General features: G+C 30.0%; 8 protein-coding genes and 1 non-coding gene across 10 annotated transcripts; 7 read left to right on the forward strand and 2 right to left on the reverse strand.

Moving 5' to 3' along the window:
• Positions 1–3,228: 3,228 nt before the first annotated feature.
• On the forward strand, positions 3,229–6,734 carry LOC100793348 (probable jasmonic acid carboxyl methyltransferase 2). Of its 2 annotated transcripts, none has more exons than XM_003551627.5 (5): positions 3,229–3,415; positions 4,030–4,127; positions 4,237–4,644; positions 5,585–5,842; positions 6,109–6,734. In XM_003551627.5, exons 2-5 carry the CDS (start codon positions 4,050–4,052, stop codon positions 6,472–6,474), a joined length of 1,110 nt encoding a protein of 369 aa, XP_003551675.1. In that variant the 5' UTR covers positions 3,229–3,415; positions 4,030–4,049; the 3' UTR covers positions 6,475–6,734. The 2 variants fall into 2 exon arrangements, with proteins under 2 accessions (XP_003551675.1, XP_014625889.1); XM_014770403.2 differs by having other exon boundaries at positions 4,030–4,123.
• Positions 6,735–7,596: 862 nt separating this feature from the next.
• Positions 7,597–7,669, forward strand: TRNAA-AGC (transfer RNA alanine (anticodon AGC)). The gene has a single exon. It is a non-coding gene; the product is annotated as a tRNA-Ala (tRNA).
• Positions 7,670–20,805: 13,136 nt separating this feature from the next.
• On the forward strand, positions 20,806–22,510 carry LOC100777559 (probable jasmonic acid carboxyl methyltransferase 2). Its single transcript, XM_006602763.3, has 4 exons — positions 20,806–20,900; positions 20,977–21,381; positions 21,635–21,892; positions 21,995–22,510. Exons 1-4 carry the CDS (start codon positions 20,850–20,852, stop codon positions 22,358–22,360), a joined length of 1,080 nt encoding a protein of 359 aa, XP_006602826.2. The 5' UTR covers positions 20,806–20,849; the 3' UTR covers positions 22,361–22,510.
• A 4,616-nt stretch (positions 22,511–27,126) lies between these two features.
• On the forward strand, positions 27,127–28,967 carry LOC100793878 (probable caffeine synthase MTL2). Its single transcript, XM_003551628.5, has 4 exons — positions 27,127–27,306; positions 27,400–27,804; positions 28,094–28,357; positions 28,469–28,967. The coding sequence occupies exons 1-4, from the start codon at positions 27,211–27,213 to the stop codon at positions 28,832–28,834; spliced, it is 1,131 nt and encodes a 376-aa protein (XP_003551676.1). The 5' UTR covers positions 27,127–27,210; the 3' UTR covers positions 28,835–28,967.
• Positions 28,968–30,965: 1,998 nt separating this feature from the next.
• On the forward strand, positions 30,966–35,515 carry LOC100794392 (probable caffeine synthase MTL2). Its single transcript, XM_041012141.1, has 5 exons — positions 30,966–31,035; positions 33,698–33,824; positions 33,899–34,303; positions 34,579–34,842; positions 34,951–35,515. The coding sequence occupies exons 2-5, from the start codon at positions 33,729–33,731 to the stop codon at positions 35,326–35,328; spliced, it is 1,143 nt and encodes a 380-aa protein (XP_040868075.1). The 5' UTR covers positions 30,966–31,035; positions 33,698–33,728; the 3' UTR covers positions 35,329–35,515.
• Positions 35,516–37,136: 1,621 nt separating this feature from the next.
• On the forward strand, positions 37,137–46,711 carry LOC100794919 (golgin candidate 3). The gene is made up of 15 exons (XM_006602767.4): positions 37,137–37,502; positions 38,736–38,834; positions 40,286–40,381; positions 40,893–41,048; positions 41,357–41,495; positions 41,590–41,654; positions 42,468–42,635; positions 42,777–42,884; positions 43,000–43,152; positions 43,395–43,691; positions 43,844–43,909; positions 44,583–44,785; positions 45,050–45,104; positions 45,396–45,584; positions 46,165–46,711. The coding sequence occupies exons 1-15, from the start codon at positions 37,290–37,292 to the stop codon at positions 46,471–46,473; spliced, it is 2,316 nt and encodes a 771-aa protein (XP_006602830.1). The 5' UTR covers positions 37,137–37,289; the 3' UTR covers positions 46,474–46,711.
• A 1,951-nt stretch (positions 46,712–48,662) lies between these two features.
• On the reverse strand, positions 48,663–50,943 carry LOC100778096 (reticulon-like protein B5-like). The gene is made up of 5 exons (NM_001253302.2): positions 50,603–50,943; positions 49,923–50,103; positions 49,676–49,817; positions 49,357–49,426; positions 48,663–49,262 (listed from the first exon to the last, which is right to left on the reverse strand). The coding sequence occupies exons 1-5, from the start codon at positions 50,820–50,822 to the stop codon at positions 49,096–49,098; spliced, it is 780 nt and encodes a 259-aa protein (NP_001240231.1). The 5' UTR covers positions 50,823–50,943; the 3' UTR covers positions 48,663–49,095.
• Positions 50,944–55,527: 4,584 nt separating this feature from the next.
• LOC100778633 (RING-H2 finger protein ATL67) lies at positions 55,528–56,655 on the reverse strand. The gene has a single exon (XM_003552378.5). It carries the CDS (start codon positions 56,380–56,382, stop codon positions 55,843–55,845), a length of 540 nt encoding a protein of 179 aa, XP_003552426.1. The 5' UTR covers positions 56,383–56,655; the 3' UTR covers positions 55,528–55,842.
• Positions 56,656–67,574: 10,919 nt separating this feature from the next.
• Positions 67,575–69,966, forward strand: LOC100779169 (subtilisin-like protease SBT3). Its single transcript, XM_003552379.5, has one exon. It carries the CDS (start codon positions 67,604–67,606, stop codon positions 69,896–69,898), a length of 2,295 nt encoding a protein of 764 aa, XP_003552427.1. The 5' UTR covers positions 67,575–67,603; the 3' UTR covers positions 69,899–69,966.
• The last annotated feature ends 1,651 nt before the right edge of the window (positions 69,967–71,617 follow it).

The raw sequence follows: 71,617 nt of genomic DNA on the forward strand, positions 1-71,617 counted from the left end.
TAGCATGGTAGTTTCTTTGGTAGAGAAAATTCAGATAATGGATTAGGTAATTGGGGATGTAGCCCAGATGGTAGAGCATCTCCATATTTTGGTTTGTTTAGTTTTTCCATTTTGAAAATTGTTGAAATTGAAAGCAAGTAAAGTGGGATAAACATACTGATTTTTTTTGGGAACAAGTTAAGTAGCCCGTAAGATAAATTAGTCTGAATACTGATAGGAGTGGGGGCAGTTTAAGCTGAACTGTGTTGTTTTAAGGAGCAGGTTGCCATTCAGCTGCTTTCTAATGGCTTTGAAGATTCTCTCATTCCAGTTATGTTTTTGGTTCAGAATATTACTTCTTTCTCAAGTGGGCAGGAAGAAGATTTATCTATTACGTACTTATTTTATAAACATTACCCATTTCAGTGAAAATAAAGTATATTTATCTCTTACTTTAATTAAAGTTTTAACACAAATATATATATATATATATATATATATATATATATATATATATATATATATATATATATATATATATATATGAGTCATCAAATTATATCAGTATAATTTTAATAACTATTTGATAATTATAGTATTATTTTATAATTTTTAATTTAATAATATTTTTTAAAATTTATCATTAGATTAAAAATTTAAAAATTTATTTCATATAAATTAAAATAAATTAATATAAATATTTTAAAATATATTAAAATATGAATCATTTGATTACTTTTTTATTATTGTTTATTTTTTTATAAAATTTGACATAAATTATTTTGGTAATATGTAGATATAATTCAACTGTTGAATTCATAAAAATCATATTTTGTATCAAATTATAAAAATAATATAATAATTATCAAAGTTACATTGATATAATTTGATCCTCATATATATATATATATATATATAAAAGTTATTTCTTATTTTCATTATTCACTTTCTTGAAATCTAATGATTGTAATAAGTAATTAATCTTAAATATTAAATTTAAAGAAAATAAATTATTAAGATGATAAATAATTCTAAAAGAGTTATTCTTTGAGTAACTTGGTCTTTCCTCTTTCTATATATAAAAGAATAAATTTTGGATGAAAATCATTCTCAAACCATAAAGTGAATACTATAAGACTATTTTATAATTGCCTCAATATTCAAAAGAAAAGTTATATGTTGATCTTTTATGTTTTAGTGTTTTTTTGTTTTAATATGTTAAGTTTTAAAAGTATTATTTTGATTCATTATATTTTATAAGGGTTTTATTTTAATCCTTTTTGATTGGAACGTTAAATATGGTAACGAAAAAGTGTGATGTGTTTGTTAACATTGATTAAGATGATGAAGTAAAATGTTAATTGAAACATCATTGTTTTAAATGATTCTAGTTTGATCTTTTATATTTTTAAATGAATTTATTATGATACTTTAAGTTTTTTTTAAAGACTTCATTTTGGTTATCAAGTTTGCAAAATGATACATTTTATTACCAATGCTTATATATAATTTTGGAGTCTAATGAATATAATTGATGATATTCAATCATAATTATTACAAATTTTATCTTAGAAATTATACAATAATTTTAAGAAGCACTTCCCAAACCAAATATTGTGTAGGTTTTGATTACAAAGACTTTTGTGCAGTCAAAGTCTAATGGTAATTGAATATATTCTTCCAAAATTGTCACAAAAGTTATCTTACATTACATCAGTACAATACCTTCAAAAAGCACTTTCCTAAGCAAATGTTATAGAGGAATGTCAAAGAAACATATCATATTTAAAAAGGTAATGCCTTACCTAATAAAAAAAATGAGATTGAATCGGTTACAAATTACAACACAACACTGATGTTATAATATATTTTTAATTTTTTTTAGCATCACTAATTTATTTAGTTAAGTAATATGTCTAACTTTAAAATAATTTTTGCATGCACAAGTCAAATTAGTAATGCTAAAAATAAATAAAAACAGTAAACACATCTAATTGAAAACAATTTTGGTAGCCGTCCCACCAAATGTTGGTGCTTGGATTGAACTACGCGGGAGGCTACAGGAGTAGAGGCCCCACCAAATTTAAAGAATAAAAGTCTATGGACATTTATTTTACAATTGTGAATGGAAAATAAGCATGTTTTACGATTATATTCAAAAGGGTATGATGGCACTAAGAAATTAAGATGAATTCATCATATTCAAATGGGAGGTCAAAGGTAAATCATTTAAAAAAATCCGTTTCAAATGCTTACATAATTAAATAATGAGACAACTTGCACACGTTAAACTATTTTATGAGAAAAATAATAAAATTAAGATCATAATTAACACTAGCATTGCATTACACATATGATAAGAGGATTGAAATATTCCTTAATTTGCAAAAACCAATTAATTAGTTGCTGGACTAGATAACAGAAAAAAGGTATTCCTAATTAATATATTTATAATTCAATTAATAAGATTTAATTTTTCATTTTAAAAATTAAAATTGTGATCACATATTAGTAATTCTCAAAAAGTGTAAAACTTTGAATAATCTTCTAATATGATTTGTTTGGTCACGTAAATCATCTAATTTTATCTCAATGATTTATTTGGAAACGATTTCAATACTATCTTTAAGTCACTTCCTGATTTCTATGAAAGATAGCTAGAAGATAAGGATCACAACTTTAGTCCATGTTTTATTAAGGCAACCCCTGGATCCTTCTATGGGAGGCTCTTCCCCAGTAATTTCATAAATCTTTTTCATTCCTCCTACAGTCTACACTGCCTTTCTCAGGTCAAATAAAACTAACTCTTTTGTTTTCCTCTAAGCTGATTGATATGTTATTACCCAATCTGAAAATTCTTTCAAAAAGTAGCATTTTCCTTAGATTATTGCATTAAAATTTCATCAAGTTTAACACCGAACTTATACAACTTATTAATATGTTTAAACGTAAAAGGATTAAATAATAGTCACTTTAATTTCTCTTTCATTTTATTTCAACTTCATTAATTATTTTCTTTAGTAAATTTTGGGTCAAATATTTATTTAGTTCCTCAAAATATTAGTTTTAGTTTTATGAAAATTTAATCGTGTATTTTTAGATCATGATAAAAGCCTAAAATTTCAGATCAATTTTAATTCCTATATTTTACTTAGAAACATATGTATTTTTAGATCATGATAAAAGTCTACTATACCACTTTTAATAAACTTGGAGAATAAAAACGTTTTAAATTTTTTAAAGGACTAAAGACAACATTTTTCATAACATGTGCCTTTAAACCAATTGTAGTAGCAAGTCTCAACCCTTGTTTAAAGCAAGGAAATTCTCAAAAGCTGGTTGCATCTATCACCACTGAAGATTGCTTGAAGGGAACAACACTCTTTCACTTTCTTTTCCAACCACTTTTTTTTCTCGTAAGGGGGAGGAGCTAGAGGTTTGATTCTTATTTGTTGACTTGATCTCAAAGTAAAAAGTGGGTTAATAGTAGAGTGAAACCCCTTGATCTCTCTTTAGTTTGTTGTGGGTGTATGCAGCTGCTGTAAATTTATTAGTTTACACTTGGAAACATTATTTGAGTTTCCTTTTTCCCTGTTACTTTGTGAACAAAGGGAGAGAAAGCCATTTTCACACACGGTTTTTGTGGCACAATAATTTTGTTTTTTTTTGTAATACTTTCCCCTGTTTAACGTGAGGAAGGAGATGCACATAATACATTGGTGTGAGGATGCGACAGTATTATGTTGGGCTGGATAAAGCTTTTGAATGTGTTTGAGTTGGTTAAATTAAAATTTCGGGCATATTAAAAACCATCACAAGTCTTTTTTTTGTCTGGGATCAAGCATAGTTTTTTTTATTATAGACCCAAATCAAAATTGGTTAATTTATCAAAGACCTAAAATGTGTTTTAATCAAAATAAAATGAGTCCATGCATGTATATATTATGTCATTCTAGGAAATCATTAGTTCTTATTTCATGAACAAATTCCTCATCATATATGTGTGTGTTGTCGAGCTAAGAAAATTACATGACTTGTCTCTGAAAACAGATTCAATTCGTGCTTCATCAATGGAAAGATATCAACTATCCCTTCACATGAATGATGGCAATAAAGAACAGAGTTATGCAAACAACTCGTCGATGCAAGTACTGTCTTTATCTTCATATAACTATAGTTAACCAGATTTAACCGTATCACTTCATCATTGTTTGTAATTTTGTTTCCTTTATTGATTTATATTTGATTTTATTGCAGAGAAGAGTAATAAGTAAAACCAAAACCATACTTGAAGAAACTATAATGAGGCTGTTGTATTGTGATTCTTCTCCTAGCTGCATGAAGGTGGCAGATCTAGGTTGCTCTGCGGGACCAAATACACTTCTTGTGATATCAAATATTATTGACATGGTTTATAAAGCAAGCACCCACTTGAATCATGAACCACCCACACTCCAATTTTATCTCAATGATTTATTTGGAAACGATTTCAATTCCATCTTCAAGTCACTCCCTGATTTCTGTAAAAGATTGATAGAAGATAAGGGTCATAATTTTGGTCCATGCTTTATTAACGCTACTCCTGGATCCTTCTATGGGAGGCTCTTTCCCAATAATTCCATAAACCTTTTTCATTCCTCCTACGGTCTACACTGGCTCTCTCAGGTCAAGTAAAGTAACTCTTTTTTGTTTTCCTCTAATTTGATTGAGATGTTATGGTCGACTGAATTTAGCTAGCATATTGTGTTAATTGGTTTGTTTTTTTCTTCTATTTCTAACTTCTATTTAAGTTAATGTCCAATTTTTTCCACTTAATTTATTCTTCTTTTGGGCTTAAAAAATGGTGTTGAAACAAATTAAAGTACAACGATATTTTTATTATTGCTATTAAAAATATGACAAATGAATATCGTTTCCATATAAGGGCTCATTTCCCATTCTAGCTCATATATATTTTTGGAACGGTTTTCTATTATAAATTATAATGACTTAAATATTTTTTTTTATCTCTATAAGTTTTACTTATTTATTTTTAGTTTATATAAGTTTTTATTTTTTTAATTTTAATCTTATTTTTACCCTTTGTAATTGTAAGTGTGTTTTTTTAATTTTAATTTCTATAAACACAAATTTATAAGGACTAAAATAAAAAATTTAAATTTTAAAGAAACAAAATTTGAAAAAGCACAAATTTCAAGATGAAAAATGAACAAAAGATCTTACAGAGATTAAAACTAAAAAAATATAAATTTACAAGAATTAAAAATAAATAAAAAATTACAAAATTAAAAACATATTTAAATGAATTGTAATTTATTGGAAATAAATTTATTGTGGGATGTATTACTTATTCTTGAGGCTTCTAACTTGGCATAAATGGTCAAGGAATCCCAATAATGTATGTTTGATGGGATTGTAGGGCCGGTGAAAAACATTGCATAGTTGGACTTACTATGTACTTTAATTTGTATAAGGGTTGAGATATCCTTGTACCTCCTTATATAGTATACCTTTTTGGTGTAAAAAAACATATTGATCAAATCATCTAATCAAGCACCCTCACCCTCTAAAATGTTTGAATTTGTTTATTGTATTTTGGTTGTAGGATCCATTATTGGGGTCTAGCGAGGCATCGTTACTTAACAAGGGCCATTGTTACATAGTTAACACAAGCCCTCCAGAGGTATACAAAGCTTACCTTAAGCAGTTTCAACAAGATTTTAAATTGTTTCTGAAATCACGTTCGAAGGAACTTGTGCCTGGAGGAGCAATGCTCTTGGTGTTACTTGGCAGAAATGAAATTCCTCCTACAGTAAACGGTTGGGAACCAATTAGTCTAATACTCAATGACATGTTCTTGGAGGTAAACAACAATTCTGTATTAGTAACGCATCTTGCAATCAAGTTTCCAATTAAGTTTTTATGAATCAAATCAGTGAATGAGTGAATCAAGTTAGTGATTGAAATTGAGTGAGTTGTAGTGAAACTCTCTTCCTCTGTCTCGAGTGTGTGTGTGTGTAGTGCCAAGGAATTTTCTTCCTCTCTTTCATTTCCAATGCGTGTACATGTGTGTTTTTGGGTTTTTATTTATCCTATTGGTATCAATAACTAAGAATATATACATTTCAGGGTTTGATTGAAGAAGCAAAATTAGACTCCTTCAACATACCAGTGTATCAACCTACAGTTGAAGAAATTAGGCATGTGATTCAGGAAGAAGGGTCATTCTATGTTCAACGATTAGAGATTTTCATCCAGCCTTTGGGTGAAAGCATAAATGACGGTGGTGATGATTCTTTTCTTGATGGAAATTTAAAAGCTGAATCAGTAGCCAAGCACATGAGAGCAATAATGGAGCCTCTTTTGTCCACAAAGTTTGGTGCAGAAGTTATAAATGAACTATTCACCAGGTTTCAAAAGAAAATTATGCAACTGATGGAGGTGGAGAAATCGGAGTGGGCTACTTTGATGATATCCATGATAAAAACTGCTTGAAGATGTTGCTCAATAAAAGATCTTAAAAACTTGTTTTTCTTCCTTTATGATTTTTTTTTTATTTGTTCAAATAAAGTTATGGAGCAGTAAGGACAAGGCATATCATAATAAAAGATGAACAACTGTGTGTTAATTAGTAGACAACATTTTTTCCCTTTCTATCCATTAGGATATGGTCATACACCAATAATATAAGGGTTGCTTATATTAATTTGCTTGTAATATTAGTTGTTAATATAAGATTTTTAATACTCTCTTCATTTTGAGGATTGGAGATCTCAAATGTGAATTTTATTAAAGTTAATATTTTTAATTGGTGCGATGATGATCCAATAGCATGTGGTTTCATATATTCAATAATATTTGTTTGGATAGACTTTGATATGATATTGGATGTTGGGTTTGAACCTAACTCATATTGACTAATGATCTTACATTAAAAATCAGATCAAAATTATTAATTTTAAAAAATTGGAAGGTTAAATGTCTTTATTTTAAAATAAAAAAACTACAATTACGGATTTAAAAATATAGGAGAATCAATATTATAATTTATTCTAATTATCATAAATAATTATTGTAACTGAAAATGAAATATCAAATAATTTTTTTTAACTCAAATATAGTAATATTTTACATCATTAAATATTCCTTAATTTATATAGACTTCATTATCAATTTGATCTTTTTATTTTTAAAAGTTTTTAATTAGACCCTTTATTTTTTAAAATACTATGATATTTTTGTCCAATTGAGACTAATTGCCTTAAGTTGAAAATTGTGGCATAAAGAACCATTGAGGTATTTTGAAAAATAAAAGACCTAATTAAAATTTTGAAAATAAAAATATCTAATTAAACATTTTAAATAAATAAAGGAACCAAAATAATAATTAAGTTATTTTTATACATTAACCTTAATCATAAAAATTTGTGGGAAAGAGGTAGAATAATTAATTTTTATTGACTAATTTTCATTCCCCACATAAGTCATAGCCTACGATACATTTATTAATATATTACAACTTAAATATATAATTTTGTTTGGGTGGTGGTCGCATGTTATCCCAATATAGCATATAACATTGGTGATATATATCTTTGAGATAATGTAAAACGAAATGGGGATGTAGCTCAGATGGTAGAGCGCTCGCTTAGCATGCGAGAGGTACGGGGATCGATACCCCGCATCTCCATCCTTTTTCTTCATTCAGAATTCGTATGCAGTTTTTCTATTTTAAAGTTGTGCAATCAATTGAGTAATATACCTTCCTTTCTTCTGTATTTGTCTTCTTTCTTTTCTATTCCACTCTATACCCTCTCACTTTTCTTATTTACACATTTTCCTCATCACTCTCACACATTCCTTGTCTTATCTCTGACCCCCAAATTAATTATCAGGGACCCTAAATACCAATAGATTGTGGATTTGCATCCATGCGATGAAAGGGTAGTTTGGGAAATTAATTGTGTGTCTCAGCCATGTGTTACGTGTTGTATCATGTGCAGAATCCTATCCTATGTATGACATATCGAACTTAGGGTCGCCAGGGAAGGACATACGTTGGGGGGGAGCCCCCCTAACTTTTCTCTTAAAATTTTCAATATTATATATATATATATATATATATATATATATATATATATATATATATATATATATATATATATATATAATATACTGTTTTAGATTTAGAATAATTCTTTTTTATTTTGGGATGAATATAATCAGAGACGGAGCCGGGTTTAAAGTTTAGGGGGACCAACTAAAAAAAATAGAAAATATATTTAAACAGAAAACAAGTTAAGCATTTTTTAAGACCCAAGATCATAAATATTAGTCATCAAACCTCAAACTACCAATCCCTTATATATACACGATTAAGTGATTGAAAATAGAAAAATATTTGTTAATGAGTCTCAAACCTCAAATTACCAACCCTTTATATAGAGTTCGTAATTAAACTTAATTATTCTATTGGCAATTGTGAATAAATGATTTTTAATTTTCAAATTATCAATATTAATGGATGGATAATAAAGACTTGTAAGTGTAATTATTTGTATCCTTTAAAATAGATGATAAAAGAAAAATATATTGAAAAAATAAATGATATATATTAAAATATTTTAGCTAAATAGAGAAAAAAAATACAATCATGTATCTCCACAATAAATACAACATGGAAAAAATATATTTATTTAAAAATAAAAATATATAATTATCTTCACAATAAATATTATAAAAGGAGAATAAATATTTATAAAAAAATAACACCTAAATATTATTATTTAACTCCAAAATTTAAATTAATTACTCAAATATTTATATATCTCATCATATGTATAAAAAAATTAAGGAGGCCAAAGGCCCCCACACTCTTACGTGACACCATTCCTTAATAAAAAGGTACGTGAAATTCACATTTTTTTTAAATTTCTTTTCTTCTTTGTTTCTACTTTACCAAACACACTCCTCCATTTGCTATTTTTTTCTTTATTTATACTGTCTTTTTTTATTTCACCTCCATTTTTTTTTTCTGCCAGAACCACCCTAATTAAGTTCTATCAAGATGTTGAGCATATAGCCGTTTTCCTCTAAATTTTTGCATCCTAATTAATTTCATCAAGTTAAAAAGGAATATATAACTTATTTAATAATATATATTTTATCAGTTTTTCTAACGTGTGAAACATTACACATCATAAGAGTAATTAATTATTTAATGTTACCTATTTAGATTAATACTTATTTTAATGATTAATTCTTCCAAATTAATTATTATTATTTCTTAGATTAATAGATTCATCACTTTCAATCAGAATAATAAATATTCTCTCACATTTATTAAATTGATTTATTTCTTGTAATATTTTTCCCTAAAAAAATAATTTTTCTCTTTCTGAAAATTAAAATAAAATAATTTATAATGCCATAATTATATTCATATGTCAGGGCAATAACTATTGAAGGACCATGTGAAATAAAAAGCATGTGAAACCAAAAGCATATGTTAGGTGTTTGCGGTGGTGTTATTTTTTTAGGGAAAATATTATAGGAAATGAAGAACTTATAAATATAATTATGACATTTAAATATATATTTTTTTCAGAAAGAGAGGAATTATTTTTTACAGAAAAATATTATAAAAATAAATCTATTTAATAAATGAGAGATAATATTTATTATTTTGATTCAAACTGAATTTATTAATCTAAATAAGTACGTGGTAATAATTAATTTTAAAGCATTATTAAAATAAGTATTAATTTAAATTAGGGAAAATTAAGTAGTTAATTATTCATATTGTGACCAATATTTTATTTATTTTGTTTGTCTTTTATTTTATTTTCTTCCTCAAGCCCTAATAGGACATGACGACAGAGTGGGTTTTTCCTTTGTTGTTCAGGTTTTCATACTTTGGTTGGCTGTACGTGTACTCAGCCCCAACTAAGAACTTTGATTTTGGGTAGCTTTTTCAACATCTTTAGATTTTGATTTTCTTTTTCAGCATTTTCTTCAAATTCAACAAATGTGTAAGAAACCCTAACATCCCACTGACTTCTAATGACAACTCCATCAGGTCTGATTCTACCAAAATTCTTGTTTTCCTCGTTCTCACATAAATAGATTTGATTTTCGATGTTTCGCTCCTCACAGTTGAGGAAGACAAGTGACCTTCAATTCTGATTAAATTAGAAAAGTAACTGGAATTAGGTAAGATAGGAACAACTTATCACATCAAAATTTCTATTAGAAAAAGTTAATCGCTCCAAAATATGGACCCCCTTGTTATCAGCAACAAGATAATCTAGTGGGCAAAGCTGATGTCTTCCCATTGATGCACCGAATGAATCCATGATCAAGTATATATCAGCCACCTACATATATCCTAATTCAACTTTAGCATGAGGATCGATCGTCATCCTTTTATAAACTATTTTTTTTTTTTTGTATGAAATAGAAAGAATAAAAAGTAAAATGCATGAAGCGGTCACTTACAAGTTGCAAGGTCGAAGGTGTACGTTAGACAAGGACACCTTGTATTTATTAAGACATCTTAACATGGAAAAACAAATTAACGTACATCCTATTTCTGGGGTATATGGATTTTTGGGGTGTATGAGTGGAAAGAAAGGAGAGATAGAGATAAAAGAAAAAAGAGAAAGAGAGAGAGAAAGTGATAGATAAGGCGGATGATGTGATGTAAAATGATGAGAGAAATAGAAAAAAAAAGTGGACGATGAGATAGAAGAGAAAGTAAATGTATGAACTCCTCTTAACGTTTTCATTATCGTTAACATGGATTAACATAAATAACTCCTCCAACTTTCTTACTCAAATATGGAGGAAATTGAATCTACGCAAGAGAATTGTTAAATTCTTCTTAAACTAGTTAATTGAACTTGTGATGTCCAACAAGTAGAAACAAATGAAAATGATGTACTAAGTGATTGGTCACAAGTAATTAATGAACTAAAATTAATGTTAATTGAATTGTTTGAGTAATATCTGAATTTGATCCTTGTAAAAAATAATTTTTAATCAAATTTTATTTACTTTTTAATCAAATTTCGAATTAGTTAGAATCTTTTTTTCTAATGAACTGAAGGATTAAGAAAAAAATTTGAAAACAATATGATTTGTCAACCTAGGCCGTAACTTCTGGCATACCACAAAGAAAATCCAAAGATAAATCTATGTTAGACACATGGGTTTTCCACAACATAAAATTAACATTTATATTACAAAAAATCATAGAAACAAGTTTTTTTTTAATATTACACTTATCGACTATTTAAAAATAATAATTATCAAACAGTTTTAATTCATAAGCTAACTCAAGAGTATTTTCAATGAAATGTTTTTAAGTGAGTTTCTTAAGTTACTTTTAATGGTCTCAAAGTATCATATCATTCATAAAAAATTCATACACAATTTTGTTCAAATAATAAGAAACTCTAAGAAACTTCAAGAAACTCATATTTTTATATTTTTTGAGTTATTAAATAATTAAACACAATGACATTGAAAAAAAAAAAACAATAAGATAAATATTATTTTTATCGGTAAGAAATAGTTTCTTGTAGAAAATACAAATATTATTTTTAAGAAACTCTCCCCATCACATAGATTTACTCCAATAGAAAAGAAACGACAAGAAACAGTTTTTTCACTTAAGAAACCCAAAAAAAATCTCTATTAAACATGCTCTCAACAACTGAATTTTAGTTTCTAACTATTTTTTTTTTTACTTTTAACTAGTTTTTCATCTTTAAATTAATTTATTATTACTCTCACCAAAAACCCCTTTATATATATATATATATATATATATATATATTAAAGTCTATTTGTGCTCTCATTGTTCTAGTCTCCCTCACATCCCTTTTTATTTGGATATTCTCCTTTTAAGAAGTGATGAACTTCATTCTCCTTAAATGCATATGGTATATCAACTTAACGGTTTAATAAGCAGTAGTCGAATATAAAAATCAATTCCATATATATGGGGATTCTAATTAACATACTTACACCTGTTTTTTTAGTTGGAGCAAGCTAACAACCTAAATACAAATTTTACAACAAAAAACCATTTAACTCTTCTTTATTACTTATTGTCTTTGTTTATAAGTTTTTTTTTAATTATTTCTTATATTAATTATTTTTTATCAAAATATTCTTAATTATTTTAATTCGTAAATAATAAATGTTATGAATTATCTCTTTTTCTATCTTATGAGTATTGGAAAAAGTGATAGTGTCTTTCGTTCTCTCATTCTCTTCTTGGTTTATACTTCACACATTAGGCATGTAATTTAATTAAAAAAAAAAAACTTCACATTTGAAATTAACATGCACTTTAGTGAAGCACGGAAGTTCTAAATTAAAGTGTCTGGAGCGGCTTTTCATCTCTTTCCTTGACCTATGATCAGGACTGGGCCTGCTTATGAAAATCTAGTGACCGAGATTATCTTGTCTCCCAATCCCAATTATATACGATTTGGAGACTTTTCAACTCTTTCGATATGTCATACATAGGATTCTGCATATGATACAACACGTACGTAGGTGACCCACAATTTCCTTTCCTAAACCCTTTCAGCCTAAATCCATAATCTATTGGTATAGAGCCGCTTAGGGCACCTGAAAATTAAGGGTTGGAGATAAGATATTTGAGAGTAATTAATGAGGAAAGGGTGTAAGTAGGAATATTGAGTTAAGGGATTTAGATTCTCTCCATTTCTTTTATTACTAAGCTTTTGAGAAAATAAATGTTACTTTAATTTCTATAAAGTGTTTATCATCTCCATTTGATTTATTTTTCCAAAAGCTTAAAAAAATGAAAGGATTGAAAGAAAGTGAGGAAAAAGAAAATGGAGTGGATCCATTTCCGGTATAGTGTGGAACTGCTTGTCGAATAAAAGAGAAAGAAAACAAACTAGAGAAGAAAGAAAAGAAAAAAAGGTGTTAATCAATTCATCATACAACAATGTATATGAAAGGTAATATATCATGTTCAGCATGCTAGACTTATTTTAAAAATTGTAAATATTATAATTAAGTCATGCTACCTTTGTTATTTTAAAACTTGTTTCTTATAATAAAAAACAAATATAATTTTTTACTTATGACTTGTCTCAACAAATAAGCAAACATAATTTTAAAAAAATATTTTTATATGCATGACTCTTTTTTAGAAGAGATAAAGTATGAGTTGTATACACTGATGGCTAAAAATTGTAGTTGTCTTTGTTTTAAATTAATTTTCTTTTAAATTTTAAAACATTAATAGTGTTTAAACGTTATTAACAAAAAACACAAGAAAAATTAAAATAAAATTTTTAAAAACATAAAGAATCAAGAATCAGGATTAGACTTTTAAAATTTAATATACCAAAACAAAAAAATACTAAAACATAATATTATTGAACCAAAAATGACATTTAACCTTAAAAAATCAATATGAAATGGTTTGAACTAACTATCCAATCGAACTAAACTAAAAAATAAATGATTTTGAATAAAAGTTGAACTGGTATTCACCCAAACCGAATTGTAATTTATGAGATTAAAGTCTGTAAATAATATGCTTCAAAATAAGATATCTACTAAGAATAGTTCAAACAATTTGGACAATTCAAAAGCTATTTGGAGTAGTATGCTTTGATTCAATTCGCCCAAATTGTTAAATAGTTGAATTCAGTTTGTCTAAATCACTTTTACAGTTTAGTTCAATTCTACAACAGTTCGATTCAGTTGATCTATTTTGTCCATTCCTAATAACATGAAATTATGTATATATAGGGAGACTAAGGATATATTTATCCCATTTTTTTTTGGCTTAAAAGTTATAACTATTAAGTTAAAGCTAAAAATAAGAACTTAAAACAAAAATTTGAAGTTGTTTGTTAATTTTTACTTTGCTTTTAGCTTATTATTTAAGACTAGTTATCCTGTCAAATGATAAAATATATTTATAAAATAAGAAAATTAAAATTAATTTAATAAAAATGAAAATACTAAAAAAACAAATATTTAACTGTTTTAATTTTTAAAAATGTTAAAAAAATTAATTAATACACCAACAACACAGTAGATGCTTGAGAAGTAATGATTAATCTTCAATACTATGAATATATACAAAATGAATATTTTCTTTCTAACATGACTTATTTCATATACAAGGACCAATAAAAAATCAATTTGAATTATTTAACTAAAAGATATAAACTAAAAAACACAAGTTATTATCAATTATGTGAACCAAACGGTTGTTGGTTAAAAAGTGAATAATTTGGTATGACCATTGATTTATCATAACTTACTTTTTTGGTACAGATTCATTTGAACTTAATAATTGCATTTATTATCTTCCTAGTTGTTTATCCAAAATCAAGCTTAAGTTAGTGATACATTAATCAGTCATAGATATTATTAATAACAATTGACACAAGTGATAATAGTTTGTATCTTTAATTATGTAATTAAATGTTTGAATCTTACTTGATCCTTAAGTATAAAATAAATCATATTAAAAAAATATTTATTTATGTGTTCTATTAGTCCCCAATCAAAATTAATCATTATTTTTTATTGAGATTATTTCATACTAATACATAATAAGAACAAAACGACACTGGGTGGGTAATACTTGATTATGTATGCAATCGGTGCATCAACGGGAAGCGACCTATTATTTCACATGAATAGTGCACTGCCTTTATATTTAATCTGAATTAACTATATAGTTTATCATTTTTTTTAAAATATCGATAAATATTAATTTTGTTGATAGAAAAGATTAAATTTATGATTTTTCTCTTCTTTCCTTTTTTTCTTATCCATTCAATCCACCTTTTGTAATTTTTTTAACTTCCTTTTCTTCTATATATTGATAGAATTTTAATTTTATCGCAGACGAAAGTAATACTTAATGTTAAACTCACACTTAAAGAGACTTTAACGAGGCTGCATTGCGATTATTCTCCAAAAGGCATGAAAGTGGTGGATTTAGGTTGTTCTGTAGGACCAAACACACTTCTTGTGACATCGAATATTAATGACAATTGTTGATACAGCATGCACCCGCTTGAATCATAAACCACCTATACATTCCAAATTTATCTCAATGATTTATTTGAAAACGATTTCCATACCATTTTTAATTAGTCAGTCCCTGATTTCTATACAAGATTGGTAGAAGATAAGGGTCATAACTTTGGTCCATGTTTTATTAATGCCATCCCTGAATCCTACCATGGTGTGGCTTTTTCCCAGTAATTCCATAAACTTTTTTCATTCCTCCACCAGTTTACATTGGCTTTCTCAGGTCAATTAAAGTTATTCTTTTTTAGTCACCAACCTAAATGAGATGTTATGGTGGAGAAAAAACTAAATATATGTTTGAGTTTATTTATCAATTTTGGTTATAGGATTCGGTAAAAACACCAAAAAGGGTCACTTTTACATTTTATTTACCAAATAGGGCTGTTTTGCAATTATTTATCTAGGGGGTCTGTTTTTTTATTACAAAGCGCCCCCCAGGAAGGCGCTTCCATGGAGCACGCGACACGTGGCACAGCGCGGCGCACGAGGCAGCAGCAGGGTAGCGCCCCTGACACGGGCGCGTCTGGTAGCGCCCTGCCGCTGGGCACGACTGGTAGTGCCCTGCCGCTGGGCGCGACTGGTAGTGCCCCTGACGCGGGCACGACCCAGGTGCCTATGTATTTTTTAAATATATTTTAATAAATTAAGCTGATTAACGATTAAATAATTTAAAAAAATATTTGACATGTATATAATAAATAAATAGTTATCACTTAAGGTTTATAGAATACTTATGTCAACATTTAAAATTGATCACAAAAATTAAAATTGTTGATTTTTTAAAAGTAAAAAATAAAATATCTCCATTAAAAAATAATGGGACTAAAAGTACAAATATAAGAGAATAGAGGAACAAAAATTGTATTTTAACAAAATTAAACATTTAAATTAAAAAAAAATACACGCCCCCCTTCCCAGTTCCGTTGAGTCTGGGAGAAAATGTATTTTTTTAGTGGGTCTAAATCTAATTTCTTTTTTTTTAATGTTAAGAGACGTTTAAACTAAACCAACGTACTGAATCAATATTTTACTATCAATTCAATGAGTCATCTGTTATATGCTATAAAGTTCCAAAAGATCATAACTTTTTTATTTTTTTTTAAGAAACAAAAGATCATAACCTGGAAATTTCATATTTTATAAAGTTATAAAATTCATATTATACCATAGAAAACTTAATTAAATGACAATTTAATTGAGTTTCGTCGTAAATTAGAAAACTTAATTAAATGACAAATATTTTTTTAAATTATTTAATCGTTAATCAGCTTAATTTATTAAAATATATTTAAAAAATACGCGCCTGGGTCGTGCCCGCGTCAGGGGCACTACCAGTCGCGCCCACGCGCTGGGCACTACCAGTCGCGCCCAGCAGCAGGGCGCTACCAGACGCGCCCGCGTCAGGGGCGCTACCCTGCTGCTGTCTCGTGCGCCGCGCTGTGCCACGTGTCGCGTGTTCCATGGAAGCGCCTTCCTGGGGGGCGCTTTGTAATAAAAAAACAGACCCCCCAGGTAAATAATTGCAAAGCAGCCCCTATTTGGTAAATAAAATGTAAAAGTGACCATTTTTGGTGTTTTTGCCTATAGGATTCATTATTGGGGTTGACTAGGGAGGTTGAATCACTCAACAAGGGCAACTATTACCTAGTTAGCACAAGCCCTCCAGAGTATACAAAGCTTATCTTAAGCGGTTTCAAGAAGGCTTTAAGTTGTTTCTGAAATCACGTTGGGGGGAACTTGTGCATGGGGTAACAATGATTTTGGTGTTTCCTGGCAGAAATGAAACTCCTATAGAAGTCTTTGGGAAGTAATTTGCCCAACACTCTATGACATGCTCTTGGAGGTAAACAACGATTTTATTTTGTTAATTACCAATTGGTTTCTCTTGAAATTAATTGACTTTAAAATATAACACATTATAATCGGTATACACTGCAGGGTTTGATTGAAGAAGCAAAATTGAACTCTTTTAATTAATATACCAGGGTATGAACCTACAGTGGAAGAAATTAGGCATGTGATTCAGGATGAAGGGTCATTCTTTGTTCAACGATTAGAGATTTTAATCTTTCCTTGGGTTGAAGGCATAAATGAAGGTGGTGATGAATCTTTTCTTGATGAAAAAATAAAAGCCGAATTAATAGCCAAAAATACACGAGCTGTAATGAGCTTCTCTTATTCACAAAGTTTGAGGCAAAAGTTATAAATGAGTTATTCATCAGGTTTCTGAAGAAACTTGTGCAACTAATGAAGGTGTAGAAATTGGAGTATGATATGCTCGTGACATCCATGACAAAAAAGAACACTTAAAGAGGTGTTGCTCAATGGATCTTATCAAAATCTAGTTTTTCTTTTGTGAATTTGTTGTGATTTGAATTAAAGTTGAGTAGAAGAAGGTACCCTTGTTGAAAAGATCTGTATCAGTACGTCCCAAAGCTTAAAAAAGACTTATGCATGTTCTGATTTTTTCCCCATATATACAACATTTTTTTTATTACCAAAATTCATGCATGAATTCCTTTTAAACTCTAAAAGGAAAAAGTCAAGTATTTTTAACTTTTGAGCCAAAGTGACCCATTCTGCAAAGTGAAAAGAAAATGACATTAGTAACATTTGGGACTCAAGTTAACCCAATCAAATTTATTGAATAATCAGAGTGATAATTCCAAATCAAAACAACCTTCTAATTGTGACTCAAATCAATTTGATTAATGTACTGTTTGACAACCTCGTTCAATTTTGCATCTCCGAACACTAATAATGTTCAAAACTCACTTATATGCATCACAATTATTTTATCTCACTGCATAAGTTTTTATTTCACTTACTATTTTCAAGTAGAACATAAGGATTTTTTTTTTCCATACATACAACAATAAAAAAATTTACCAAAACATACAAATTCTCCTATTATTTACACAAATATACATCTTTACTATTCACACTATAAATTCGGGTTGGAGGGACTCAAATTTTTTATTGTGATTTGCCAATTCTTTTTAAAACCCAATCGAGAATTCGGATCCTCCCAATCCGAATTCTCAACGTGCTTTTTCATTTTTCTAAAATTTTTAAAAAATATTTTTTAGAAATATAAATAAAGGAAATTAATAAGATTAGAGAAGATTTTGAAATTAAACAAAATTAGTTAAAAATAGTATAATGTAAATTAGTAGTTTTGAAGATTTGCATTAGTTTCTGTCCAATAGAAATTTTAGTTATTTTTAACAAGCTAATAACTCAAATGGAAGAAGACATGTTTCTTATACAAAATCTTTAAGACTATCATTAGTTTCATCATATTTGTGTTACAATTGTATTTTTAGTATGTTTCGTTATTCTCGTCTATCATCTCAGTCACCGCACCATTTAATTTTATGTGTATTCTATAAGAAACATGTATCAACTATATTTATTATTGTGTTTTTTAATTTATTTTAATATTACTAACTAATTTTCTTATTTTTTTAATTAACATACATAACAAAACAAACCCGTCAACGACATATAAATTTGACTAAAAAATACATATATCGTAACAAAAAAATTACATCATAATCTTCTCTAATTTTATTAATTTCCTTTATTTATAAATATTTCTAAAAATTATTTTTAAAAAATAAAAAAATCACATTGAAAATTCGGGTTGGAGAATCTAAATTCTCATTTGGGTTTTAAAAAAAAATAGCAAATCATAGTGTAAGTTCAAATTGGATTCAAGTCCCCCAACCTAAATTTATAATGTGAATAATAAATATGTATATTTGTGTAAATGATGGGAGAATTTGTATGTTTTGATAAAAAAAATTGTTATTATATGTATGGGAAAAAAAACCTTATGTTGTACTTGGAAATAGTAATTGAAATAAAAACTTATGTCCTGAGATAAAATAAAATAAAAATTGTGATGCATATAAGTGAGTTTTGAACATTATTAATGTTCGGAGATGCAAAATTGAACGAGGTTGTCAAACAGTACATTAATCAAATTGATTTGAGTCACAATTAGAAGGTTGTTTTGATTTGGAATTATCACTAATTATTCAATAAATCCGATTGGGTTAACTTGAGTCCCAAATGTTACTAATGTCATTTTCTTTTCACTTTGCAGAATGGTCACTTTGGCTCAAAAGTTAAAAATACTTGACTTTTTCCTTTTAGAGTTTAAAAGGAATTCATGCATGAATCTAGAAACTACCTTTAATGTAACTTTTATAGTACGTAGCTATTATTATAGAAGTTGACTTTTGAGAAACATTTTCTCTCAGGTTCTTTGTTTGATATCCAGGGACCAATTGGGAATTCGAGATGGCTGTTGAGTACTATTGTTATTCCATTCCCGGCCTGGAACGGTGATTAATTAAAAGTTGCAGCCTAGTTTGAAAATTTGTCACTGCCATTAAAAATAAGGCGTAAATAACGTCATCACGTTTTTTTTTATTAAAAAAATTGATCAATTCAATTCACTGAATCTAAGCCAAGTTGACCAGTGAAAATAAACAGTTATATTATCAATCCAAATTAAGGCGATGGTCTATAAATAATGAAAGCTTACCTCAAGAAAGTGAGAGATAGGAAAAAGGCAGAAGCTATAGAAGATCTTTTGGCTAGATAGGGCAAGGCAAGACTCAGTTTGTAGGAATTTTCTCATTCTTGCTTAAATGCACATTATGTTATTTCTAACTCTTTCTGACGCAGCAAGGACAAATCAATCACTAAACGTAGTTTCCGAACACAAATATTGATGTTTAAAAATAAATAAGTTTTCAATGCTTTGGATGTACGAGAATATATCGTGGTTAATCTTGTTGGAAAAAAAATCAATATGTATAAACTAAAGTAATTATTTTAAACAAATATCTTAAGCAAGAGTATTTTTTAACTGTCTTTCTCTCGTGACAGTATTTTGAGCTATTCTTCTCTAACAAAATCATTTTTAGGAATTTTTTAAAATCTCTATCTGTCAATTTATTATCTTTAGTTATAACTTAAATTTCAATAATTTTTTTGAAAAATATCAACAATTAAAAATAACAACATTATATTATATTATAATATAAATTATTTATCCTAAATCTAAAATATAATTTATATATTAAAAAATATTATTTATGACAAATTTTAATTATAATATAATTTACATATTTTTAAAAAATTATTTATTTAAATTTTATTTATATAGAATAAATATTTAATTTAAAAAAGAGTAAGATAGAGAGAGTAGAATAATATCAACTTAAGCTCTGGAGTAAGATAAGGGTATGGGACTACAGAAGATAAGCCTTCATCCCAAATCAGAAAGAGTGATATTCTCTTTTAGATATCATTTTTTATGTTCTTATTTTAATTTTTGTTGGTGGGGAGATCCTAACCCTTATCTGATGCATTGAATGTGGGAGCAAGGAGCTGAATTGAATCCAAGCTTTTTTTTTCTTTTTTTTTTTCTATAGGTATCTATTTTCGGATCACAGGCCATTTTGTTTGAGATAAGATTGGGTACTATAAGCACATCTTTCACTGGGATTCAAACTTGGTTGCTACATTAGGAGAGACTAGTCTCTTTCGCTAGAATAAACTCTTAGTATTTCCTCTTCTATTTTCCAGAATCGCATGTTGAAGTAGAAGATATATATATATATATATATATATATATATATATATATATATATATACCAACCAGTCATTGTGGATGATACTTGATAGACATTGTCACATTGATCATGGATTCATTCAGTGCAACAACGGAAAGACAGCTATTGCTTCACATGAATGGTGGCAAGGGAGAAAGGAGTTATGCAAACAACAGCTTGCTACAAGTACTATCTTTTTTTATCACTAAATTTGTTTCCTTTTCTTGTACATTGATCCAACTCTAATTTTAATTTATTGCAGAAAAAACTAATGCTTAAAGCCAAACCCATACTTGAAGAAACTATAATGAAACTGTATCATGATTCTTCTCCAAGCTGCATGAAAGTGGCAGATTTAGGTTGCTCTGTAGGACCAAATTCACTTCTTGTGATATCAAATATTATTAACATTGTCGATACCACATGCACCATCTTGAATTGTGAACCACCCACATTCCAATTTTATCTCAATGATTTATTTGGAAACGATTTCAATACCATCTTCAAGTCACTTCCTGATTTCCATACAAGATTGGTAGAAGATAAAGGACACAAGTTTGGTTCATGCTTTATTAATGCAACCCCTGGATCCTTCTATGGGAGGCTCTTTCCCAGTAATTCCATAGACCTATTTCATTCCTCCAACAGTCTACACTGGCTTTCTCAGGTCAAATCACTTTTCTGTTTTCCTCTAAGCTGATTGAGATGTTATGGTCGACCAAAACTAGTATTGTGTTTGGTTTGATTTCTGTTTCTACTTCTAAACTAATGTGCAATTGTTTTCCCTTTATTTTGTTTTCTTTTGAGATTAAGAAATGGTTGAAAAGTAAAAACATGCATGTTAAAAATGAATATAGTAAAAAAATCAAATACACTCTAAATGCTTGTGTTTATATATTTATCTCATATTTTGGTTGTAGGATCCATTATTGGGGTTGACTAAGGAGGCAGAATCGCTTTACAAGGGCCATTGTCACATAGTTAGCACAAGCCCTCCAGAGGTATACAAAGCTTACCTTAAGCAGTTTCAACAAGATTTTAAATTGTTTCTGAAATCACGTTCAGAGGAACTTGTGCCTGGAGGAGCAATGCTCTTGGTGGTTCTCGGCAATCATGAAACTCCAAGAAGAACCGGTTGGGAATTAATTAGTCTAATACTCAATGACATGTTCTTGGAGGTAAATAACATTTTCTTTTTACTAATTTCCATTAGGTATCTCTTGAAATTGACTAAGTCATTAAAAAGTTACACATTATAATTAAGAATATATACACCACAGGGTTTGATTGAAGAAGAAAAATTGAACTCCTTTAACATACCAGTGTATGAACCTACAGTTGAAGAAATTAGGCATGTTATTCAAGAAGAAGGGTCATTCTTTGTTCAACGACTAGAGATTTTAATCTTGCCTTGGGTTGAAGGCATAAATGAAGCTGGTGATGATTCTTTTCTTGATGGAAATATAAAAGCCGGATTAATGGCCAAGCACGTAAGAGCAGCAATGGAGCCTCTCCTTTCCACAAAGTTTGGTGAAGAAGTTATAAATGAAGTATTCATCAGGTATCAAAAGAAAGTTGTGCAACTAATGGAGGTGGAGAAATTAGAGTGTGCTACTTTTATGATATCCATGACCAAAAATGCTTGAAGAGGTGTTGTTCAATAGAAGATCTTCTCAGCTAATAATAGTCAGTTAAGTTAGTTTGGTTGTTAAAATCTGTTTTCTATTAGTCAGTCGGGGTTATTAGCTTTTCCTTTTAGTTTTTCCTGTATAGAAACATTCGTGTATTGCCACGAAGTCATAATAATATAAAAGTTTGTTTCTCTTTCATGTTCTGGCTTTGTGCCTTCTTTGATAAGGTATCAAAGATTTTCTCAAGGGTACCTAATTTGTATTTATGGTTTGCAACAAGAATTCTCAAACATGAAGCAAGGAGAACTTCCAGCGACAAATTATTTCACTAAATTTCAAATTGTATTTGATAATTTCAGACTAGAACCGATTTGTTCATGCGCCACAAAGTGTTCATGCAATGCACTTCAGATGTGAAGTGAAAGAAACAAGACCAAGTAATGCAGTTCTTAAGAGGGTTGAAAATATACAACAAGAAATCTCAAGCATGAAGCATGGGGAACTTTCAGCATAACAAATTATTTCACTAAATTTCAAATTGTATTTGATAATTTCAGATTACATCCAATTTGTTCATATGCCACAAAGTATTCATGCTATTCGGTAATTATCACTCACTCAAATAAAATTACTCACACCCACAACGGATCTTGAGAACACAACAAAGATTACACCATAGAAAAATAATAACAAACACAAGAATTTAACATGTTTCGACACCTCTTGTCTACGTCCACGAAATCGTCTAAAAAAATATTTTACTATCACAAAAATGATTACAAGATTGTAACTCACCCCAAATAGTGCATCTACCCCACTCAATGGTTACAAGAAATGATAGCACTCTTACACAAAGACACTTTTCACTCAACAAAGTGATTTTGTTTCATAATCTCTCTTCTTACGCACTCTATCTACATGTGTTGTTTCTCCACTAATTCTCTTTTTTATTTATAATGAAGATTGCGCCAACTATAGTAAATAAATTATCTTGGATGTTGAAACAAAAATAACTTCTAATGTATCTATTCAAATAATCTTCATCTAGTAAAATATAATTTTTCAATTTACATTTAAATCACCTAAACCTTAGTGATAAAAATTCAATTCTCAATATCCATCCATCTTATCTTTTGTGTTGAAACTTTACACATGCAATGCACTTCAGATGTGGGAGTTTCAATGTGAATCTTGAAGTTGGTAATCTAGCTAACATTTCAAGCCAAGATCAGCATGTAACCAGCGATTAGAAGTTTGAGAATTCGTTGCAGACCTATAATTCCTAGCCATACAATTCATCTAATCAACAACATTCTTCTTCTGCTTTCAATAATGTAGCAACTATTAGTGACAATTGCTGAGTATGTGAGAGCCTCTGATGATTTTAATTTTCAGTTCGCACCACAACAATATCAAGCCTTATTAGCCATCATCCAACACTCAGACCAGAATGCTTCCATTAGTTCCATAATGAACATTATTATATCCACCTCTTGGATACTTGATTCAGGCGTCAATGACCATGTATGCTCCTCCCTTTCTTCTTTCTCTTCATACTAGAAAATTTTTCCAATTTCTATAGATTACCCTCGGGTCCACAGCTTTTTGCTCATTAGTCTGGCAGTGTATTTTTTTCTAAGTCGTTCTATCTTAATTTATCTTCCGGATTTTGCCTTTAATCTGATATCTGTTTCAAAACTTGTCTCTTCATTACCTTATAAAACTTATTTTCTCTTCCACTGGTTGTCTTATACAGGAAACAAATACTTCTATGATGATTGGTTCGGTTGAAGTAATGGGTGGATTGTACAAGCTAATTGCTCACTCATTGTCTCATTATGTAATTCTTTTGACTTCTCTACAAATTCCTATAGATCTTTGGCATTTTCTTCTTAGCCGCCCCTCACATCAGAGGTTACGATTTACAATCAATGAAACAATTGTGCAAATTGAATGTTAGTCACATTGTTAGCAACCATGTCAATGTCACGTGTACATGTAGATGTAAAAATATTTCGTTAGCTGTTAATAAAATCACATCATTGTCAACTAACAAAAATGAATAGTCAACTAAAGGATTAAAAGAAAAATTTGAAAATAAATGACAAAATGCATTGAAAAATATTGAGAGGCAAAATTCACAAATCATAAAACAATAAAGTAAAAAGTATAATTAATATAATTATCAAATTGAGAAATGTTAGCAACATTCTTTGTTTTTCTCTTTTTAATACTCTTTATGTGATTGGTTTAAATTTATTAAGTATCAATTTTAATGAGTCTTATTTCTCATTTAATAATTTTTTATCTTTATTTAGAAATAAGATCCATCAAAATAAGTGATTTCTAATCAGTTTTAATCAAAAAAAGTGTTGAAAAGAGAGTGTGCTAAGTACTAACATTCATCTTATGAGTTGAAATTGATTGAATTTTTCAAATGAAAGTTCAATTTACCAATTTCGCCTAAGATGTTAAGTTGGACCATTTTACATGGACATTTTGAATCATGCCTTGAAACCTTGGAGGCGTCTAGTCATGCCTTCAATTTGGCCTAGAATGCTAAGGTTTTCCTATTAACATATGTAGGCCTAAGAAACGTTTTCTTTCGTGTTCAATGTTCTTAATTTGTTTGGTTATATGGCTGCTGCCTTGCTGTTCCATTATTGCCTGTCTGCAACTTTGTTCCTTGCAGTTGCAGCCTAATTTGAAAATTGATTATTGCAATTCAACTAGGCGTAAAATCATCACGCCTTATTTGAAAATTGGTCACTGCAATAACTCAACTCATCTAAGCCACGTTGCATGTCCCAGTGAAATCAAACAAATATATAGTAGTATTTATCAATCAAAAGGGTCTATAAATACTGAAAACTTAAATCAAGGAAGTGGAGAGCTATATAGGAAAAAAGCGGAAGCTTGCAGCAGATCTTTTGGCTAGAGAGGGCAAGGCACGACTCAGTTTAATTGTAAGACTTCTCTCATCCTTCAATTTCTTGCTAGCTGAATGTTGTGCATTATGCTAATTTCCAAACACAAATGATGTTTAAAAATAAACAGTTCTCAATGTTTTGGAGTAATGAGAATGGTAATTTTTTTATCAGTAAATATTAATTTGTTATAATTATCAGATGGGAAATTCGAATATGCAACCTCCCCTCCTTCCTTTTTCCTTCTGCCTTTTTTCATCTAGTGGATCAATCTTTTATATCTCCTATGAGAATCATAGATAATCTTGTTAACAAAAAAAGAAAATGATATAAAAAAAAGATATATATATATATATATATATATATATATATATATATATATATATATATGGTATGCTAGCTTGATCCATGCGTCCATATTAGAATACCATATTGCTGATATCATTGGACTCAGCTCTTCTATATTAGAATCTCTGCATGAGGGGTTATTGACCCCCCACCCCACCACGCCACGTGAACATGTTTTTTATTTTATTAAGTTATACATTTTTCTTTTTTAACCTGCACAAGGGTACGTCGATTATATATATACACTCCTGTCAGCCTGATTCCTTATCATCAACCTCTATCATGCTCCTCCAATATCAGTTGTATGCATATATGTTTGACACCATATCTGTTAAGAAATTCCGACACTCAACTGAGCAGCTTATCTTTATTTCAAGAATTTAGCCCTTTGTATTCAAATATTTGTGGATCATTGGGTTCATCAACCTTACCTTTTGATTAAGGAAATCTAATTAGTATAAGATTACCTGGTGATAATGATGCGATATGATGACGAGTTATTTGCATAACGTTTCGATCATCCACGATACCACGTCCATGTTCAGGTTGAAACTCTTTTAATGTTTATTGGTGGGGATGTTATAACCCGGCCCAGACCTAATTAATGCATTGAATGTCGAAGGTGAATTGGTCCAAACTTCTTTTTTCCTCTTTTATTTTCGAGAATCATGCTTATAGTTTTACCCGGATCCTCCTATGAGAAGAAAAAATCGAACGAAGGGAAATCAAACTGTTGCCTAAAGATAAGAAAAAATAAATTAATTTCATAAAAATTAAGTTTTTTAATTAATTAATATATAAATAATTTTGCGAAAAACTACGTGATCTTAAGTTTCTAACTGCATGGGAAAATTATGGAAGTGTAGAGATCATTCTTGTTGAAGTAAAACTAAATTTTTCAAGATTTTTCTTTAAATAAAGTAAATAATGAGATTTTGATAAAAAAAAATCTTAATTTTAAAAATAATAATAATAATGATTTTTCATTTTCATAATTTATGTTTCAAATAAAAGAGGTTAAATAAAAAATTAAAATTTATTAATACTTTACACATTAACTAAAGATAAGGTTTTTAACAAATGCATTAAAAGTGCAATCGATCGACCAGTTTCCACTTTTCTATCCATAAGTAGACTTCCAAACCAACAAAGACCTTTTCAATGACTAGTTCTGTAAAAATAGTAAAGATTTTTATCGATTTATGTTTCGTCTCTCGTCGCAACCTCCGAGCATGTTGTGACAATAAGTAAAAAACAAAATTGTAAGAGTTTAAATTTTTTTAGCTAAATTTAATTTTTTTTTCATTAGTATAAATTTTGTTTATATTATTTATTTATTTTCACTTATACTACAATTCATTCAAATAAATGATGATAAATTTGTCTATTTTTTTTTATTTCTATGATCTATCTAAATAATACACCTTTTCTGCTCTATTTGTCATTTAATTTTATCCTTTCTATTTCATACAAATCACCAATCCAAATAAATTTCTTTAGTTTATAAAAGGTGAGATAGTCTCAAAGCTAACGTTGAAGTAGATCATATACTATATCAGAATTCAGCGGGTAATACTTGATAGATTGATCATGGGTTCATTGGGTACATCAAATGGAAGAGAGCTATTGCTTCACATGAATGGTGGCAAGGGAGAAAGGAGTTATGCAAACAACTCCTCATTCCAAGTACATATTTTATCTGTACTATTAATATTAATTAATTAATTTGTTCCGTTTTTCTTCTCTATTATATTGATCATGACTTTGTTTTAATTGCAGAAAAAATTAATGCTTAAAGCCAAATCAATACTTGAAGAAACCATAACCACACTGTACCGTGATTCTTCTCCAAACTGCATGAAAGTGGCAGACTTAGGATGCTCTGTAGGACCAAATACATTTCTTGTGACATCAAATATTATCGACATTGTTGATACCACAACTACCCTTTTGAATTGTGAACAACCCACCTTCCAATTTTATCTCAATGATTTATATGGAAACGATTTTAATACCATCTTCAAGTCACTTCCTGATTTCTATACAAGATTGGAAGAAGATAAGGGACACAAGTTTGGTTCATGCTTTATTAATGCTACCCCTGGATCCTTCCATGGGAGGCTCTTTCCCAGTAATTCCATAAACTTATTTCATTCTGCCAACAGTCTACACTGGCTCTCTCAGGTCTAATAAACTAATTCTTTTGCTTTTCTTTCCCCTTTAAGCTGATTAAGATGTTATGGTCAACAAAAACAGCGTGTTTGGTTTGTTTTCTGTTTTTATTTCTAACATTTAATTAAATGTCAAATTATTTTCACCTTTTTTAGGATAACAAAATGGTGATAAAAGCCAAAGTAAAAAAAAACAAATATCTCTATCATTAGTATTAAGAATATACATGTCAAAAATGAAAATACTCAAAATAGTAAGCAAATCAAACACCCAATGTTTATTTATCATATTTTGGTTATAGGATCCATTATCTGGGTTGACTGAGGAGGAGAAATCACTTAACAAGGGCAATTGTCACCTAGTTAGCACAAGCCCTTCAGAGGTATACAAAGCTTACTTTAAGCAGTTTCAAGAAGGTTTTAAATCATTTCTAAAATCACGTTCGGAGGAACTTGTGCCTGGAGGAGCAATGGTCTTGGTGTTACCTTGCACTTGCAAAAATGAAACTCTTTCAAAAAGCCTTTGGGAAGTAATAAGCCTTACACTGAATGACATGCTCTCGGAGGTAAATATATAACATTTTTTTTATTAATTACTAACACCGTCTGTTGAAAATTAATTAATTAAGTATTTAAAATATAACATGTTATAATTAAGAATAAGGTATACATTACAGGGTTTGATTGAAGAAGCAAAATTGGACTCTTTTAACATACCAACATATGAGCCTACAATTGAGGAAATCAGGCATTTGATTAAGGAAGAAGAGTCATTGTTTCTTCAAAGATTAGAGGTTTTCACGGTGCCTAGGGATGAGGGTGTAAGTGAATGTGGTGATGATGTTTTTCTTGATGGAAATATAAGAGCTGAATTCATAGCCACATACACAAGAGCTGCAATGGAGCCTCTCTTATCTGCAAAGTTTGACGCACAAGTTATAGATGAATTATTTATCCGGTTTCAGAAGAAACTTGTGCAAATAATGAAGGTGGAGAAATTTGAGACTGCTAATTTGATGATATCCCTGACAAAAATTGCTTGAAGAAGTACTGTTTCTCAATAGAAGGACACATCTTAAAAAGTAGTTTTTCTTTTGTGATTTTGATTTGATTTGGTGAAATTAAGTTATGGAGTAGAAGATGCTACGTACTCTTATTGAAGCTTGAGATCTGTATCAGTGTGTCACAAATCTTAATAATGACTTGTAGTAATATATACTTACTTATTTTTCTACTTAAAACAATATCAATGAAATAAAAACTTATGTTTCAATTAGAAGACTGGCCCAATCACAGTCTGTTATACAACATGTATTTAAAATTATGAAATGTGAGTCAATTAAATTTCTAGACATGCTAACACATTTCAGAATTTTAAATATATGTTGTACAGACAACGTACTATTTTAAACACTAGTATACAGTTAGTTGAAATCCTTCTGAACACACTTCGAAAATATTTTAAGCATATAATTTTAATAACTTTATTTAAACATTAATTAATATACTTATTTGCTAATGTGGATAACTTTAGTAGTATATATAAAATCATCAAGATTGGTATATATATAAAATAATAATGAAATCTAAAATTAATATAAATAACTTAATTATACAGTAATATGTTTAAATCATCATCATTAAAATAAAGTCAAGTTATTATATTTTAAACCATATAATATATTTTACTTATTTTTTCATTAATTAATTGATTAGGCATTATAATTGTTTATATTTCAATTATAATTTTAATAACTTTATTGGAACATTAGTATACATATACATTAGCCAGCGTGAATAGTTTTGATAGTATAAATTCATCATAGCTTTGATAGTATAAAATCTTTTAGATTAGTAAAACTTATCAACGTGAATAGCATCTTGATATGGCGATCTATCATTTGCACCAGTTTTGTTGAAATAAAGTGTGAGCAGCTTGATATCACAAAAGGGTAGAACATTCAGATCATGACATATATATGTTAAAGTGTCTCGTAGCTCTTTCTTGAGGAATCTGCACACAATCTTCTAGCTAGTAAATATTTTTTTTTGTAAGACAAATATATTTTTGTATTAGTATAATAAAGGAAGGTATAACTTTACATCATATCTGTACAAGGTGTACAGTTAGACATATACATCTCCAAAAAAAATGGCTATATACGACCAGAAAAGGCCAACTATCCCCACAAAAAACTTTTTGGCGCCCAACAGAAACCACATCAAGTTAAACAAAAAGATTACAAGAAATGAAAAAGTAAATAATACACATATTATGCAAAGTGAATGTCTTAAAACCATGACTAATATCCAAGTCGGGCTTGGTGGTTTCACTTATCCAATAATTAAAATCCTCGTACACCTCATCATGATAACTCGTCAAAATGATTTGATGTTAAGCTGGTAGCAAAATATTCCGCCAATGTCATTAAACCTTCAGCAAAATTGTGACCTTAAGATTTGTTGGTCATATAAAATTTGCAGGGAGAATATATATATATATATATATATATATATATATATATATATATATATATATATATATATATATATATATATATATTTTGTTGTAAGATTTGATGACTTCTAATTATTTTATTTATCATTTGAAATATAAAAAAATGGAGATAGAATTTTTTATTACATTTTCTTATTTTTATCTTTATCATTGGAAATAAAAATTAATTTCAATTTTATATAAAAAAAAATCAGTATACATTGTCGTGTAAGTTATTATTTGTTGAATAATTACTTTTTCCCCCTCTTAGGTAGACTTCTAGATCCGTCGTTGTTAATTTGCTGCCAAATTTGAAGATTGATCGCTGCAAGTTGTAATTAAAAAAGGCGTATATATAGCATCGTCATCATCTACAGGCTTTTTTGAAAATTCATCACTGCAATTTGACCTGGTCCTCTAGCTTGAGAAATAATTAATTAGGCTTTGCAAGATCAATCAAAACACCAAAAATTAATAATAATGCACGCGCCCGCGCGCGATGCATGGCACGGAGTAATAAAAACAATTGTATTTGACAGATAGAAATTAAGAAAAAGTATAAATATAGTAAATAAGATGATAATTATATTAATGGAGTGTTTGAACAGATACTGAGAAATTAAACAGATTATGAATCCAAAAGGGTCTATAAATACTGAACACTTTAAATCAAAGAAGTGGGGAGATAGGAGAGAAGCAGAACCTAGCAGATCTTTTGGCTTGATAGGGCAAGGCAGGACCCAGTTTGTAAGACTTTTCTCCTTTCTTGCTTAATTGATGCTGTGCATTTTACTAGTTTAGTTCTAACTTTCTGACACAACAAGGACAAATCAATCTCTCATAATGTAGCATAAATGATGTTTTGGATTAATCGTTGTTTAATATTGTTATAATATATATGTGTGTCTCCAATAATTTTGGAGGTTTTAATATTATTAATTTTTTCATCAATAAAATTGTATCTTATCTTTTTATTATTATTTTTAAGTTAGTCCTTGATTATTATTATATTTTAGAATTGTAAATTTTTAAAATTATAAAATGATTAAAAATAATTTTAGAAGTCTGAATCTAAAATCTTTTTAGTTATTTCGAACACTTTTTATATAAAAAAAATCAATATCAATATCATACCTTTTTTTTTGTGAAAATATCAATATTTAAGTTTTTTCTGTGGGGATCTAATCGGTGTTACTGTTCAACGAGTCTCTATATTGTTTTTGATTCGCTCTTTTTCTATACTATGTTAATTATAAATAAAATGATTTCAAAATCACTGTCAGAATATTTTTATACATCATGAGAAATTAGAAAAGAAGTGAATTTCACCCTCCCCTTTAATGTAATTAATACTGAGTAAATTATGTACAAATTAATAAAAGCATCTTTAAGGTTAAAGAAAAGAACAAAGAAGAGTACTCATCTAAATGTTCTAGTCTTATATTTTACCAAAAAAAATATTTTTATAAAAAATATTAAAAGTAACTAAAAAGATTTTAGGATTCAAACTTCTAAAATTATTTTTAATTATATTTAAAAAATAAAAAATAATTAATGAAAAAATAACATGTAATTTGATTGGTTAAAAAATTAATAATATCAAAATTCACAAAATTATTTGGAGCCCCACAAGAATCTCTCTCTCTCTCTCTCTATATATATATATATATATATAACCAATATCTTAATCCTCCCACACAAAAAAAAAAAAAAAACATATTTTGCTTCTCACACACAGGGAAGCTACAAGCTAGGGCTCAAATTGCCCTCACACACATGGGTGAATGTTGACTCATCCACAAACATATCAAGTCGGTAAGTAATATTCGATAAGTAAGAGATATCATTCTCACAAACTTACATAATATTTGATAAATTCATAAATTTTCACTATCTAATTAAACTAACAAATGGAACAATAATAGAAGTAGGAAAATAGCATTCAACATAAGGATGAAATAAACAAAAGCACAAGTTGAAATATTTTTGGATAAAAACATAATAAAATGGAACAAAAATCAAACGACGAAGGTTATTAAGGTTAGATTTCATCGAATCAAACTCTCTTTACAATAAAACACAATACCAACTTTATATTCAATGTTAATTTTTGTCATTGTTCAATAATATATAGTTTTTAATCTCTAATTCCTTAAGTGAAAAAAAACTTAAATTTTTTCATTAAATGTCAATCCCTTGCATATTTAACAAATGAACTTGTTTTAAGTTTAATGACTCAAAGATAACCAATAACCTTTATTTTATTCTTAGCTTTGAGGTTTATTGGGTGTTCTACTATGATTCAAGAGATAAAGAGAGTATTTCTTAATCACAATTTCATTCCAAAATTAAGCTATGAAAACATTTTTCAATAACAAATCATAACAAACATTAAGAGTAGAAGTAAAACACTAACATTGAAGAACAAGATGCATATGTAAACATATTTCAAAAGAAATACATGAGAGAATGAGAATAAGGTTTAGTTACTATCTAATTTCAACAATGGAGAAATCTAGCTACTTATTTTTATGGATAGCACCAAAATATAAGATAGAGAAAGAAGATTGGAGAAATGAGAAAATGAGGAAGCTTTTCCTTCACCACATGGTGTCTTTTCCTGCAACGAAGTCCCTCCCTTTAAAATGATGAGCTGGTCACTTTAAATCCTAAAAATTGTAGTACTTTAGTGAAAATTTGCTTAAACCGAAAATTTCAAACTTAAGCAAATTCTAAATCTCTTTAGCTCTGCGCTCTATTCTATTTTTGCTTAAGCCAAAACTGTTTGGGCTTAAGCCAAATTTACTATAACTTTTTACTTTAAGCTTTCTCAATGCTCCAAATTTTATTTTAATCCATTTCAAATTCCTACAAAATAATCTATCAATAAGCACATGTAACCTATCAAAATGATAAACTAGATATAAAAACTAAATATTCACAAATTTATAATTAAAAAGGTCCAAACAAGCTTCTTAGTAAGAGAAAAGGTGAGATGACTACCTCAATTTACATCTGTCAACTTAGTACTTTTGATAATTATATGTCAACACGTTTTAAATTTATTTTATTAGTTATATTTTTTTTTTTTACTTTTTACATATACCCTTTATCACTTGAGTTCACATTAATGTCCCTTTAGTTCTTTTGCATGGCCGAACCAACAAGCAATGTAAATATACATTATTTATTATTTTAACTTACATTTCGAATTCGATTCATTCAAATACGTGATAAAAAAAAATCTCCACTTTTTTATTTTTAATTATTTCTATCTAGCTCTATTTCTCATTGAATTTTATCCATTCTATTTCACACAAATCACGAGTCCATATAAATTTCTTTAGTAGTTTATAAAAGGTGAGATTGTCTCAAGCTAATGTTGAAGTGCAAAATATATATGTATCAGCGGTCGGAGGGTGATACTTGATATATTGATCATGGGTTCATTGGGTGCATCAAGTGGAAGAGAGCTATTGCTTCACATGAATGGTGGCACGGGAAAAAGGAGTTATGCCAACAACTCTTCGTTCCAAGTATACTATCTTTTAACTTTATATTAATTTGTTTCATTTCCTTCTATATTGATCTAACTTTGATCTTAATGCAGAAAAAATTAATGCTTAAAGCCAAACCAATGCTTGAAGAAACTATAACAAGACTGTATCGTGATTCTTCTCCAAACTGCATGAAAGTAGCAGATTTAGGTTGCTCTGTAGGACCAAACACACTTCTTGTGACATCAAATATTATTGATATTGTTGATACCACATGCACCCGCTTGAATCGTGAACCACCCATATTCCAATTTTTTCTCAATGATTTATTTGGAAATGATTTCAATACCATCTTCAAGTCACTTCCTGATTTCTATACAAGATTGCAAGGAGATAAGGGAAATGAATTTGGTTCATGCTTTATTAATGCCACCCCTGGATCCTTCCATGGGAGGCTCTTTCCTAGTAATTCCATAAACTTTTTTCATTCTGCCAACAGTCTACACTGGCTCTCTCAGGTTAAATAAACTAATTCTTTCTTTGTATATTTTTTCTTTCTCCCTCTAAGCTGATTGAGATGTTAAGTCAACAAAAATTGTGTGTTTGGTTTATTTATAATTGTCAAATTATTTTTGCTTTATTTTTTCTTTTGTGGGGAATGATAGATGTGTAGAAAAGCAAAACAAGACGATATTTTTATAATTAATAAAAAAAAAAAATTTAAAAATGAACATAGTAAACAAATCAAACACCCTCTTAGTGTTTGATCTTATTTATCAAATTTTGGTTATAGGATCCGTTATCAGGGTTGACTAAGGAGACAAAATCACTTAACAAGGGCAACTGTCACATAGTTAGCACAAGCCCTTCAGAGGTGTACAAAGCTTACTTTAAGCAGTTTCAAGAAGGTTTTAAATCATTTCTAAAATCGCGTTCGGAGGAACTTGTGCCTGGAGGAGCAATGGTCTTAGTGTTACCTTGCACTTGCAAAAATGAAACTCTTTCAAAAAGCCTTTGGGAAGTAATAAGCCTAACACTGAATGACATGCTCTCGGAGGTAAATATATAACATTTTTTTTTATTAATTACTAACGCCGTCTGTTGAAAATTAATTAAGTATTTAAAACATAACATGTTATAATTAAGAATTAGGTATACATTGCAGGGTTTGATTGAAGAAGCAAAATTGGACTCTTTTAACATACCAACGTATGAGCCTACAATTGAGGAAATTAGGCATTTGATTAAGGAAGAAGAGTCATTGTTTCTTCAAAGATTAGAGGTTTTCACCGTGCCTAGGGATGAGGGTGTAAGTGAATGTGGTGATGATTTCTTTCTTGATGGAAATATAAGAGCTGAATTCATAGCCACATACACAAGAGCTGCAATGGAGCCTCTCTTATCTGCAAAGTTTGAGGCACAAGTTATAAATGAATTGTTTATCAGGTTTCGAAAGAAACTTGTGCAAATAATGAAGGTGGAGAAATTTGAGACTGCTAATTTGATGATATCCATGACAAAAATTGCTCGAAGAAGTGTTTAAAGATTATCTTAAAATTTAGTTTTTCTTTTGTAATTTTGTTTTGATTTGGTGAAATAAAGTTAAGTTCTAAGGAGTAGAATATGCTACCCTTGTTGAACCTTAAGATCTGTTCCAGTATTTCACAAATATATATATATATATATATATATATGCTTGAAAAAATATCGGTGAAATATAATCTCTTGTTTCGAATAAAGGCTTGGCCCAATCTCTGACTTGTTAGGATTACAATTGTTCTAGTTGGAGTGGATTCCTTTATATACCACGTTCAACAAAATATTTACACAAATAATAGCATGCAATGCCTTTAGCGTAAAGAACCGTCGTAAGAATGCCAAAATGAAAATAAATTAAGGAACAAGGAACAATAAGAAATGAGAGTGGAGCGTACCAGAGTGAGAGAAGAAGGAGAGTTTGAGAGATGGCAAACTATAGTGTTTAGTAACTGTTCATATTGAACCTACAAACTGTACAAATCTCATTCGAGTAAGTGCATTTACAATATATTTTCAGAACAATAATAAAAAATCATCTTCTACAAACTTAGTCAATAACGCTCGTTGAAATCATAGATAATGTAGCAGCCAATCCACCAGAACATTACTATTAGGGTTACCCTTTCATAAACATAAAGTAGCTACACCAAAGTCAACCGAAAAGAAATGTGATGTTCTGAAAATCTAGGGTTTGAAAACCAAGTGTTTATGCTAAAAATATTTAATATCAAGAATAGTCATTTACCATCATTGACACATACAACTGATTCAATTGATGTTCATCGACTGATGCGGCTTTTATGTTGGCACTAAAAATGACTAAGGGCTAACGATTAGCTATTTCTGACTGCTTGCTTGTACTTGGTAGAATTGGGATTAGAATCGGCCCAAATCAGGCCTACTTTAAGGAAGACTAGCTAACTTGGGAAAGAAAGACAAATATGCATGAAAGGTATTTTAGAGGTGGTTTATCAATTCAAAGTGCAGAAAGTGAAAACCAAAATAGGTCAAACCCAAAATCATTGAATGGTTAAGTGGATATTTAGTTTGATTTTGGAGAATTAATTCTCATCTATAATTATTTTGAATATACTTTTACATGTTTAGTTTCACATTAGAGAAAAATTTAAAATTAATTATAAGTTGAAATAACTTTGAATAACTTTCGCGTTGATTTAAAATTTTATCATGAATTTTACTCCTAACTTTATTTTATAATAAAACATCCACACATAAATCATATCACTTTAAAATCAATTTTAACCAAAATTAATTTTACAAAATCAATTTTATTCAAAATTAATTTTGTCAACATTCATTTAAACATACACTAAAAAAAACAACATAAGATAAAGATAAAAAAAGAAAAAGAAAAGAGGGAACAAAATGAAAAATGAGATCAAAATAGTATGTGAGAATCTTATGTATTGAGCAAAGAAATATGAATGTTTTAATGCATAGATCAAAATAAACTGGATTTCTTAAAATTCACAACATAAAAATATTTTATCCTTACACATGCTTTAAGGAAATCATTTGACTTTTCATTATATTGATCAAAACATATAGGATAAAAAAACTTTTCAATCAATTTTAAAAATTATGAAACCATACGTATAAGAAAAATCGAGCACAAAATTTTAATTGTGCAAAAGAATTTTTAATTTTTCTAATTTTTAAATATTATGGTGCTAGCTAAAAACCATCCCTTTGTAATAATGTGTGGAAAATACATCCAGGCCCCACACGTATTAGTATTATTATTTATAGCTTATAAATTAAGTTATAAACTATTTATTTATTTTTAATGAAATTAAAAAAAAAAAAAAGGGAAGAGTTAGACCAAAGATTGCATTGCTAAGAAAACGCAGGGACAGATTCGAAGGCGAGATCCAGCAGAAATTGCAGTGCGCGCCTTCACCCAATCACAGATTTAACATCAACAATTCAAATCTCAACTCAACCATGTGGGACACAATCGCCAACTTCAAGGAGAACTTGAACAAAATAGCCCTCGACGTTCACTACGCCGATGAAGACGACGTCGTTTTCCCTCCCGACGTCCACACCGCCGCCGTCTCCGATCGCCGCAATTCTCACAGCTCCGCGCATTCCAAATCGCTTCCTATGTCGCCGGCTGCCTCCAACGGAACATCCGATCACCCCTACTCTCCTGAGGTAATGTTTTCATGAAATTCGCTGCGAGGCTCTGCGATTATTATTTTTTTGCGATGCGATAATGGAATGTGCCGTGGAACGTTGGAATGTTAGCTAGCGATGTGTGATTGTGAATGCTCTACGAGTAATTGAATCGCATAGAGTTCAAATTAGAATTTAGAATTTGAGAGTGGAAGTAGGATAACGAATAATTGCGTTTGATTTAAGAGTGGTGTTTCAAAACCCTAGGCGTGACATCGTGTAGATAACTTGACAGATTAACTAGAAGACAAACCATGAAACCACTTAAGAGCGTGGATCAACTAATACGAAATTGTTTCAACTTTAAACTTGTGGTTTGGAGTTCATACCCTAGGTATGTAGTTGCGGCAATTACTCGGACAGAGAGTTTTGCGACCCATAGTGATCTTATCGGCTCGTGTAGGATTGTCTTGTGTCATGTGATCTCATACAAAAAATAAAGACAAAATTATAAATAACTACATTACTGCATATGAAAACAAGTGGCTCCAGAAATGTTACTATCACATGCAGAAGTTCTCTCACTCCTCAGTCTTGATTTCTGTGTAATGTGTAGATTGAGTTCTGAATCTTGTTCACATTTGTTTTTGCATTGTCCATCAGCATCTTATCAATGGAATAAATTGTTTGGTGTTTCTGGCAAGCACGGTTTGTTTGTCCTGTGGACCTTCAAAAGCTCCTATGTGTTAATTTCAAAGGATTTATTAGTAGCAAAGACGCCAAAAGCTTTGGGTTGTTCTCAGGCTGTGGTTCTTTGGTGTATTTGGCTGGAAAGAAATGGTAGAATCTTCTCAGATGGCAATCATCTATTGAGTTCATTTGGGATTGAGTAGTTTCATTTGCTTCTTTTGTTGTTATGCTTGTGATCTTTTTAGGGGGGATGTCCTTGTTAGATCTTCTTAGAGATTGACATGCATTGTTGATGCTTCTTGGATCCCCCCCTTTGTTGTGTTTTCTTTAGTTCTTCAGAGGATTTCTTATTCCCTTTTTGTATCTTCCTTTTCTATATTAATAAGTCCTTTTCTCATATGAAATAAAGGAACATGCTAGCTGCTAGCCAGTGCAAATTTATAGAATTTTCTTTTACCTAATGCATGAAAGTGAAATGTATTCAAATTTTATGGCACATATTTTCCCCTTAAATAGTCAGAGGTAGGTTGTTATTATGGTTAAAGGTGTCATTTTTTTTTAATTTTATTGTATTTCTTGTAGATAGAACAATATAAAGCAGAAATCAAGAGACTTCAAGCATCCGAGGCAGAAATTAAAGCACTATCTGTTAATTATGCAGCTCTATTAAAAGAAAAAGAGGTATGGCTGGTTATTACTTTTCTACATATATTTACCAATAGTATGTTGAATTTTCTGTTGATGTTTCTTTGTTGGACTGTTGGAGCTACTTAATGTTCAACTTTGCTTCTGTTTAGATAATGTTCTCCATAAGCAATTATAGGAGAAGAAAATAAAAAAGAAAAATAAAATAAACTTCTCCCATAAGTTAAAATTAGCTTATGCATAAGCTAATTTGTAGAAGCTCTCTCATTTAACTTCTCCAAAAGCTGATTTTGACTTATGCATAAGCAAATTTTCGCTTATGAGAGAAGCATATTTCACTTTTCCTTCTTATTTTATTCTCCTACAAGTGTTTATGGAGAAATTTATCCAAATAGGACCTATTTCATTCAGTGTCAACTATTAGTTGGAAACAGGCAATCTTTTGATACACGAACTTTGTCCCTTTTGTGATTTGTATGCAAATGATATTGTTTACATGTAGGTTGGATTTTTTTTTTTTGGCTACTTCCTTGAAGAACTACTGTTGGTTCTGTGTAGCTTTTGCTATTTAAAATCCTTAAGAACCTAATATTTTTCTAAACAATTGTCAGTCCTAATTATTCTGCAATGTGGATTTGCTACATGTATCAACCAATACCACTGGCTCTATTACCTGCCAAATTTTTAGGAAAACCAGTAGATCTTTTTAATGGTTTCTCTTAATGTTTTGTTAGGTATTCCCTTGCTTTTCATCATATTATCTTTCACTTGAACCACTTTTCTCACTTGGTACTTCATTGGTGTTCTTATCACATGATCAAACAAACCATAGGCATATTTCTATTATCTTCTCATCAAGCACTACTCCAACTTATTCTCAAATAATATCATTCCTAAATCTTCTAGATCCTCTTGTCCATCTAATATTTATCTTCACTACACTTAATTTTTGCTCTTATCATCAGCACTCACTGCTGAACTCTCACTGCCATAGAGCATTGGTAATCTTGTATAATTTTCTTGAGTTTTTATAGGAACTTTTTGTCCACAAATTATGATCAAGAAGTTGCCAATTTGATCCACCCAACTTCAATCCTAGTATTATGATTAATCTTACTTTCCAGCACATTTTAAGATGGATCCATGGCACATTGCAATCCCCAATTTGGACCTTATATTGTGTTTGTATAAAATAAGGTGAACTCAGTTGTAATGCACTATTTGAAGAATATATGATATCTATAGAAAATTTGGACCTGGACCTTATTTTTTTCTAAGACTCTGATCCCTTCTCCCGTATGCCCAAACAAAAGGTTCTTTATTTTCTCAAATATATTGTTGGATTATATTTCATTAGGTGATATCTATCTCAGGCAGAGCAGAGGTTCCATAAAGAATCAATTAACAATTTGTCTAACTTATTAATTTTAGATATTTTATTACTTCCCTTTGTTAAGTTTAACTATCCAAGCCTTTCAACTTCACAGGATCAGATTGTTAGATTGAATAAAGAAAATGGCTCATTAAAACAGAATTTCGAGGCTACAAGTCCAGCATCTGCAAATGGTGCTTACACAGTCAAGGTAATCCTATATTCTAAATCACAAGACTTGTGAAATTATGAGTGTTATATTCTTTAGTAACTGTTGGAAACAAATCTTAGATATTGGGAATTGCTGTATTGAAAGTCTAGGACACATGAATGTTCAGATTCATGCATAGTGCTTATCTTATAAACTTAGGGAATTGCATTTATGTTTACTTCTCTTAAAATTAAACATGGAATGTATATGAATATATGCCCTGTTGGGTGGTTTTTCTCTCAAGCAATTCATCAAAATATTCAGTCTTCAACTTGGTACTGGAGCGCCGATCAAAAAAAAAAAAAAAAACTTGGTATTGGAGCTACTTCTTTAGGAATTTTTATAAGAACAGAGGACCCTTGTAGGAGCTAAGTTCTGGGGGGTTGATGTGTACTTGTACTCTTCATTCCAGTCGCAGTAAATTTTTTCTTTCTAGTTTCTAGTAACACTACTGATCAAGATTCACAACATCACTAAGGATTCTTGTTGATTACTCTGAATATTTATGCAGGGAAGTAATGACCAATCACCAAATCCACTGCATAGGTTCACAACTCAAATGAAAAATCGTTATGCTACAAACAATGGAACCACATCTACTTTGGAATCTGATGCTAGTCAAAGTAAGATGGTATCTAAACATTCAAACTTACGAGTAAAGGACAAGGTAACTACATCTTGGATATTTTGTTATCCTCAAATAATGAATTTATGTAGAAAGATTTACCATTAGGTGGTTTGCATTTATATTACTTGCTATTTTGATCTTTTTTTGTCCAAATGTATATTCGTTTTTCATGGAGTCCTAAGAAGCATGATATGAAATTTTTTAAAAATAAAGAAAAAAAAGTTTTTGTTCGCTTTTCTATTTTTGTTTTTGGTACTGGTCATTTTGATTTAAACTTTTTGATAGGATTTATATTTTTATTTTTAGTGATGAATGAACTTGACAACAGATGTATGAATGCCTTCTAGGAGCAAGCAGATATGGTAGAGGGAAAAAGTAGTCCCACAGCCACAGCAGCAGTACAACATACTCATGAGATACGAAAAATGAAGTTGGAACTAGAGCAAGAACGCAAAAAGTTGGCAAATATTCAGCTAAAATTCCAGGGTAATTATTCTGCATTTAGAATATCTAGATTGTAATATATTTTTGCATGTTTAAATAGAAACTGCTAACCATCTTGATCTTTCCTTGATGCCAGAAGAAGAGAAATTGAACAAGTCTTTCCAGGAGGAGCTTAAATTGCTAAAGTTGGAAAGAGACAAAGTGAGTTTATATAAACATAGATATAAATTTGATTTATTTCTACAAGATTTTGGCAAAAATGTTTTTACACCATATTAGTAGAGACAATGGATAGATAGTATTTTTAAAAAATAAAATAAGATATTAACCACGCGTTAACTATGATTTTTACCTACCATTTCATAACTGTTAGATTGTTTTATGGTTTACCTTTGTTAGTTTTTTTTATCTTCAGACTGAAATATGTTGAAATTTATTTCCTTAGTGTTTCTATAATTTTTTTTGTCCCTAATATATTGAAACCATTTTTTTGTATGTATTTTATACTTTTTTAAATATAGCCACATTTGCGACAATGCCATCTTCCATACGTGCTATGGTGAATTTTTGGCTCACTGCCATAAGAGACAATCCACAATTGATAAACTGCTTTGATTGTGAATTGAAATTGTTATTAAATCAAAAGAAAAGAATGGAAGAAAATCAGAGAATATGATGATACGAAGCAAATGAAAATATATATTTGGGAATAAACACATTGCCTAGATTCATGAAAACTATATGATTATAAATTTAAAGAGTATATGGATCAGCTTTCTCAGATGATTTCAACTCTCCATATCACTATTTCTTTAGATAATATATTTTAAATAGAGAGGGAATATCTAGAACACTTTCTTGTTTACCTTGATGATCCATTGAGTAGTATATTATGTCTGTTCAAGGAATCTGGATGTTGGTTTGTTGTACTATGTAATGTGATAAGATAGGCTATATTATAGTTTGTTGGTTATCTAATCTAACCAATACATATGTTGTATTATTGCTTGGAAGACAACAAATGAGGTGAGCAAATTACACAATGAATTGAATGAGAAAATATCAGAAATAAAACGTCTGCAATTGGAGTTGACTAGACGAGAAGATGAAGAAGCAGGTGATTCTGTGGATAGCTTCAAAAGACTAATTGAAACTTTGGAGAAGGAAAACACTACTCTTAAGGTTAGTAAATTTATGCATTAATGTTTTTCATTGTAATACAGAAAAACCTACTGTCTTATCACTCAAAGTTTGATAATGACTTTTTTTTATGTTGTGTTCCACACTGCACTTTAATAAATTCTATCTTCTTATTGTTATTAGTTGGAAAAAGATGAACTTGAGGTTGCCCTCAAATCAAGTAGGATGGCTAGTAAAATGTCACCTGATGATTCTCAGATTCAGATCAAGGTTCCAAGCAGTAACAGTGATGTGAGCCAAAACTTGAAAGCAATATTTACTTTACAGGTTATGCCTCAAGAATCATGTTAGTAATTGTTGTCTTCATTTCTTCTCTTTTGTGGGGTTTTGGAATTTGGCTTTCCAGGAGCAGTTACCAGATCCTTCCAAAAGTTTTCCAGGGAACGAAGACTTGGAAAGATCCTTACATAAGCTAAGTAAAGAATTGAAGGAAACGCAAAATGAGAGGAACAAAGCAGTACAAGAATTGACCCGTCTTAAACAGCATTTGTTAGAAAAGGTTTCATTTTATTTTTTTGAAGCCTTATCAAATTATGATTTTTAAGGGACAATGTACTGATTACCATAATCCATTTGTCGTGTTTATCTCAAAATATATTGTTTCCCACTTGTATTACATTTTGTCCCCTCAAACCTCTAATAAGCATGAATGAACTTATTTGCATCCATTCCAGATGAATTTAGTATATCAATCTTCCCCCAGTACACTCAAAGATGTTCACCCTGCTTTTTTTTGTCTAGGAATCTGAAGAGTCAGAAAAAATGGATGAGGATATCAAAATCATTGAAGAACTACGTGATAGCAATAATTATCTAAGGGCTCAAATAGCACATCTTGAAAGAACTCTGAAACAGGCAACTGCAAGTCAGGAGAAACTGAAGATGGCAAACGACAATGAAATTCTGAAGTCCAGGGAAATCATTGATGACCTCAACAAGAAGCTTACAAACTGTATGAGCACAATAGATGCTAAGAATACTGAACTTGTAAATCTACAGACAGCTCTTGGACAATATTATGCTGAAATTGAAGCTAAGGTTGTTTTTAATTTTTTGTGTACAAATTTACTGGCATTGATTTGATTTGTTAACATTTCCTCACTTATTTTTCATCAATATCTTTGTGTGTGCCTGTCTGTCTATTGCTGCATGTAGTAAGCTTATATCCTCTATAATTTTGTTTTCTGAAGGAACATTTAGAAGGAGATTTGGCTCGTGCAAAGGAAGAAACATCTAAGCTTTCTCAACTGTTGAAAGTATGAAACCCTCTCTTACTGTTTCTAAATATAATTTTTAGACAACCCATACTTTATTTTTAAGACTTTTGCTGAACAGCATTGGACCCTTATGATGATGATTGTGACAACAAAAGAATATGATCTCTGCTGACCATGAGAGTCTTGGTCTGTATTCTTTTGATCCAATCATTTCTTTTGTACAAATCCTGGTAGAGTAGGAAAATGTGGTAGCTTAACTTATGGGCTTCCCTCCAACACTTAAGCAGAAAGAAGTGTATTTTTTGTTACACAGTTTCATCCTTATAGACAAAGAGAATCATATCTGAGAGGTAAGATAATTTGGAAGCATTTTAGTTTAGGCTTATTTCAAAAAGATAATAGAAGGAAATCAGTGGTTATGGAGAGAGTGGTAGTGCTAATGGTTATCAGAAGAGAGAGAGCTTGTGCCAAGGGAAAGCTCAAATACAAAATTACAAATGTCCTGCCAGTGGGTGTTGACCTTGTATTTGATTTTTTAGTTTATCATTTACTTTTTCATATTCCTTAAAGCTTAAATCATCCTATATTATTCCCCATTATTCCTCAAAACTTTGCTGCATTATATTGATATATTATTACGTTTTCCAAGTCAAAAAGTATAAGTTAACTTGGCATTTCCAATCAAGTAACATGTTGATTAAATGGTTGCCAGGATGCAGACTGCAGAGCAAATGTATTGATCAGTGAAAAAGAAGAAATTTTAGCAAAGCTTTCTCAATCTGAGAAGGTACAATCGGAATGGAGAAGTAGAGTAAGCAAGCTTGAAGAAGACAATTCCAGATTGAGGCGAGCTCTTGAGCAGAGTATGACACGGTTAAATAGAATGTCAGTGGATTCTGATTTTCTTGTTGACAGGTTGGTATGTTTTTCATCAAAGTAATTTTTAATGCAATATCAGCTTCTGGCCATGTGACTTGGGAGCCCCCAATATTTCTAGCTGATTGGTTTTAAATGAAGATGAAATGCTTGAAGGGACTATTGTCTACAATATTTCTGTATCTATCATTAATTTCCTAAAAAGTTTTTAATTGGAAATGGAGTCTTACAAGTAATGTTATTTGTCATCATGTTGCTTCTGCTTGAGAATAAATTAATATACTAATCTTGTATTTTTGACAGGCGCATTGTGATAAAATTACTGATCACTTATTTCCAGAGAAACCACAGCAAAGAGGTATGGAAGCCCACTAATTTGGTTGCTTAAGATACCTCATGTAGGACTGTTCATTCCTTTCTGTTGCATGTAATTATCCTAACTTTTGGTGTGTGCGTGCACTGGGGGGATTCATGGACTCAGCTTTTATTTCGTTGTCTGAGCTATTAATTATTTTATCCAAGTAAAATTGTGTTGTCCACCTGTATTTGTTTACTCCTTGCAGTACATGTAATTAAGCAGTGTTCTTTTATCAGTTGTGTGATCTCTTGTTCAAATTGATCTTGCTCATGAAGTGTTATATTGGGACAGGTTTTGGATCTAATGGTTCGCATGCTGGGATTCTCTACCGAGGACAAACAAAGAATAGGTGTTGCTCAACAAGGTCCAGGAAAAGGTGTTGTCCGTGGTGTTCTTGGGTTTCCTGGCCGCCTAGTTGGAGGTATCTTGGGAGGAAGTGGTTCAACTGAATCAGCTGCAAATGTAGGAGTAGATAACCAGGTCCATTTCTTCACATCTTGTATTTGTTATCCGTGGGGCTTACTTAGAAAGCGAAGTGCAGAAAAAAATATGATAAGAACACTGGGAGAACTTCACAAAAGTTTGTTGTTATAATAGAAAGCCCAAGGCCTTAAACCCGACACTGCAATCCTATAATTCCAAATGTGGTACTCAAGTCCCATACTTACAATTGGATCATAATAGAATATTGAGGGTGTGGCTTTTCTTCCTTTTGGTGTTTCTGGCAGCCCAGAAGAAAGGAGATAAGGTTGAAGAATGGTGTTAAAAGTTTTATTCTAACTGGACTATTGTCTTTCTTTATCTATGTTGTGAACACAATAATTTCTTTTATTTTGAAGGCACAAGTGTGAACCATATCCCTAAAACCAGTTGGGGTTTTTTAACATGATCCATGTTTATGCTACAGCAGACACTGCACATATGTTGTTCCTTTGGTCGATAACATCTACCCAAAGAATCTTATACAAATGCTGAACTGCATTCTAGATTTTGTCACATTTAACGCAGTTTACTTTATTTTTCTTATCATGAATTTGAATTTGTACATTTCCTATTTCAGTCCTTTGCAGATCTGTGGGTTGATTTTCTTCTCAAGGAAACAGAAGAAAGAGAGAAGAAGGAGTCAGAAGGAAGAGATAAATCCATCGATGAGTCACATGATAAAAGTTTTGATATTAATTCTTCTCCACCACATTCCAATCAGAGGTTTAGCACTGGAGCATCAATTAACTCACCCACTAATCAAAACATCAGTTCTCACCCTCGTGGATACTTTCAGCATTCCGAACAAATTGGTTCAGAGTTCTCAACAGTTCCCCTTACATCATCAGATAGTAAAACTACTAGTTCAAGACTTCCTAGATACTAAATATACATTTTTTTCCATGTAATTAAACAAAAGGTATAGATCAATGATAAATTGTAGACATGTAATATTGTTCAATTAATTCTTTCATTTCATTGCCTTCGTCATCTTGTGTGGCTATTCTTGCATAATTTAAAACACTGGAACAGTGGAAAATTATCCTGCTGTATGTCATGTAATACCACACTCTTATCTCTTTGATACATAGAGTATATAATATATGATGCACTATGTTTCACTAGCCTACGTGCTACTCCTTTATTAATCTCTCATCTCAGTATAAATAATATTTCTAAAACTCTAAATATGTTGAATGATATCATGTGATCCATGTAGTTTATTTCACTTAATGGGATAAGATTTTGTTGTTGTTTGTGTAATCTCTCCTCATTCTATATCTTGACGGATTTCCCGTAGCAGTCTACTATTTTTTCAGCATGAGGGTTAGATTAAACTGAAAAGCGGCCATTGAGTTTTGGTAAGGACTTTTTAGCCAGTACAACATAGCTCAATGCCTCAATAATATCCGAGATGAAAAGCTGAACCTCTTCATTGTGGAGAGCCAAGCCAAGGAAGAAAAGGTTAATATGGACTCAGTAACAACTAAAAGCATGGATGCGACGTGACAAATGCTGTGGTTTGCCAACGATAAGACCCTTATCAACATTGCGACCATTGCAGTTATCCATTCAACTGGGCCTCAAGCTCAAAAGATCTGGTTATTACTTATCAACTGGCCGCTGGTTCAAATCCATGGACACTACTTTGGCAAAAAAAAAAACCCTGAAAGATAAAAAATTTTAACTTTTATGATAATTTTCTTAAAAATTATACCTATTTACTAAAATTTCTCATTGGTTGATAACAAAAACTTTTATACTGATTGTACATAAAAATTAAAATCTTATTTTAAATTGATATGTATCCAAATTAATTACAATTGTAGATTTATATCAAAATGTGTTTTTTAATTAAAAAAATAACTTTTCAATGTTAAAATATGGTGAGAACATTCACTCCTGCCAACAGTGATATGCCCCTTGTTGCAGTCATATGTTTGTTGTCTATCACGTACCGAATTTTCCCACCAAATAATTTCCATTAGATTATCATGTGATAGAATCTTTTGATAGTTTGGTGTGCTGTTACTTCGTGTCAACTGGGATTCTTATTATTTTTTGTAGCCTTTTATTGAGTCATCTTCATAGGATTAATGGATTTATTTTTTAAAAAGTATATTCATTTTTCTTCCCCGCAAGTCCACATTAATGTTAAAAAATTGAACAGATTAATGTTAAAATAATTCAAACCGTCCAGACATAATAAAAAAAGAAAAGAAAAGAAAATGGACTCAAAATTAAGTCAAGTAAATCCAAATTTAGTAAAGAACCAACGCTACTTTCCTTATAAAATATTTTCTACTTCAACAAAAATATTTTATAACTAAATAAAAGTTCATGCATGGTTCCCACATTTTTTTTGTTTATTTTATAAAACATTATTTAATAATAGTTTATGATTTTTCCTAATTTCTTATATAATCTTACTTTAGTACATAAATGTTTTAATAAACATATATTTAAATATAATATAATTTAGAATAAATTACACTAATACTTCATAGATTTTTTGTCAGTGTACATATTCATCTTTTTTTTCCTTGCACTACCCTTAATTGTTTGAAAATTAAACTAACACTCAATACCACATGTACCCTCCATAAAAGGTGATCCTTAATTCTAATCTAAACCACAGATATCCTCTATAAGCAATTTTGTTCAAGACTTGAACCTAAGACATTAGGTCTTGTACCTCTATATATATAAAGGAAGTTATTGACATTTTAAAAAAATAAAACAGGAATATTGTGAATAATCTAAAAAAAATCCCACTAGTTAAATATACTCTAAAAATTATTATAAAAATTAAGAAAATGAATTAACCTATTTTTCTTTTAAACTTGAGTTATTTTTATAAACAATTCTAGAAAACTTACTGAAATAAACTAAAAATAACTTATAAACATATCGTCCCAATTTTATCGGATGTCCCTGACGGGAATCTTATAAACTTAATAAATTATCATAAATCCTCCCAAATACTTGTACAAATAATATAAAATAGTTAACCGTAAAATAATCATCCCATGGGTCTTAAAAAACTGTAAATGAATTCTTGCAAACATCCTGATATTTACCGGTTCAACCACAGGAACCGTGTTTTTTGGCAAAATTTCATAACCAAACCGATATTTTGAACATTGTTCTACATAATGAACCCAACACCAAAACACAGACGGTAACGAATGCTACTTAAAAATAAAAATAAATAAATAAATAAAAATAAAAAGAAGCATGCAAGTATTTTTATCTTACAAGAACAATTTGATTGAACTCATACAAACCTTCAAAAGAAACCAGTAAAACCCATATGCTTGCACAGTTAGAAACTACTGAGAAATTACTATTTGAAGATAATCCAAACTGATTGCCATTGACACCATACCCAGCCTAAAACCAACCCAAACATAGCGAAGATCGACATTCGATAAAAGACACTGGCCTTGGCAACTTCCTTGAGCAAACAAGTGGAGCTCTTTCTTTCTGATGTTACAAGGATTAACAACTAAGATAACTTGGCTTTCAATGGACCCAATGGGATCTTACTCAAGACCTTAGCATCAAACACAGCATACTGCTTTTTAATCTCAATAACTGCCTTCTCTGCAAGTGGATCTATCTTATCATCGTACTTCTCATATAGCACAGGAACCGTGTGCAACAAGATAAAAGCTGCCCATGAAATGAAGAGTATGTAAATGAATAAAATTCCATACCATTTTTTTATAAAAATTATGTAATTTAAAGTAGTACTAAGTATTCTTACTTATGTAGAACAGGGTCAAGAAATTGCACCAGTTCCCCACAATTGACAGAATCCATACGCTAGCAATAACCTAACATCAACAACAGAATCATCAATATTATAAATAACATCATGATAATAGTATATGAATTATACTTAAGCAAAATCAAATTAGACACCCATTTATCCATTAAAGCACAGCAGCTTGTAGAACAGTAAGAAGTGGTACCATCTTGGTAAGTTACAATCAATTGGCCCAAAAACATTGTAGATATTACTTATAAAAAATCTTCTATTTAGTATGCATTTAATGGTGTCAACAAATTATTAAGTTACACACCACTAGGAATTTCTTCAAGTCCCTTCCAGAGCCAATACTATGCAAAACAGCAAATCCCCGGTTGACTTCAATTCTCAATGCAGACGCAACTTGCAGGAATGGCTCCTCTGGAAGATGAAATTCCGGAATGCGAGGTGGAGATCTGCAACATAATTTGGCATTCCTCGCAAAAGGTTAGATAAGCCAAACCCCAAAACACACTATACTACCTCTCTGTTCAACAAACTACGAAGTTTTAGAGGCTTACTTGTGGATGAAAGTATGGGCATTGGACCACAAGAACAGAACTGCGAGCAACAGTATCAAAATGTGACACACCAGAGTAAGAAGGTGATACTCAAGCAACTCAAAAAGAACCCAAACAGCAGTGGCTCCGCCAAGCATGCCAGCAGAAATTTTCTTGTTCCTCCACAATAACACATCAGCAGCTGCAAAATATTGTCATCAAAAACAAAGCCATAAGATATTATCAGACTGCAACTTCATTTATCACTCTATAAAACCACTCACAATCGCATACAATTCTCCATTCAATGACACCTCATCAAACAACTCTTCAATTCTTGACTTAACATCCCAATTTTCACCTATGCAGCCCTAGTCAAATTCACATTACAAGCTATTTATCATCATTCAAAACCATGCCTATATAAGCTAAACTCGACTCATCTAGAATTAAAACCACCTGAAAACGTAACATATAATAAACTAGAACCAGGGTAAGGTCGCTAACATTAAAAAAATTCAATTTTGAGAAAACCTCATTAATTTCAAGGAGCCTCAAAGAGAAACACAAAGCACAATTTAACATGTTACAACTTACATCCACAACATTCCCACATTGAATCTGTTCACAAAACCCAAAACGCAATAAAACGACAACAAAAATAAGTGAGCAAGAAAAAATGAACAAAAAAAAAGTTTTACGTTTTCCGGCGCCGAAAACGGAGTGAACGGGTCTCTCCCTTCCGAAGAGGCGAAAAACCTTATCCTTAACGGAGGAAGTAACGGTTTTTTCGGAGTCGGAGTCGGAGTCGGAAGATGAAGAGGACGAAGAATCGTGGCCGTGAAGCTTCTCGGTGATCTTATCGAGCAGCGATTCGTCGGCGGCGCCGTTGGTGACGGTGCTCTCCGGTTCCTCCGCCATTGGGCCGCGAATTTCTCAGATCGGAAAAAACCCTAACCCTAATGCTTCGATTTCGGAAAATGGAAGAAGCTTTTTTTTTCTTTGGTTCTCGCTGCAGTGTGTGTGAGAGTAGGGTTGGGACTAGGAGTGCGAATCTCAGTGTGGCTTTTATGCGTGTCACGAGTAACGAGGTTCGGGATATCCGAACCTGAGGCTCGGGACTCAAGAGGACTGGATTTGTCTACACTAAACAGTAAACAACTCTCATTCTATCTAACCTCTTTCTCCATTTTTTTCATATTTTTCTATCATTTTATTTTCTTAATATTTTTTTTACTTTTAATTTTTATTTGATTTGGAGTGTAAAATAGGTTAGTGTCATGGAAAACTATTAGATTTGTCATTTGTCCCTTTTCAAACTATTTTCATAGTATCTCTTTAAAATGACGTTGTTTTGAGAATTAGATTAATATTTAATTATAAAAATATTAATACAATTCTTAAAATGATATCATTTTAAAGGGATAACATAGGAATAACTTTAAAAAAAATAATAACTCCATACAAAATCATCTAGATTAGTTCAAATATATTAAAATCACATCATCTTCATCTTCAATTACTCAGTATTTTATGAGACTATGTATGTTATGGACGATATCTCTAATCGGTTGATCTACATTCTTAATCGGCCTATCAGAATAGGTAAAGGCTTACACAAATAAATAAGAAGGGGAAATCCTAAAGCATTAGGATGCGTCAAGGAATCTTTTATAACCCGCAAAGAAGGAATCTTGAATTATCTTCCCTTATCCACAAATTATTTAGGACTCACTAGTAAGACACCACATGTGACTTGAGAAGGACTATTAGTATATATAGGACCTGAGTTAATGGAAGCATGTTTGGTGGAGTAGAGATTGTGAGGAAATAAGTTTGTCCTCCTTTGGTCTCACACAAAATAGATGCTGGTTAGCAAAAAAAATAAGAGATAATTGCTACTTTTACCTCATAGAGGTGACAAAAGCACTGGAGAGTATTTATTGACCTTTCTCGACTTAATTGTACTAATTGTAACAATAAAAGAATAAATGATTTATTTGTTTTTTTTTTCAATTTCTTTTAAAGTTTATTTGATTTTTTATATTATTTGTTTGGTTTAGTTTGATTATTTATTTTTTATTTCAATTTGGTCATTTTATTTATTTAAGATTGACTTCATTAATTATTTAAAAATGAACTTTTTTGTTTTAGTTTTCTTTTCTTTCCCTCCATTTCATTTTTAACAAAAAAAATATCATTTTTAAATGATTAACAACGTTAATGTTAAATAAATCGAATGATTAAACTAAACAAAAAAAAATAAAATAAATGATTAATAAACTTTTTAAAAAGTAGAGTGTTAAACTGAACTAAAAAAAAGATAAAAGATCAAATTAATTTTTTTTAAAAGATAAAACTGAAAAAAAGAAGATAAAAGACTAAATAGATTATTTGAACAAAATAAAAAAGATAATTATAATTTTACATTTTCTTTAAAATCTCTCTTATTTTATTCAAATAAAACAGTTTTATTATTTTTATCCACCCTATTTTTTTATCTATTTCTCTTCAACCAAATAACTTAACATTTAACTTCATTTATATTTTATTTCTTCTTTTTAAAATTATCTTTTTTCTATTTTTATCAACCCTATTTCCATTCTCTCATGTAAACACACAGCGTAAATGTGCTTTTAAATTTCTTTGTTGGTTAAGAGATTCCAAACTCACCATCTTTACATCTCAGTAAAAGGAGCAATGAAAAATTGAACTCATTGATTATAATGTGTATCTAAACACGCAACCTATCTATCTATATATATCCCATCGTACATACATATATTAACAATAACAGATATTTTTATTCTGAAATTATATTTAAAATTTAACAGATACAAATATATGTTTAGTTGCTGATGAGGGATGATTAGTTTGTGTGGAAAACTAAGATAAGTGTTGTTCAAAAGCATCATTTCCTTGTGTTGACTGAGGATCACCCCACGAACAGATTCCGATCTTCTACAGTTTCAAAGTTATAAATTCAATTGTTTGAATTAATAAAATTTAATTTTAAAGTATTAACTTTTTATGTAATATAAAATAAATTTAACGAATGTAATTTTTACAGTTCCACTAGAAACTATAGGTAATAAAGGATATGTTACAAAAAAAAAAAAAAAAAACTATAGGAGATCAGTGATCAGAACCACGAACTTAGTTTTCAAGCTAGTTTAATTCCAGTCAATAATACAGTGTGCTAAAACTTTATGCTTCTAGCATTATGCTTTATGGCTTTCTCTAAAATAAGGAAATGATAGAATTTTGCAATAATTAGCTAGCAAAAAATAATAGTAGCCAGCAAAAAAAAAATATAAAATAATTTACCGTATCTAAAACTTTTTTTCTCTTTCTCTCGCATATTTCATCCTACATTTTTATTGCATCTCCTATCATCTCTATTATTTATATAAATTGGTGTAGACATATTTGATTTCTCTTCACATATTTGATTACGAATCACATTGTTTCTTTTTTGATTTCCCATCACATATTTAGTATCACAGTATTTAATCGCATTAAATACTGTGATACTAAAATTGTTTTGCAGATTATTCAACTCATTATATGCATATGCCTTCAATGTCAGAAAGAAAGGCACTTTTCTTTGTTTCAGTACAAAAGCTGATGATGTTGGATCCTGTTCTGTATCTCTCCTCTTGAACTTTCTAAAGTACAAATTGCAGTTACCCTCAGTTCATTTCGAATTGCATTTGAACCCCTCAGGATTCAGATGGGTGAATATACAAAGATACTGAAGATAGTGTACCACCAAAAAGGATAAAGATACGAAAGTATGATGGAGTGTGTCTCAGAAGCTATGAAATCACATAATGTTAAATCAAAATGAAAATGTTGAGGATTAGATTCCAAGGTCCAACGCATGCTGATAAATGGAGTTTGGCACTTACCTAGTGGATTATCCAACCGCTGTTGTGACTGCTTAACAAATGCTTAATTTCAATCAGTAATAATAGTGATGTCAACTCAACAAAAATATCTTATATTGGGTTCTCACTCACACTTTGTTCAAAGTAACATCTTCGATTTATCTAATACATGCACCGAAGTGGAGGAACATTAATAGTAAAATACTAGAAGTTCAGCTGAGTATAGAAAGCACTAGTACTTAAGGCTCTATATAATTAGTCAAAAAAGGCCTCCCATATGCTCAACAATCTAAGTCTTCCACTCACTCGAGAATAAAGAAAATAAATTAATTAATGTCACTACTTTAAGAATAATCTATTAGTAGTTAGTACCACATTATAATGAGAAGCTATAAAGAAATAAAGTTCTTCTAAAATGAGTTTTTCTCTGAACTAACTAATGTTGTATCTTGTTCACACAAAAAAAAAGAAAGATGTTGTATCTATTGTCATTTTCAAATTATTTAGTGAATTAAGACAACAATATGTTTTAAATTAAATTAGATTACAGACAACACTCTTATATAAGAACAGTTTTCTTTTTCTTTTGCTGAACTAAAGCAAGTGTAAAATATCATTGACCTCAAATGAATTACGTTGACTACTTCACCGGGTCTTAATGATAAAGTAGAAGAATGTTTGAAAATCCTAGAGGCTAAAAAGCACCGGTTATTGTGGCCGTGCATATAAACGTGTCAGGGATCCTTTGACATTCTTTCTACATGCTGCTGAAAAGGATGTTTCATCTAATTCCTTTCACACAACAAGAATATTGAGAGAAAACAGGAACAGAATGAACGGATATCAAATACAAGCTATCTATGAATGAGGACAAATAAATGGGTCCACTAGTGGAGAAAAAAAGGGAAGCTAAAGAACATCATTATCTTTCTGTCCTGAATGAAGTGGAGGCAAAGGCAATGAACAAAACTAATAAAATGAAAATCCTCTGATATGGGATTTTGTGTCTTAAATTACCAATGACTTGAGAAAGTACTCGACTCAAAAATTGGTCAAGACACGAGAGCAAAAGTAAGAGAGAAAATGATTTTTTTATTATGAAGTGGTAGAACACGAAGGCATGACAATATAAGAATGTCAGCAAAGACTTATTTCGGAAAATACTATACACAGATAATTTTATGCAATCATAGCTATTAGCTACTGAATTTCTGAACGCAGAAGGTTGTCACCAAACAAGATTTTGTGTCAGAGCAACTGAAGAGAAGGTGAAAATTGATGCTAAATTTCCTCACAAAAAAGATTTGAGTGATGTGAGAAGAATTGAATTCACATAAAAATGAAAATTTAACTTCAAATTCGTTGAGGCATTTGTATCAACGACCCATGTTGATGGAGAAAGGGATTATGTAATGTCCAATCAACCAAAGCTGGCCGTTTGTTTTATTAAAATCAAAATCATCCGCTGAAACTTACAATTCGTAATTGAAATTAACTTCAGTTCACCTCTCAAATGCACTGAAATTAGTTTAAATCCACATTTGAAATGTATTTAATTTAACAGTGTTACACCAATTTCATTAGCCTAAACTCTAGAACTATATCTTCATCCCGTTAACAAAAAAACTCACACGAATCATGATCACGAGCCGCATAAAGCATCATATGACAAGTCAAGTCTTGTCAAACCAAAAAAGCACACAATTTTATAAAGAAAGAAGCAAACATTTACTTGATTTTTTTTTACTAGAACATTTACTTGAATTAATCTATGTAAAAGAGAAGAAAAAACAAATCGAAACACCCCTATGGAGGAATTACATAATCAACCAACTAGTCCTAATAATTTTTCCCCATTTTCCCTCACATGAAACCTAAATCAAAACTAAAAAAAAAAAAAAAAAACCCTCTATTTTCTTCCCCTTCCTCCCCACTCCTAAAAATACGAAAGATGAAAACTTTAAATATCCCAACAAAAAACAAAACCCACATCACCAATTAACCCAACAACCCCCAAAAAGTTGTTCTTTTATAAATAATATAAAAAAAGTTCACCTATTTCTTCTCCTATCAGCAGCATACTGAGAGAGCGGCACCACCTCCTGCAGCGGCGTAGAAAGCGGCGTCGGGAGCGGCGAGTTTCTGCAAACGGGGCAAGAGCCATTGAGCTTCAGCCACGAATCGAGACAACATAGGTGGAAGTAATGGCGGCACTCTGGCATCATCCTCAGCATCTCCGAATCCTTGTACTCGCACAAACATATGGAGCACGTGGTGTTAATAATATTCCGCGCATCGCTGTCCTTGTTAAACTGGAACCTTGGGTACGAGTTTATCACGCTCTGGTCGAGCCCCACCACCATGCAGGCATCGGCATCCTCGTCATCGTCCTCCGCCACGAATATGACACGTGGCAGGACGATGCCGCCGTCGGAGGCGGCGGCGGAGGCGGTGGTTTGGGTGTGGCGGCGGCGGTTGTGGCGGCAGCATAGGTAGGAGGAGAGGAGGAGTGTGGAGAGGAGGAAGAGGAAGGCGAGGGCTATGGCGATGGAGTAGCCGAGGCCGAGGTGGGGGAAGTGATCAGAGGACATGGGAGTGAATAAAAAAAAGAAAAAAATAAGAGAAGGGAATGAGAAAAGGAATTGTTAGCCATTTGTGAAGGGAGAGAGAGAGAGAGAAAGAGAGAGGGAATTAGGGAGGGTGTGATTTTTTTGAGGGGTAAAGGGTGGGTGAGGATCCCAGCTGCTGCATTTAATACTATGTTTTTGATTTTGTTGAGAAACTCATTTTTTTTCTCAGCAAGGGAGTTAGCCTGCATTTAATTTTGCTTGTGCAAGTGGAAAGTGGAAGCGGGGGTTACTCACATTATGATACATGTTTTGACTTCTATTTCTTTAAATAGACTGCAATTGATTTTGAATTTTTAAGCATAAGAGTTTAATAGCCATAACCATTGGGTTGGACTACTAGGAAAAAAATAACCAAGTATTCATGAGTTCATAAATTTTGATATTATTAAAATTATTGTACAAAAGAAAAGAGAGTTCATCCCATATGATTTTTACTATCAACTAATTCAAAATTATCATTAGTATTACTTATAAGTTAGGGTTAAACTCTTGCCGCGAGTTGCTTTAGGATAGGAAGGATCAACCAAATAGTAACAAATTATTTTGCTTCAAAATTGGGAGGATCAACCAAATATTTATAAATCATTGTCGTCTAATGTCAAGAGAACCTACTTGTAGAGATTTTGATGCCTCGGTTAATGTTTAACAAAATAACGATACGAGTATCTGAATCAAACGTATCTAGTAAATTTTACTAAAGGTAATAATTGTAATATTTATGGGAGTTAATGAGTGACATGTTTGATGGTTTAATGTTGTTATTTGATCTTGTCTAGTTTGAGAGGGTTACTTAAGATTGTGGATTATGTTAGATGTTTCCTTGTGTGCAATGTTCATGCATGCTTGTGCCATTGATGGTTGTGTGTTTCAAGGAATATGCACTAAATAAGTCTCCAAGTATATAGAGTGAGGTGGTTAGAAAAGTTTGATTTATCAATAAAGTTGGCTCGAGAGGGGTGATCCAATAAAGTGATTAGTCTTAAGCAAGTTTGTAAGGGTGTGAAACTTGTCGAGAGTAGTAATTATTTTAAGCCAAATACTAACTAGTATCCTTAGTACCCTTAGAGAAGGGCACTAATTAGAAAAGTAGGAAGATAAATATTTTTTTATTGAAATACGAAAAATGTATTTCTTTATAATTGTTAATTGTGTTTTCATATAATTTTCAATAAAACTTTTCATCTTTTAATTCCATAACCAACCGGTTAGCAAAACCCTTATTTTAATACTCAACAAATTTATCACCTACAATTTTTTATAGTTAGATGTCAATCTAAGACCTATTACACTTGTTACTATTTATTCTAAACATAATTATGAGGTATGTCTAAGTTAGTTTAAGTGATGAACTTTATATCAAATGTACCTATATGAGGATACTACAGTAATTTTCTCCTCTTCATATCTCCTCTACATATCTAAATCCTTCATGGTAATTTATGTTGTGCTCTACTACAAGATTGAGTACTTGTAAAGGCACTCTGACTTCTAATTAGCACTCTCTCCAAATATAATAAATGAAAATAATAAATAAGAATGAATGACCTTACCTTTGTCTCCAAGATTAAATGTAATGATGTCTAAATAGCAACTAGGTTAAGATAAACTAGATTCTTCTTTGTCCTTAACTAGATTTATAGAGTTCTCAAGAACACTAATTTGACCCTATGTTTGGCTAAGATTCCCTAAGTTTAGAGGTTCTTAGCTATACGGGTACATGAAACATATCTCATAGCAAGAGTTGGTTTTAGACATCAAATAAATATATTCTTGATTTTTATTGTGCGTATATAATAAATATTTATTGAAAAAGTAAAACATTTAAAAAGTAACTAATCATGATTTATTGACCTAGAGGTTCTCCAACTATTAATGAGAATACCTTCTTGGTGTGTCAAACAAAAATTAAGAGAAAGTTAAAGAAGTGTTTGGTCAAGTAAGTTCTAAATCATGATTTAATTTGGGAGATAACTTGTTTTTGCTTTTTTACTTACAATATTGGTTAAGGCTTCTAAACTTAAAGTCAAACAACCAACGAGTCATTACTTCGGGTTATACTAAACTTGATCTTGTAAAACAAGATCTCATTATCGAGCATGGTAAATGAAGAAAACGTGTTTGAAAGGAAAGAATTTTACTAAAGATGATCAGTCAAACTTTCTAATGAAAACTATTCATCGACAAAATCAATAAATATTTCATACTAATATGATAACAAAAAAAAAAACCCTTAAATTCAAACATATATTAGTGTGCTAGAATTAGAGAAAGTTTGTGCTAGCGTTGGAACTTTGCACTTTCTTTTATTACGACTTTGCCTTTCTCCACTTTGGTTTTGGAGGTTGGTACTTGGCAGTGGAGGGGAATCAACAATCAACTACCACTATCGATTACAAGGCACTACTCTTTCTTTTGGTGTCTGTTTTATTCTTTTGTCCTCTTTTCGGTTCTGTATTCTTTTTTATTTTGATTTTGGGATAATGGTTTGGAGGGTGATTGTGTGATGGTGGTGGTGTGTGAGGTTGTAATCGGAGTTGCCGTAAGAAAAGTGTTTGGGGTTCACTGCAGCTTTTGTTCGTGCGCGCCACAACTGAGAAAAGTTTGGTATTGTGTTTTTGGTGTCGTGGGGTGGGAAGAAAGCGAGTGTTGGAACAAATTAGCTCACTGATTTGTAATGTTGAGAATGAAATGACCTAATCAAATCTCAACATCATGAATTCGAATTAGGCTTAGAAAATTACAATAATAATTCCATTTAAACAATACTATATATAAGCTAAATCATTTATATTTGTTTCATTAAATATTCATTTTCACCAAAACATCTTAGATTTATTCATCTATCTCTGTCTTCATTACACAACCCTATTTGACGCAGTGGATTTTTGTGAGTTTTGTCCCTGGAAGCATTACAAACATTGTTTGGCTTTTGCAAGATGAAACTATCCATTACTATTTATTTATTTATTTATTATTATTATTATTTATTTTTTTATGAATTTCCCTTACAAATTTCTACTATGTGCACACGAGAGCATGGAACAAGTATAAGACATGAAAAATGATTTAAATCTTCTAAAGCAAATCAACGTGTAAAGTTAGAATAAAAAAAAAAAAGCGTGTACAGTGAGAAAGTAAAACATAAAAAAAAAAAAAAAAAAACTTAGACATCAGTTTCGTACCCGTTGCAACTTCGAATAGATCATATATTAATTATCATTCTCTTAAAATATGTGAAAAAATGTTTATCCACCAATATCTATCATAAAAGGTCCTCTCCTAAAAATAAAATAAAATAAACATAAAAGTTCCTAGTCATAAGTGAAAAGTTATACAACTCAACTCCAGTATAATTACTTGAAATTGTTTTGTAACCCGTGTTCTTCCTTTCACTCTTACATCTTACCCCGTTCATATTCTTCAAAGAAATAGTTTTGAAAAATTGTTTTATAAAACAATTTTAAAAGTTAAAAAACAAAAATACAATCAAACATACGTAAGTTATTTTAATATATTATTTATTTATTTTATTTACAAATTAGGGGAAAAAAATTACTTTCCTTTAAAACCCCACTCCCAAGCATATTTTACAAGAGAGGAGTATTAACTTTAGATATATATATATATATATATATATATATATATATATAATTTATGATGTCATGAAAAGAGGGAAGCATAATTGATAATTGAGTTTTTAACGTTTGTCTTTGAGGGCCATTATCGGATATTGGGTTCGAGAAAGACACCCACAATCCCTAAATCCTTCCAATTACAATCCATTCAACATCATAATTTAGTCTTTAACTTTACAAACATAGATCATCAATGATTTTAATAAATTGTGGCTTCTTTCTTTTTTTAGTCGCATGCAATTATTTGAGTGTGTACATTTAATAAGGATAAAATAGACAAAAAATTGTAAAAACAGCTGATCTCATTTGTTAAATTATCAAACAATCTAATTCAGTTTATTGGGAAAAATATATTAGTTATTATACATCAAAGTTTTCATATATTTATCTTTGATTCCTATCCGTAAACAAATCAATTATTAAATTAAAATGGAACACCTATATTAAAATACTTAATAATTCAAATTAAAGCTCATGCAACCATTTAATATTTAAAAGAATCACCAAACAAAAATTAAATGTCTACAACATCACAATTATCATTATTATATACATCATTATTTTTTTTCAACATCTTAACCCATCACTTTACAATTATAATTACGATCACAATTATCATTATCTCCATCATGATTATCATTACATTCATTATCATGATTATCATTAACTTTTAAATTATTATTATTATTTAACAAAAGTCTAAATATTTTTTTCAAATTGTTTCATTTTTTTATTTTGTTAACAGTGCAGTGCAAATAATAGATATTATGTATATTTATATTATGAATGGTACACAAATTTATCAATGTAGTCTCCTGAAGTATGAAAATGTTTATTTTTTAGTCTCTTCTTTAGGCTAACAAAAAACTAAAAAGTGAGCAATTTAGGAATAAATTATTCAGAAAAATATATATGCAGGAATTAAAAGTAAATAATTTCAAACTTCCGAAAACTAGATGTTCATTGTTAGCTCATATATAATACTCTTTATCTAATTATAAGATTATTTTAAAAAATTTATTTATTCTTTTTTATAAGATTATTTTTATTTTTTAGATGTATTAATTATTTTTTCTTATATATTTTTATTTAATTATTCTTTCTCCAAATATCAATAAGACTTAATCAAGTAAATAGAGAGATAAAAAAAATAATTTTAAAATGATAATATAAATAAATAATAAATTTAATATGATTAACTAAATTAATTATTTAAAAATAAATTATAAATTGATTAAAAGATTCTTATAATAGCAACACAACAAGAATAATATTCTAGTAGAACTCATACTTTATTTGAAGTTAGTGGGATATTTGCATTGGTAATGTATCGCATTCACCTAAAACTTTTTAATAAAAAAATGACTTAGGGTTTCAGTGAACCATAAACATCAATCATTAGATTCATTACTCATCAAACCAGTTTCCATTTTGTTGCGGAAACCATAATTATGGTTGAAATTTGTACCCACGGCTCACGTCAATGGAATAGTGGAAGAGGCAACAAGAGTCCATATATAATTTAAAAGGATAGGATGACCATGAGCCATTAAGTCATTAATTAAAAAATTAAAAAAAAATATTTATTGTAAAAATCATAAATCAGTAAAAAAGAAGAAGTCATAAACACACTGGTTAGTATTTGTCAATTTAAAATTTATGAAAAAGTGATCGACGTAACGAAGAGTTAATTATGTTTTCAAGTGCTTGATATTTTTAAATTTCCACTTTTTAGTTGTCAACAATTATTTTATCAGTCTTATATCCAAAATTTTTATCCCATTTATGCTTTTAGTCAGTGTTTTCAAATAATAATGTTGTGATCTTAATTTTATTATTATTTTATCAATCCTAACCGTAAAATAAATTATTTTATATCTTAAAATGTTTCAAATAACTTTAAAATATATAATAATTTAAATAAAATATTTAATCTTAGATATATGTTGAGCAAACCCTGGTTATATTTTGAAAGGAGTTAGGTCCGATGCACCAGAATGAATTAAACTCAAATAATCTTCTTAACTAACTATTTAAAACAATAAATATGTTTAAATTGATCTCCACTACATAAAAATTAAAATGACTTTACTTTATTTAATATTTTTATTTGAACATAAATTATATATCCATATATAATAGTCTTGTACAAGGTACAAATTACATACCAAGTTTTCATGTGTTTAACATTCCACTGTGAAAAAAAAATATTTTAATTAATTTTTAAATTATTTTATTTGAATAATTTAGTTTCTTACGTACCTTAGTTTAAATGGATAAATATAGGTAAATTTATGAATTTAAAAAATATAAGTTTAAATCAATTCAAATTTAATTAAGATTTAGTTCACACATCTTGAAGCATAGAGATTCACAAAATAAACAAATTTTTATTTCAAAAGATCCAACAAAAAATATTTACAAATAAAATTAGTTTTTGAGATTGTATATTGATTAAAAAAAACACTCTTGTGATTTTTTTCATATTCGATAAAGCTCCTGCGGCGTTAAGAATCTACTGCTCAAATTTTTCAATAAAAAAAAAAGAAGATCATCACATCATTGAATTTTCAAATTAACTTTTTGGTGAGAAAATTAAGAAGCCTCTTCACCCCATTTTTCTGCCTCTTTCTCTTCATTACCAATCACATATAACATATTTACCACTTTCTCTCTTTTTCTATACTTACTCTCTCTCTCTCTCTCCGCACATATAGTCATATACCTAAAAAATCTACATTCATCATTTTTCAAAAGGTATACAACACAACTTCTCCAACTAATCAATCTCCTCAATATTCTAAACACCTACAACTCACGGTTTCCCAAATGTCACGTAAAACCAAATTAAAAAAAGAAACTAGACAAATCGAATTACCGCAGGAAATTATTTTTTTATGCAAAACTATTTCATCATATTGAATTATACTACCTTGATTCCTTATTATAAGAAAAAAATTTACATTGTAACTTATTTCTTATAAAAAAAAAACAAATGTAATATAATATATTAGATGTAATTTAAGGAAGTGTCACCATTATTACTAATTTCCACGAGCGAGTTTCTACAAACGAGACACAACGTGTTGATCTTCAACCACACGTCAACATAATCTCTATGAAAGTAATGACGAAATTGCAGCATTATCCTTAGCATCTCCGAATCCTCGTAGTCCTCAATGTATATTGAGCATATGGTGTCATGGTCATAAATTGTTGCCTCATTATTGGTCTTGCTACTATAAGGGAAAGTGTGCTAGGAGTTTATTACATGAATGGATACTTGAGGTGGTTTTGATTATGATTATCGTCACCACTATTACCATAGTTAATATATTTTCATTGTTTTATTAATCATAATGCACAAAAATATAGATGTAACACACACAAATGAAGAAAGAGAAAAAGATGAATAAAAGGAACAATTTGATAAATAGGTCTAGGTTATTACTTGTGAAAATAAGAGTCGTGAATGACACCATAGAGATGGATGGAGAGAGATATGAAGTGGAGGGAAAATAATTTAAAGTGAAATTATGAAAAAAAAATTATGATAAAAAGTTGTGACAAGAGAGAAAAATGGCGATAATGTATAGGGAATTAGCTAGGTTGATTTGTAGGATGTTTTGGAATTGTTAATTATAATAGATCTGTTAAACAATCCTTTCTCAGTGCTTTCTTTTTGTCATTGAGAATTACAAGTCACTGCATGTAAATTTAGAAGTATGATCAGAATTCGAATCGACGTTAATAAATAAAATACAGGAATTATTAATGAAGTTTAATTGTAAACAAATACTTCCAAAATGTTTAAAATAGTATCTTTATATTAATAGAATAGAATTAACAGAAGATTAATTATTTACCAAAAAAGTTAATTAACTCTCAATTTACTATTTTAAAATTAGTTTCAGTCGTATCAATTTTTAATTTTTTTAATTATATATAGGTAGTTTTTTTTTTTTTTTATAAAAAAAAAAACAGAAGTTGTTGAAGTTGACGCCTTCATTACTATTGATGCTCTTTCTTTTTAACTATCCTAACTATACTTATTTAACTATCTCTTTCCCTTAAAGTATTAAAAAAATAGTTTAATAATGTTTCTTTTTTAAGTTTAATTGGTAACGGCATATTATTATGAATTATTGATAATAGATTATTTTATAAAATAAACTTCTAATGAGACTATTAGTTGATATACAGTGAAAATATGTTTAACGTACAAAATAAGTCTCTTCACATTTTTCTTTCAATTTTAATAGTCTTATCATTTTAATTTATTTTTCAAACTAATGTTATAAAAATATTTAGACTTAAATATATTTTTAATCTTTATAAAATAAGCAAGTTTTGATTTTAGTTCTTATAAATATTTTCTCTACCTTTCACCTTCAAAAAATTCAAATCATTATTGTCTTTGTTCTCTACTATTATGTGATACTCATTAGCCAAAGATTAAATAATTTTCAAGTGCTACTTATTAGTATCGATGGTTAATGTCAGCATTTGATAACTCTAAAAAATTTCATTATCCATAAAACAAATGTTATCTATTTATCTTAAAATGAGTGTTAAAAAATAATGATTTTAGAGGATGATAATTTTAAAAAATAATTACAGGGACCTAAACCAAAGTTCACTTATTTTATAAGAAGTAACAACAATAATTTAAATTTTTAGAGGAGTGGAAAATAAATAAATAAATTATAAAGACCAAAATTAGAACTTTCTCATGACTAAAAATATATTACTAATTAAAATATCCACTCTTTAAATTTTATTTAAAATAAAAAATATCAGTACATTGTATAAGAAAATTTCTAGTTGGATTATAATTAAATCAAAATCTTCAATCTCACTCAAAGATAAACAATTATTAATAGTGTTAGCCAGATTCCCCCTCCCCCAAACTAGATAGTTTTGTTTATTTAAAGATGTTACCCGGTACATAAAAATTTGGTATTAAACTCGAAATATATATATATATATATATATATATATATATATATATATATATATATATATATATATTAAATGCATTAAAGTTTTGTAAAAAGGTGCATTGTTAAAATCATTCGAAAAGAAATTTAATGTAAACTAAGATGAATGTTTTACCAACTTAGTTTGAGTGGTCTTCAACTTAGTATATATCTTTAAGTAATATCTTGACTTTGAGTTTTGTAAAAAAAAATAAAATTGAAAGAAGAGATTAATTTTTTTTATCTCCTCCATATGCATAGAATAAATATATTTTTATATAGTTATGTAAGAATTTAACAGGCCTACACAATTCGCGTAAAGCTTTTTTCTTTCTCAATTAATTAGAACTCATTTTTATATATCATTTTAAAGATAATTATTCTAAATGAAAATAAACTTTTATATATATATATATATATATATATATGATTATTTATGATTAGATAACATCATAAAATTATATTATTAGTGCATATATTATTTATTATTTGATTATATAAATTAGAATGATTTTATTATAATTTTTAATAAATCAAATTTACTCTTGTATTATAAATTAAAAGATATTTCGATCAAATGTGAAAGAATGATCTATTTAATGAAAGAATTTATGTTTAATTTTTACGATGTGTAAAATTGTCTTAAATTAACAATAATCATGTATTATAAGTAAAATTAATCTTTAATTCAATAAGTTAAAAAATACCCACAACAAAGCAACATTTGAAAAATGATTTTCTCACCCACAGCATATTCTCAATTAGTCAATCTCAAAATTCTTCCTCCACCCTCTTAAAGGTACATTTCACATACTATCCTCTAAACTAATTCAAAATTATATGCTATATTTATCTCTAAATTGAATTTCAATATTTATTTTTTAAAATTTGACAATATTTAAAAAGTAACCTTATATAAAAATTTAAATGATTTATCTTAAATTTAAAATACAATTTATATATTTAAAAATATTCATTTATTATGATTTCAATTATAATATGATTTATAACTTTAAAACTATTTATTAATCTTAAACTTTATTTATATAAAAATAAATATTGATCTTGTGCATTGTGCATGCTAAAATATCAGTTAAGATAAAAAATTATATTTAATTTGTTCTAAATTAAAAAATGATAAGAATTATTGTATAATAAGTTAAAAGAGAATATAAAAAGTGAATTAATTAAGAAAAAACATTTTTTTTTTGAAAAATCAATATTTTATAATATAAAAAATTCATTTACTATTTTAAGAAAATTGAGCGAAGCTTCCAAAGCTAGAAACAAATATGTTAGGACCTTTTTGATTCTTTGACGTTAATTAATCCAACACGTCTCCTATAATCGCGATGCTTCTTGTTTCTACTCATTGGAAAATAAATGCAATTATGGATTTCCTGCGATACTATTTGGCTTTTGTATATTCTTAAGGTGTTCCACTAATAAAAAAATATTCTTAGGTGCTCCTAACCAATGTAGTATTGTAAGAACATCAATTAAAGAATAAATAGATATTTATAGTTAAAAGATTTTACAAAAAAAGTTACGTTAAAGATGTATTGTAGATGAATAGTTCATAATACCATAATAGATCTTCTTACTAATAATTCTAAATAATGAAAGTATTGAATGTTTTTAAACTTTACATGATATTAAATATAAGATTTATTTTAAATATACTGAAATTAAAAAAATATTACCATCCAATTATGGATCGTAATATATAATAATATCGTTACTTGTAACCCCAAAATAAAAATAATATCAAAGAAAGAAATAACTCTTGAGGAGAAATTTTTATTATTTAAATAGAAAACAAGGAAAAAAAAGGCTTTTTTGTAATCTTTTAGGGACATGATGAGACTTCTTGTACTATTTTAATTACGATTGATAGTTGATTTTATTTTCATTAACGTGCATTTACTATTTTTTTATTCAATTAGAGTGTTGTCACTTTTCAATGCCTGTTATACATGGCTGGGTTTTTTTTTTTTCCAGATTATACATAGCTTTTAATATATACATAAATGGAAGATGGAATCTAACAAATAAGGCCCTCGATTTTATACAGTTATTTTTCCTTTCAGAGTTTCGTATGCACTTCTGTCTCTCTCGTTACTCTTATTCCTCCTCTTGATAATACTTTATGTAACCACCACACATGCATGTCGACACAACTATATTTGACTATTTGTATTATTGCCCAAATAAAAACTATGCGTGTACAATGAAATCTTGTTGATCTGCCCATGCATATACCATAAACAATTGTATCTATCTGATTGGTAATTAATTTGGTACAATACAGAAATCTTACATGAGATTTGTTACATTGCATCAATAATTATAAGAAAAATAAGCAGTCTATACTTTTCTCATCATAAAGCACCTTCTCTGCAAGAAAAAAAATTCTGTCCAATTATTTTGCATTGAAATTACCCTCAGTTCCGTAACAATTACACATGTCAACATCATTGGCATTAAACATACTTAAAATTCCTATATATGCTGAATGATCTGATCAACTTGTTCAAACTCAGAAATTTTCATTCAGTTTCATAAACAATGATGAGGCCTAAGCTTAACTTTGTGTTTCCATTTCCATTCATGCTCCTCATTACTCACTGGTTTCTATTGGCTCTTCATGGCAGTGCTGAGACTTCCACATATATAGTCCACATGGACAAATCCCTTTTTCCTCATGTTTTCACAACCCATCATGATTGGTTTGAATCCACCATTGATTCCATAAAATCAGCAAAACTTGGTCACTCATCTAACCAATCACAGAAACTAGTGTACTCCTATAACCATGCCATGTATGGTTTTAGTGCTGTACTAACATTAGAAGAGTTGGAGGCTGTTAAGAACTCTCATGGCTTTGTTGCAGCATATCCAGACAGAAATGTCACCATAGACACCACTCACACTTCTGAATTTCTCTCCCTAGACTCTTCTAGTGGCCTATGGCATGCCTCAAATTTTGGGGAGGATGTCATTGTAGGTGTTATTGACACTGGTGTGTGGCCTGAGAGTGAAAGCTTTAAAGATGAAGGAATGACTAAAATTCCTAACAGATGGAAAGGGACCTGTGAGGAAGGACAAGACTTCAACACTTCCATGTGCAACTTCAAACTAATTGGAGCTAGATATTTCAACAAAGGTGTGATTGCTGCAAATTCCAAGGTAAAAATCAGCATGAACTCAGCTAGAGACACCGTGGGTCATGGAACTCACACATCATCAACAATTGCTGGCAACTATGTTCATGGAGCCTCTTACTTTGGCTATGCTAAAGGGGTGGCTAGAGGCATTGCCCCAAGAGCTAGGCTTGCCATGTACAAGGTCATTTTTGACGAGGGTCGTGTAGCCTCAGATGTTTTGGCTGGAATCGACCAAGCCATTGCTGATGGAGTTGATGTGATTTCCATCTCTATGGGGTTTGATGGTGTTCCACTTTATGAGGACCCTATAGCAATAGCTTCTTTTGCAGCAATGGAAAAAGGGGTGGTGGTTTCATCTTCTGCTGGTAATGAAGGTCCTGATCTTGGTACCTTGCACAATGGAATCCCCTGGCTTCTGACTGTAGCTGCAGGCACCATAGACCGCACATTTGGTACTCTAATTCTTGGAAATGGACAAACCATTATTGGTTGGACCTTGTTTCCAGCAAATGCCTTGGTGGAAAATCTTCCACTTATCTACAATAAGAATATATCAGCATGTAACTCAGTCAAGCTTTTATCCAAAGTGGCCAAACAAGGGATCATTCTATGTGACTCAGAGTCAGACCCTGAGTTAAAGATGAACCAAAGGAGTTTTGTTGATGAAGCCAGTTTGTTAGGGGCAGTGTTTATCTCTGATCAACCTCTATTAAATGAAGAAGGACATGTTTCCTCTCCAACTATTGTAATCAGCTCACAGGATGCACCATCTGTGATCAAGTATGCAAAAAGCCATAAGAAGCCAACAGCCACCATCAAATTTCAACGAACATTTGTTGGAATAAAGCCAGCACCAGCTGTTACCATTTACTCTTCAAGAGGTCCTTCACCAAGCTATCATGGGGTCTTGAAGCCTGACATAATGGCACCTGGCTCTAATGTTCTTGCTGCTTATGTTCCTACAGAACCAGCAGCAACAATTGGCAACAATGTGATGTTATCCAGTGGCTACAATTTGCTGTCTGGAACATCCATGGCATGCCCTCATGCTTCTGGTGTTGCTGCTCTTTTGAAAGCTGCACACACTAAATGGAGTGCTGCTGCTATAAGGTCTGCACTAGTAACCACAGCTAGTCCTCTTGATAATACACAAAATCCAATTAGGGACTATGGTTACCCTTCTCAATATGCTTCCCCTCTTGCCATTGGAGCTGGTCAAATTGACCCCAACAAAGCACTTGATCCAGGTTTAGTATATGATGCCACCCCACAGGACTATGTTAATCTCCTTTGTGCTTTGAAGTACACACAAAAGCAAATCCTAACCATTACAAGATCAACATCTTACAATTGTGCAAAACCATCGTTTGATCTTAATTACCCTTCATTTATAGCTTTCTATCGCAACAACACAAGGTCAGTTGTTCACAAGTTTAGGAGGACAGTGACCAATGTTGGAGATGGTGCTGCCACATACAGAGCCAAGGTGACACAACCAAAAGGCTCTGTGGTGACGGTGTCACCTGAGACATTAACATTCAGATATAAAAATGAGAAGCTGAGCTACGATGTTGTGATAAAGTATAGCAAGTACAAGAAGAAAAATATATCATTTGGGGATCTTGTTTGGGTTGAAGAAGGTGGAACACACAGTGTTAGGAGTCCCATTGTAGTGGCACCAAGTGGAATTGTATGAGTTGTAGTTTGAGTTTTTTACTCCTTGATGGAGCCCCCAAAATAATAAATAATTTGATGGTTAAGTAATTTTGTATGAGCTTTCATTTTCAGTGTCCTATCAATATCTATCATGTTGCCTTCATCCAAAAAAAAAATATCTATACAGTTACATAGGATACTTTTGTGGAAATGTGATTCACAAGAATTTGGACTAAGTGTCTAATAATGAATGATGACTTCAAATTCATCATCAGACTAAAACAGGTATCTTCTCCAACACATTGCATTGAATCTTTTTCACTTGAATTATAAACCAGCTGGAGCCACTTAGAAATGGTCAAATGACTCGCATGCAGGGTTAACTAACTCTTGCACTGCAAAGTCTTATTAGTTGGGAATGTTTCTTGCAAGGAGAAATTTTGATCTAACGTTTATATCAAATACAATAATATTTTAATATTTAAATTTGTTTACAAATAATGTACACAATATCACTTTTGGGCTTTTATCTGATATTCCATAGGATAAAACCCCCCAGTTAGAATAGAATAATTCACACTTGAATATCTTTCATAATAGAATTACTTTCTTAGGAGTATATTATCACACACATGGCCAACGCACACACTAAAGAAAACATAAATCCCTTAAAATATTTGATGATGGACCCATTAATCCTTAAGAATGTGAAAATCCCACCTTAGACCCAAATAATCATATGGGTCGGACATATTAGTCCTTTGCTTTCCTTTAATATATCCTATATACTTGAACATTAATGCGATCAACATATATAATTAATGTTTAATTATATTGTATCAATCTTTCCATAAAAAAATAAATTATATTGTATCAATCTTTCCATAAAAAAATAAATTATATTGTATCGACCTTAAATGATTCTACTCAATGATTCTATCAGACTTCTTTTATTAGCTAGCATTGTCATAATTTTTTTTGCAAGTTCAAATGACTCTAATCCCTCTTTCTATTTATTTTAGAATAACTATTTTGAAGACTTGAACACCTCGAAATTTTATCGAATTACACAAAACGTCATGCTTTTCTTACCCTTACCATGACCTCCCTTAATGAGAATACACACAATATAACGTTTTTTAAATCTTAAGGGGGGTGTAACGCAAAAAAAAGATGTTCAGTGTAATGCTCTTAAAACAATGAGGGGAGGTTTGTATAGAGATAAAAAGAAACACGAGTATTTTATGTAATTTGACAAAACCACAAAGTGAGTTAATTTTTTTTAATCAGAAAAACCAATATATTACCAAGGGTACCATGCCCTAACAAATACCTTGTGAGATTCATTACATATTTGTAACTCATTTCTACCCTCTCACCCCAACCCTGAAACAATGAACCACTTTCAAGGAAAACCAAAAAAAATTACAAAAAGTATGTATACAAGATAACACCCGTGTCCACTGAACAACTTCATGATCTGTTGCTTCCCATACTCCCATATTATTGCTTCCTGCATTTTTTTATATACTTCGGAATCAACTTTTCATAATCTAATGAAAAATGCAGGAAATGATAGTGGAAGTGTAAGAAGTTTACCCAACTTCACCATATGCAATCATGCAAACATTACCCAATTCTCTCATCCACACCCATTCGACGTTCCATCCCACCAACATCGGTCCAAAAATTTACTACCAGCTAGGGACTAAGACAAAATTAATCAAAGGGATGATGTTCCATGCATAATTGAACTATG

The sequence above is a fragment of the Glycine max genome, chromosome 18 (assembly GCF_000004515.6).
Source record: "Glycine max cultivar Williams 82 chromosome 18, Glycine_max_v4.0, whole genome shotgun sequence".
In the NCBI taxonomy this organism is placed as follows: Eukaryota; Viridiplantae; Streptophyta; class Magnoliopsida; order Fabales; family Fabaceae; genus Glycine; species Glycine max.

Excerpts from the sequence above, each read along its gene's own strand:
- LOC100793348 (XM_003551627.5), top strand. The coding sequence starts at position 4,050 with ATGGAAAGATATCAACTATCCCTTCACATGAATGATGGCAATAAAGAA. Across the intron at positions 4,128-4,236 it reads CAAACAACTCGTCGATGCAA|AGAAGAGTAATAAGTAAAAC; the intron begins GTACTGTCTTTA and ends ATTTTATTGCAG. Across the intron at positions 5,843-6,108 it reads TCAATGACATGTTCTTGGAG|GGTTTGATTGAAGAAGCAAA; the intron begins GTAAACAACAAT and ends TATACATTTCAG.
- LOC100777559 (XM_006602763.3), top strand. The coding sequence starts at position 20,850 with ATGAATGGTGGCAAGGGAGAAAGGAGTTATGCAAACAACAGCTTGCTA. Across the intron at positions 20,901-20,976 it reads CAAACAACAGCTTGCTACAA|AAAAAACTAATGCTTAAAGC; the intron begins GTACTATCTTTT and ends AATTTATTGCAG. Across the intron at positions 21,893-21,994 it reads TCAATGACATGTTCTTGGAG|GGTTTGATTGAAGAAGAAAA; the intron begins GTAAATAACATT and ends TATACACCACAG.
- LOC100793878 (XM_003551628.5), top strand. The coding sequence starts at position 27,211 with ATGGGTTCATTGGGTACATCAAATGGAAGAGAGCTATTGCTTCACATG. Across the intron at positions 27,307-27,399 it reads CAAACAACTCCTCATTCCAA|AAAAAATTAATGCTTAAAGC; the intron begins GTACATATTTTA and ends TTTTAATTGCAG. Across the intron at positions 27,805-28,093 it reads GTCTACACTGGCTCTCTCAG|GATCCATTATCTGGGTTGAC; the intron begins GTCTAATAAACT and ends TTTTGGTTATAG.
- LOC100794392 (XM_041012141.1), top strand. The coding sequence starts at position 33,729 with ATGGGTTCATTGGGTGCATCAAGTGGAAGAGAGCTATTGCTTCACATG. Across the intron at positions 33,825-33,898 it reads CCAACAACTCTTCGTTCCAA|AAAAAATTAATGCTTAAAGC; the intron begins GTATACTATCTT and ends ATCTTAATGCAG. Across the intron at positions 34,304-34,578 it reads GTCTACACTGGCTCTCTCAG|GATCCGTTATCAGGGTTGAC; the intron begins GTTAAATAAACT and ends TTTTGGTTATAG.
- LOC100794919 (XM_006602767.4), top strand. The coding sequence starts at position 37,290 with ATGTGGGACACAATCGCCAACTTCAAGGAGAACTTGAACAAAATAGCC. Across the intron at positions 38,835-40,285 it reads CTCTATTAAAAGAAAAAGAG|GATCAGATTGTTAGATTGAA; the intron begins GTATGGCTGGTT and ends TCAACTTCACAG. Across the intron at positions 40,382-40,892 it reads ATGGTGCTTACACAGTCAAG|GGAAGTAATGACCAATCACC; the intron begins GTAATCCTATAT and ends ATATTTATGCAG.
- LOC100778096 (NM_001253302.2), bottom strand. The coding sequence starts at position 50,822 with ATGGCGGAGGAACCGGAGAGCACCGTCACCAACGGCGCCGCCGACGAA. Across the intron at positions 50,104-50,602 it reads CGTTTTCGGCGCCGGAAAAC|CTGCTGATGTGTTATTGTGG; the intron begins GTAAAACTTTTT and ends AATATTTTGCAG. Across the intron at positions 49,263-49,356 it reads CTTGACCCTGTTCTACATAA|CTTTTATCTTGTTGCACACG; the intron begins GTAAGAATACTT and ends TTTCATGGGCAG.
- LOC100778633 (XM_003552378.5), bottom strand. The coding sequence starts at position 56,382 with ATGTCCTCTGATCACTTCCCCCACCTCGGCCTCGGCTACTCCATCGCC.
- LOC100779169 (XM_003552379.5), top strand. The coding sequence starts at position 67,604 with ATGATGAGGCCTAAGCTTAACTTTGTGTTTCCATTTCCATTCATGCTC.